At 47.1% G+C, this 65069-nt stretch overlaps 2 protein-coding genes and 1 long non-coding RNA gene across 5 annotated transcripts in view; all 3 read left to right on the top strand.

The window, feature by feature from the left end:
* The window catches only part of LOC102087116 (hypothetical protein), an 11822-nt gene extending 3112 nt beyond the window's left edge, over positions 1-8710 (top strand). Inside the window, exons 3-6 of one of the 2 annotated variants that reach the window (XM_005511415.3) lie at positions 158-406; positions 3750-3887; positions 4471-4590; positions 5954-8710. In XM_005511415.3, the coding sequence (XP_005511472.1) occupies positions 158-406; positions 3750-3887; positions 4471-4590; positions 5954-6114 (668 nt within the window). In that variant the 3' untranslated portion in view covers positions 6115-8710. The remainder of the gene's footprint in view (positions 1-157; positions 407-3749; positions 3888-4470; positions 4591-5953) is intronic. The other variant, XM_065065370.1, reaches the window with a different exon arrangement.
* A 12169-nt stretch (positions 8711-20879) lies between these two features.
* CD2 (CD2 molecule) lies at positions 20880-34778 on the top strand. Of its 2 annotated transcripts, none has more exons than XM_065065352.1 (5): positions 20880-21042; positions 23895-24194; positions 26805-26952; positions 30590-30621; positions 33100-34778. In XM_065065352.1, the coding sequence occupies exons 1-5, from the start codon at positions 20982-20984 to the stop codon at positions 33306-33308; spliced, it is 750 nt and encodes a 249-aa protein (XP_064921424.1). In that variant the 5' UTR covers positions 20880-20981; the 3' UTR covers positions 33309-34778. The 2 variants fall into 2 exon arrangements, with proteins under 2 accessions (XP_064921424.1, XP_005511473.1); XM_005511416.3 differs by having other exon boundaries at positions 20883-21042; positions 26805-27047; positions 30502-30621.
* Positions 34779-45779: 11001 nt separating this feature from the next.
* LOC135579614 (uncharacterized) lies at positions 45780-47827 on the top strand. Its single transcript, XR_010473115.1, has 2 exons — positions 45780-45973; positions 47095-47827. It is a non-coding gene; the product is annotated as an uncharacterized LOC135579614 (long non-coding RNA).
* The last annotated feature ends 17242 nt before the right edge of the window (positions 47828-65069 follow it).

Here is a 65069-nt window from a genome sequence, read left to right as displayed (position 1 = left end):
GGTTACTTATTTCTGTGCCCCCTGGCTAGAAGTAGATGCAATGGTAGTAAGACTCTTGATAAGGGAAGCTCCTCTCCAGGTCATGTTCACTGCTGAGACTGCTCCTCACCTCTCTCTTTCCCCCTTTTACCCTTCGTCCTGTGCTGTGTGTGACCAGAGCCGGCCATTGGCATCCAGTGCTTCCCTAACGGGACTGGAGAGCTGTTCTGTGATGTGACCAGCAACGAGAGCACCAGCTTTCGGTGGCTGCTGAATGGCACTGCGCTGAGCGCCCCTGAGGCTTGCGTTAAGGATGGTGGCAAGAAGGTTCTCCTGGACAAAACCGTGCCTGGGGAATTTGTGTGTGAGGTGTACCATGGGAACAGCGTCACGAGGACCAGGCCTGTTGTGCTGTCCTGCAGCTATGGTGAGTAACAGTGTCTGCAGAATACCTCCCTCTTGGTCTCTTACAGGGGAAAACTAAGGAGTTGTTGCTGTGCTCTGACAGCTGCTTTCCAGACTTACCACATCCTCAGTTTAGAAAGTGTCCCCTTGACTTTCTTCTCCCTCCGGTGTCTTGAACTGACACAGCCTACAGCCTCAGAAGGGATGAAAGTTTGGTCAGAAGGTCCTTTTACCCAACTCTGCAGAAAGGATGGATCTCTGTCTGTCTGTGCTTCCCAGTGATGGAGACCTTGCACCCTCCTGTGCACAGATCCTCTATGCTGGTTTAGAAACATGAGCTGCTTCCTACTCTGACATTCATCCATTACTCAGATGGCCTTCTTATTTCTGCAACATCCCTATAAAAACTCCCCCGTTAGTTCAGCCCTGTTGCAGCTGGACCTAGCTGAAGTGTTTTGCCTTGTCTCTCTTCTCCCTGTCTAGGCCAACTGCACAAAGATTTAGCAGCCTATACAAATGTCTCCCCATCAGCCCCATGTAATCAGAGGTGGGGTAAAGACACAACCTGCTCGGATTTGTAGTTCTGTGAGAAGGCTGTGACTTTATCCAATGGCAAACTATCCATAACTGCTGAGTACTCTCCTTGGATGAGGCCATAGTTTAATGAGACAGAAAATCCAGATCCTACAACTGATGAAAACTGCCAGAACCTCACGATACAAAGCTCTCATCTGTGTTGTGAGCTCACATTCATTAAACAACAACAAATTTTTGGATAACCTTGAGTGTGATTTCACTTGCATCTCCAGTAGCGAAGGCTTTTTTCTTCTCTGGCAGTGAATATGGTCATCAAAACTACATCAGGATGGCATAATTTAACTATAAGGTTTTTGATTAATTTAGCTGTAATTAATTTAATCACCTTTGCTACTAGAGAAATTGTGCTGTGCAATAGCACCTAGCATTTTAGAAATTGTATCTGAGATGCTCCAGCTCTACAGCAGATATTGCCTTTTCTTCTATGGTTGGCATACAGTTGGTGTGAAAGCAAAATTACTGACATAAACCCTGTATCATGTGCTGGCATTCAACGGAAATGCTGTAGGCTGTTCACGCCTGATCGCGTTGGTGGCACTGGCCAATCTGTACGAGTTTGGCACTTATGATTGTAGAGCAGTGATTTTAATTTTTGTCCAGTTAAATCGGTCAGAGGTTGTTCAGCGTAGTCAGACCCAGGTTGGATGAGGCACTGGGGAGTGAGGATGCAAACATCCATGAGTTGTTCAGTCAAGCCTTGTGATAAATCACACAAGTGCTGACAGTTACCATTGTTTATTCTGGGTGGCTGCCCAGTCCCCTGGGTGTGATATCGGTTCCCCATTTCCTCCTGAAAAGCCCACAGGGGAATTTAGTGATAGCTGTGTTGGGATGGACACGTGCATGACCACATATTTGGAAGGGTCTGAGAGCAAGAAAGCAGCAGCGATTCTGCTTTTTAGTCACCAAATGTAACCACAATTGTAAAAAGTGAACTGAAGCAGTTCTGAATACTAGTAAAATGAGTTGAAGAGAGAAATGAGTTCAGTTAAATTAAAGATGAGTTCACTACTTTTGTGGGTTTTTATTTGCTCCAGGCAAAGGGGTGAATATATTTTTTTCTGCTGTAGGTATAAGGTCTATATAAAAGGTCTATATAAAACCACGTCTTTAGGCAACCTCTTACACTGTTGTAATTAATCTTGAATAATTGTTAGAGTAAAACAATTTAGCAGAAATACTAGGCACCAAAGGGCTCTGATTGTCTAAAGCAGAGGATTCAGAAATCAACAAATCAATATATACAGAACATTTATATTGATTCATTACTTGTTTTATTACTTGTTTATTACTGATTTTTAGTGCACTATTTTATCTCAGAAGAGAGCTTTTTAATAAATGGCAGTTTTTTTTTTTTTTACTAAAAAAATATTCAGAAAAAATAATTCCAACATGTATTTATGCCTTTGACAGTATTTCCTAAGCTTTCATCAAAAAGGAAATAAAATAATTACGGAAGTTATTTCTCAGTTGCCAAAAGTTTGATTTTGAGTATAGATCTTTTTGGACTTGGTAACTGTTCCTAAGGAGACTGGACTGGAACAAGCACTCTGAAAATACTTTTGAGTGTGATTTCACGCACAGGATCACCTGTCTACAGTTGTTTTTACTGTTCTGGCAAGTATGTGAACTATGACAGCGTGTAGTACGTCCTGGAACATGTGAAAAACTTCCTAGCCTCAGGATATGCAGCAGTTTGTGTGTTCGGGCTCTTGAAAAGAAGCTGCAAATGAGCCTGTTGGTTTCTGCAGTGCGATGCTCTGCAGGCGTGTGTGCAGCCAAAAAAGAAGCCAAATGATTCAAAAAGGGATGGTATAGTCTTATCCTAAGGAGTTTTAAGGAATTTGTATTATCGTGATAGTTGAGCTGTGTGGGTTTTTTTTCATATGGGACGAAGAGTTTTCCTACTGGCTGCCCCAGGTTGGAGCAAATTGTCTTGGTGGAGGAGCGACTGGATGGGTCTCTCTTTTTCTGCAAGTCTGTGACGGCCTCTACCAGCTCCCCTGCTCTGCAGCGACATCGGTGCAAGTCTGACCTGTCAAAATAACCCTGAGCAAGGGACTCTGATCCGGGTAGTCATTACCACTGACTTGTGTGTGGCCTTCTGCTCAGCCATCTGCAGCCTCTGCCCCCTGCCAGGCGTTTCGCATGGTCTCGGTTGGGAAGGGCAATAAAGAGAAATCATTCCCCCAGCAGCAGCGAAGCTTCTTTTCCACAGCTCTGACTCGGGTGGCTGGAGTCGCTGGTGCCTGAGGAAGTAGAGGCTCTGATCAGGCTTGCTTTGAGATTGGTGTAGTTGTTACATCGCTGCCCTAAGTGGATTCTCTGGGGCCTAATGCAAGCTCGGAGGGTAGACTTGGCAGCTTTTCTTTCAGCAGGAGATGCTAGCTTAAGTCTCCTTCCTCTTCTCAGCTGTTTGTTTTCATAAAACTTGTTGAAATGTTGTATCTTTTAAATCACCACCTTCCCTGTTAAATTTGATTAAAACTCACAAATTATCTTAGCTATTACTGGTCAGAGTAGGCAGAAACAAACACACACAGCTTAGTCACACAAGCCTCTTCTCTTAACAAAAAATTCCATACCATAATTAAACGATGTGACATAAATCATGATGTGCCACAGCTTACAGTATCATCTCCCCTGGTCCAAACCAAAACAGCAGTAACACCCACATGCTCTGATCTGTCTGCAGGGTTTCTCCTGTTTGCAGAAAGAAGCTTGTCCACCCTGGTATTATAATTAACAACGCCACATCCTTCTTGCAGGAGACCTGCTGCAGTACCCGTGGTTCATTTACATCCTGGCAGGGTGTGCAGGGGGTGTGGTTATCCTGGTGGTGTTTGTGTCCTCAGTCACATGTTGCTGCCTGAAGAGGAAACACAAGTTCATCCCAGTGCCTTCAGGTGAGTGGAGCAATCTGTTGCCCCCTGGGGTGAGGCTCATGGAGGACTGTTTCTGGAGGCTGGGGTTGAAATAACTGTAGCATCAACTGGCCTCAGCTGGGTGGCTACTTGTCTTCCAGCCAGCCCTCCCTTGACCTGGTGGAGCAGAAAGTTGCTTGCTCATAGGCAACTGTTCAACCTGTGGGGTCTTGAATTAAACCTTGCTTTTCACATTTTTACCTCATGCCTTGCCACCATGTGCTCCTGGCCACAAAAAAACCCACAGCAAAATATTTCCTATGGGCAAGAAAATTAAGCCTCATTCAGGTCTGATCCTGGAACGACCTCAAGGCTTCCGATGGGAGTCCTTTGTCAGTGACGCCACTTCAAGCTGTGACCCTGCCAGCACGGCCAAGATGGTCTGACAGGTTGGCAATGGCCCTCTGTACTCGGTGTCTGTCTGCTCGAGGAATGGAGCCAGTGCCACATGAGGAGGTGCAGGCATGTGGTGGTGGTCTGGTCAATGAACACGCCAATGAATGTGCCAAGGCTGCTGGGATGTGGGGGACGCCTTTCCTTCAAGTCTCTGGTTTTGGTTTTACAGAGGAGGAGAAGGATGATGGACTAACAATGTCCGTGGTCTCCAGCGAAGGCGCGAAGAGCCCCCCCAATGGAGACCATGTCGAGGCTCAAGCTGCCCAAACTGCCTGGCCTCCTAAGCCTGGTGGGTCCAGTGAGTTGCTCTAAGTTGGACAGGTAGCATGTTTAAGAGGGTGAAGGACAAAATGGAGGTGTGTGGCTGAGGGGGGAGAAGCTGACTGTAGAGGGCAGCCTGGGACTCATTAGTGCAAGGAAGCTGCTGCAGCTTGTCCAGAGGACAGAAGTTGCAGCAGGTCTTTCATCAGTACCTTACTTATGCTTGTATCCCAGCAGGCTGTTCCAGTATCTCCTGTGCTAATTACTATATACATTTCAAAAACAGCAACCTCTCCCAAACCTAGCAGTCTTCCTGCAGTTTTATGACACACACCTTTCTCATCAGTAACGTTTTATGAGAATAGGCATTGTTTCTGTAAGCAGTCATCTTCAGGACAGCGTCCACAAATATGCTGAGCCATAAACACAGCTAAATCCCATCAAAGTCAGATGCATGTGTATTTCCTCAAATTTGGGCTAAAGTGAAAATACAGTCACATTTTAAATCCTTCGAAGAAATGGAGGAGGACACCCCACAGCTTTAGCACAATATGGTCAAGAGGCTGCAGCGATAAAAACCTTTCAGAATTCTCCCATTCTGTGAGTGCTTGATACTAATACTCCTCTTTTTTATTATGTTTCCCTCAATTTCTTTTCACAAGCATGAACGCTGGCAACACCTTCCCTAGTAACTCACCATCATCAACTGAAGTAGATCCAGCAGAGATATTGTGAACTGGAGCAACATTACATATGTCATAGCCTGGTCACAGCACTGCTGTCTTCACTTCTGGTGTCCTTCACTGTACATGGTCTCTCAGCAGCTCAGCTATGCTTTATGTCTAACTTTAGATGCTGCTTTTCTCTGCTTTCAAAACATTAAATGCTAGTCATGAACATAGTGGAAGAAAGAAAAAAAAAAAGATATGTCATTCAAGTAATTGTTTAATATTGATAAAGTGTAGAACCTTTTTTTAAGTAAAAAATGTCTACATTGTCAGTTTGGCTAACAAAATATCCCATATTTAAATTTTCTAAAAATAAGTAAAAAGCAGAGGTGTGTGTCGAAAATATTGAGGTGAAAACATATTAAATGTGTGCGGTTAGCCAGCTTTAATTACTCAGACGTAACTGAATAGATTTGGCTTTGATATTTTGGTATATTTTGGGCAGCTGAGCCCAGAGAGCTTCGACACCAATGTGTCTAAAGCCACGATGAACAGCTCAATAATGGAGTAGTTACGAAGAAAACTGAAGTTTGGCCTGCAGAGGCCTGGAGAGAGGGGACTGAGTGGCTTAGGCAGCCTGCAGCATCAGGGAATAGGGGGAGGATTTCCGTGAGGGTGGGCATAGCGTGAGCACTTATAAACAATTTCTCCCTTCTTTTCCAGATGCTGCCCAGACTGGTCAAGGCATTGAGCCCCAGCCACTGGTGGAAGAAAATTTACCAGTGGAGATAGAGCCTGAGGAAATGCCAGACCCAGAGGTCATAGTTGAAGTGGAAAGTCAGGAAAATGCCTCGGACTGTTTCCTGGATCCAACTGATGACTGATCTGGCGTGCTTGCTGTTCCACCCTGTCTTGAAGCCTATGACACCCATCCTTTGCATCCCATAGTCTCACTGTGTGTAAGAATTGGTCCAGAAAATTTTAGCAGATTAAAGATGTGAGGTGTCAGGCCTGCTAACTTCATTAAAAAAAAAAAAAAAAGAAGAAAAAGAATAAATAAGGAAAAGCACATGCATGGCTTCAAGGCCACACTGCCGTGGGCTGACAGGTTCACTAACAAACAAACTGGGCAGCTCTTTGATGCTTTAATAGACCTGTGGTTAAACTGTGGAGCCCTAGAGGACAGCCTGAAATGAGACAGGCTTCTCCTCCTGCTCCCTGCCTACCCCACGTCCTCACCAGCCAGCAGTTCCTGCAAGGGGCAGGCTTGACAAGGTGGCCAGTCAGTCCCAGACAGGAACAAGGACCTGCCAGAAATTTCCTGAGAAAGCCTCTTCTAAGGAGATTTCAAGGCATTTTTCACAGCCCCTGCAAAAACAACAAAAAAATCCTCAGTGGAGGTTTCAGCTGGGTATCTGCTGGGCTGGGTGTTTATCTGAATTGCTCCTCGGAGCTCCAGACCCTTTGTGATTTGTGCCTCATCTCTCACTGCGTGGGGTCAGGGGTGGTGTTAGGGGCTGCTGTGTGCACACCCCAGGAGGTGACACTGGCTTGTTCGCCTTGCGTTGCCCTGTAATGGCAGAGGGCTGCCAGTTATCTTTCACCAGAATTTTAACTGCTCGGGTTGCCAGTGAGTTAAAAAACCTCTGTCGCTTGCTTGCTTGCTTGCAGCAGAAGGGTGTCTGGGGCTTGGGTGTGTAATTTTGGCAGAAACGTTGATTATAATGTTGAGATAATTCATCAGTGTAACTATTGGTGCCTTTAGTTTAATGATTTAGTTACTGCAAGCTGATTAAGCTGGCCATCTGCCTGTGCTTGTAGACTTTTTTTGGTGCTGTGTTATTTGCACAGACAGCAGCAATTTACAGAATCTCTTAGGCAAGTCTGGCTGCTAACGCATGTCCTGTTCTGCTCAGTGGAGGTTTGAGAGTGGAGCAGCTGGGGTAGACTTGCAGGCAAGTAGGATGAAGTGAAGAGGGGGCAAGGACTTGGTCCCAGGCAGAAGGTAGCTGAGTCCCTGGAAAAGCGGCCAAAGCTGCCAGGGGCTGCAGGGCTTTCTGTCCATGGGGAGTGCTGCAGGGTGCACTGCCAGAGCAAGATATATGCTGTACAAGTGCATTTTGGTAGTTGGAAGCGAGGCATGCTCATGTTAAGCTAGCCCAATGGGCTAGAAGGGCATGGTAAAGGAAAAGCAGAGATGGCCAAAAGGGTTGGGAGGGTGTGTATTGCATTCCTCTCTTCCCTTGTCATTTAGTCCCTGTTTTATTGTGCTAATATTGTGCCATGAACCCCTCAGAAATGGACTTAAGGTATGCCTTGTAAATGCCGCCCAACGAGGTCTGCAAGTACCCCAGCAAAATCAAAACTGAGCTGAACACCTCTTTCCCAGGCAAGGGGGGCTGGTGGGACGGCTGCATGCTTACCTGGAAGTCCTCCATGTTTGTGTCCACGGCAAAGCTCTGCATTGGTGACACCCAGCCATAGGTGGTTGTTCATGTTGTTTCCTTGTCCTGTGACTCTGCTTAGAAGATATTTTGGATCTTGTGTGCTGTGTTGGTGGTGATTCAGCCTGTCTCTGCTTTTTAAGGCTGCCATAGGAATCAGATTTTCCACGGTAAGAGGGAGATAGTAATTCTTTTCCTCACGGTGCTGTGCTATATCCTTTCAGTATAAACATTCCTCAAAGGCTGTGAATTGAGTGACAAAAATGTGATGCCGAGCACTTGGGGTGGCAGCTGCCCGTAGGCGGCACAGTGGCAGCGACGCTGGGTGAACAGGGGCCAGCGTCCCTGAAATAGGGGGCCGTAGTCAGCTTTGCTTCTCTTCTGCACTTTCTGGCAGCAACAGGCAGGGGTCAGTCGACTCCAGTACATGCCTCAAAGGTTGATGCGTGCTCTGGACGGCACTGGAATAGTTGCCAGCATTTTGGGTGCTGAGGGTGACAGAGCTGGGCCAGGTTTGTCCTGCTGGGCTGGGGCACCCCAACCCCAGCTCACCATAGTGCTGCCTGGCTGCTATTCAGCCCTGGGAGGGCTGGGGATGCCCCAGCATCTGTTAGCACCACCGCTGGTGTAACTCCACTCTGGGAAGGATTTTTGCTATTGAGATGGGAATCTGAGACTCGAGACATCTTTATGAGGTGGATTGGACACAGCTGTTTTTCTGCCCTTCCCTGCTGAAGACGTCGTTCAGCAACAGGGCAAAAGTTTCTGTTACTGTGAGGTCAGGAAAGAGGTCGTGCAGCCTGTGTTCTTCCTATAACTGTGTGTGTGCTCATGCTCAGCTATTGTTCTTTTGTGGTGTTTTTTTTTTCTTTTCTTTGCAAAGATTTTGTTCCTAATAAAGATCTGTTTTCTAATTTTTTGGGGAAATGTTTAAATTCTGCTATTTAATAACCGTTTCTTTACGATTTTCACTGAAAATGTAGAGTGGTTTCCAAATTTTTACCTGACCAAATAAAGGAAAGGTTATAACAAGTTACTGCTGACTAGAACTGACTTGAGTGGTCTAGGGAACAGAGACCACAAGGACTTTTGTTTATAAATATCTCAAGAGTGGGTGTCGAGAGGATGGGACCAGACTCCTTTCAGTGGTGCCCAATGACAGGATGAGGGGCAACAGGCACAGACTGAAGCACAGGAGGTTCCATCTGAATATGAGGAGAAACTTCTTTACCATGTGGTGCCAGAGCACTGGAACAGGCTGCCCAGAGAGGCTGTGGAGTCTCCTTCTCTGGAGACATTCAGGACCCACCTGGACACATTCCTGTGTGATCTGCTCTGGGTGAACCTGCTTTAGCAGGTGGGTTGGACTGGATGATCTCCAGAGGTTCCTTCCAACCTCAACCATTCTGTGATTCTGTAAGTCAGTCCAGGAGAGGCTGTAGGACAGTGGCATATAACCAGTCCCCATCGAATTGTGCGTGCTAATGTGCCTGTACATCCATGTGCACTAGCAGCTCACCAAACCCTGTTCTTGTGCCTTGCCTGAACTGTGAGGTGCAGGGAAGGGACATAGGGAGATGGTCTTGTTTTACCCATCTCTATCCATCTGTATTTTTTTGTGACACCTAGGTCTCCTTAGCTTTCAGAACATAGCTCCATTTGCAAGGAGGAACTGACTCTCTCTTAGAATCATATAAGAATTTGGGTTGGAAGGGACCTTCAAAGGTCATCTAGTCCAACCCCCTGCAATGAGCAAGGACATCTTCAACTAGATCAGGTTGCTCGGAGCCCCGTCCAGCCTGGCCTTGGATGTCTCCAGGGATGGGGCATCTATCACCTCTCTGGGCAACCTGGGCCAAAGTTTTACCACTTTCATTGTAAAAAAATTTCTTCCTCATGGTCACTCTTACACAAGTGGGCCCAGAGGGTGGGTTAGATCCAGTAGTGTGGGTATTGCTATCACCAGGTGAGGAAGAGTGAGATACCCCATGGACTTCCACAGATAAACACACAGAACTGGTAACAGAAGTGGACAAGAGCAGTAGCATCACCCATTTCTGTCTGAGATGGAAGCACAACTTGGTGGTGTGTCAGTGCAGAGGCTTGGATTAGCATTTGAGTATTGCTTTTGCCTTCGGCCAGGCTGCTCAGTGCCTGGGTGCAATCAAACCCTGCCTGCATGAGGCTACTGGTGGTGAAGTCCCTCCTGAGCACATGCAATGCTCCCTTCTTGTTCTCAGGCGTAAAACAGTCTGGTGAACAACATCATCACCCAGTGGGGACCCATGACTTTTGACAACCAGTAACTGCATCCTGTGTTGGTTTTGTTCACAATGAGCACTGCATTTCCTTTCTGCAAGATTGTGTGACTCATCTCTCAGGCAGGGGATGTGACTGGAGACAGCAGATGAGTCTTTACTGGGAACCTAGAAGGCCCTTAGATGAAGCCCTTCTAAATATTTGTACTCTTTCAGCAAGCAAATGGCAGCAGGTGTTGCATTAATTATATCCAGGTTACCTCAGTTAAGAGATGTCTCTGGGCTGTGCAGGAGCACTGGGAAGTGCAGCATCTTTCTGGCTGACCTCCCTCAAACACCCCTTGTGTGGCTCCAGGCTGCCTGGTGGGTTGATGTGGAGGCCTAGGACAGCTCTAGGACTGACAGACTTTTCCTCCAGCCCTCTTGATCACCAGCAAGCAACGTGGGTGAATCACACGGCCATCCACTGTTGATAAAGGCTAAAGAAACTGTTCCCTGTCTGTACCAAAGCACACGGCCTGGAGGGCAAAAAATATTTAATGATAAGGAAGATGAGGGGGAGAGAGGTAGCGACACTCCCCTAAACTCTTCAAATATGGCTCAGGAACTGGATAGCAATTACCTTCAAGTAGCATGTGAAGAGCCCAGAGCAGTTCTGCCTATGTGTGCTGACAGCATTACTGGCATTTTCATGGGAGTTTTTCTCAACTCAGCCAGGAGTTGAGATTTCAGCCCCAAACAGCACCTCATCCCTGGGGTTCCCCCATACTCCCATCAACCATGAAGGCATGAGGGGCCTGGCATCATCAAATCATTCATTATGCTTTGAAGTTTAGGTGCCTGACTATATCCTTCCCTTCTCAGCACACCTACAGATGTGTGCTTGTCAGCTTGGTTCCTGACCCAGGAGCTAGCATTGCCATCTTTGGTCCACACCTCCTATCACCTTACAGAATCATAGAATCATTTTGGTTGGAAGAGACCCTCAGGATCACTGAGTCCAACCATAACCTAACCTAACTCTGGCACTAAACCAAGTCTCTAAGAGCCTTGTCTAAACACCTTTTGAACACCTCCAGGGATGGTGACTCCACCACTTCCCTGGGCAGCCTGTTCCAATGCCTGACAACTCTTTTCGTGAAGAAATGTTTCCTAATATCCAATCTAAAACTCCCCTGACGCAACTTGAGGCTATTTCCTCTCATCACGTCACTTGCTACTTGGGAGAAGAGACCAACCCCCTCCATGCTACAGCCTCCTTTCAGGTAGTTGTAGACAGCGATAAGTTCTCCCCTCAGCCTCCTCTTCTCCAGGCTAAACAGCCCCTCTTCAAGCTTTGCTTAGAGAAGGGGCCCTCTGCCAGCACCATGTCTCCCCTTCTCTCAGAGAGCTTGGTTTGGACCTGCTGGCCTGTGACCAGGGATGCCCAATACTGCAGCCAGAGCTGGCTGTGGGTCTGCAGACAGTGAGTGGAGTGATTTTTGGGTTTTCCCTTCACTCTTCATGTGGTCTCTGGGGGTTGGAGGGGTGGGTGTTGTGAAGATGGGTTGAGTCTTTGCCTCCTGGCAGATGGGAATACTTGGCCTATACCCACTTGATATTTTGGGACAGAGGCTGGTCCTGGCACATGTGGAGACATCTGTAGTCTGCTCGTCATAGAATAGTTTGGGTTGGAAGGGACCTTCAAAGGTCATCTAATCCAACCTCCATGCCATGAGCAGTGACATCTTCAACTAGATCAGGTTGTTCAGAGCCCCGTCCAGCCTGGCCTTGAATATTTCCATGGATGGGGCATCTACCACCTTTCTGGGCAACCTGGGCCAGAGTTTTACCACACTCATTGTAAAAACATTTCTTTGTCATGTCTAGTCTGAATCTCCTCTCCTTTAGTTTAAAACCATTACCCCTTGCCCTGTCACAACAGGCCCTTCTAAAAAGTCTGTCCCTGTCCTTCTTATAGGCTCCTTTTTATTATGCTGTTGTACCAAACACTAAGAATGGTAAGGAATGGTTCCTGTCTATAGAGGTAGCAAATACAGGTGGCTAATGTCAGTTTATTTTTAATTGATTCATTTTTCTGGTTAGCATATTCTATATCACATTTAGCCAATGTCCATGATAAAATATTGGACAGGGCTATAGTATAGAGTGTGTATTTTATAGTTAATATTGGAAATGAGAGAAAAAGCAAAACTGGAAACCTGAATTCTATGCAGAGCTTTTAAAACTCACCTTAACTGATGATAGCTACTGATAATTTTAGTATTGTTTAACACTATAGAAACTAGATGTATTACAGACCAAGAATTACTTGGAGACAATTTTCAGTGCAACTTTTGGTATTGCAAATACAGTACATTAAAGAAAATTACTACCTGCTCCTGTATCATATGCAAATGGAATAAATAAATACAGTTTAGTGGCTATCCTCTTGCCAGCATTGCTGTCTCAGCTTTGGTTTATAGAAGTTCTTATTTGAGAGCAAAACATATTTCCTCAAAACTAAGGAATGAAGCAGTTTTAAAAGGGGTGGGTTTTTTTATAATAAAAGTTGTGTAACAAGATATCTCCAAACAAACAAAAAAGGAAAGAAAAAGATGATGTGATGGTGTTTTTGTCTATTGAAAGAATTGCAATAGTGACTTCAAACATGGCTTGAAGCAAAGAGCATTAGGAGTTTGTCGTACTTCTGTGAAAGCTTTCCATCACAGAGCAATAGGCCTCAGAGATTTCTCCTCTGATACAACAGATGAACCCATAGTTAGGGGATTTTGGACAGAAGGGATGGGATTCAGTGGGGTATGTGAATGGGTAGTCAACTGTCTGACAGTCAGTCCCAATTCACCTCCAGCTAACTGCAGCATCTCTGGAGGATGGAGGCTTTTCCAACACGGCACACGGGCCTTGGAGCAGGAGATACCTGCTGGGTGGGACAACCTCTGCTGCTAGCGTTTGTGTCCTCACAGGAACAAACCGTGGCAGGACTGAAAGAAGAGGAGGATGCTGCAGAGAGAGAGTGACTGCTGCAGATGATCTAAGAGGAAGAAAGGGCACGGACTTAATGGCTGAGGGTGCAGAAGTGATGGTGAGTAACAGCAGTTGTAGATGTTGTTTTTTCCCTCCAATGTGTGGGGAGGCTGCAGAGGTCTCCGGCAAGGTCTGTCCTCCATCATCCTGCAAACTCTTTGGGTAATATAGAGCATTCTCCAGAAAGGAGCAGTTGCTGCTGCTTCCTCCTCACACCTACTGTCCCTGACATTTGTTGTGAATTACGTTCCCCAGATGGATGCACTTGTGTCCTGATAGTAGATCACAGCTCCCCTGAGCCCCTCTGGCAATGCTTAGCCTGGGGCACCAGGGACTCCTTACTCTTCTCTGCCTTTCCCATCAACCAGTTTTAGGGAATGTGCTGTGCTAGTTTTGGTAAGCCCGGGAAGAGGAGTAAACACAAATCTTTCCGTGGCAGCAAATGGAAACAACTTTTTTTTTTTTCTTTCCACCCTCCCCCCACATTCTCTACTCAGGCCTTTCAGGATTTCTCTCCTGACCTCATTTTCTGGTATGAGTTTTGCCAAATGAGATGGGAGAGGGTGGTGGGAAGGCAGGACCCTGGCCAGCTTTTTAGGTATCCTGAATACAGGTAAGAGCTTGCCTATTCCCTTTTCTTCCTATGCACAAACTGGGCCTGAATTTCTGTTGCTGCCATAGAGGGCCATGGTGAAAGCTATGCAAATTAAGCTTCTATTTGTTCATATTCCTGCCCAGCTTTTGGGGGTTTGGAGCTCTTTTTCATCAGATAATGTAGTTTCTTTTAAGGAGTTTTGTTTCCTTACCTTTCATTGAGAGTTTAAAGCTTTGTTATTTGGAAAATGCAGATGACTGTTTGTAGCTTTCTCTGCAGAGTGAGCTATAGACAGAGAAGCTGGTTCTCCAGCAAAGGAAAAGATCAGTAGCAGTCAACACTGCCATAAATTCGATATAATCTATCTTAAAAAACCCAATGGTTAAACAGCCTCAGTGAGAGAGGAAAGTAGATCCCTGTTTTTATACTGAATGACTGATGCTGCAGAACTAAAAGGAACTTCCAAGATAACACAAGTAACGAGCGCAGCTGTAGTTCCAGCCCAGTGCATCTTACCTGTACAGGCACAGTAACTTTCCACTGAGGCTGAACTGTAAACTTGCAGCTCTGCAAATCGGCCACTAAGGTTCAGCAAATTTTTCCTAAGTTGCTGAAAACGGTGCATGTAGGGGACATGAGAGAAACGTAGTCAACAAAAAACTCACTCTTCTGTGAAGAAAAAAAAAGGGGTGGCTGAAAAGAGTGGTAACACCATCCTGAACCTGACCACTGAGACCTTGCTTGTGGCAGTAGATGTTCTGGATAGAAGGTGCTTTTAAATGGCACTGTGCAGACAGGTGGTTGGGAGCCAGGAGTTTGGGTCATGGGAGCATCTGGTTCAATTTGTTGTCCTTCTTTGACTGTCTGGCTGTCCTTAGAAAGTCCTTTCATCCTCCTCTGCCTCCTCTCCCCATCTGTGATACTGAGGTGATCACACAGGCCTCCTCTCTAATAGGGGTTTAAGCCTTGCTGATACACGGCAGCACCTCGCACCTACGTGTTCACGTGGTGGAGAGCTGGGAGACCGGGTGTGATGCTGCGTACGAGTGTCTGTAGGGGCTTCATCGAGCATTGTGGTCCAGGTGCCACAGGATGCCTGAGTGCGCAGGATGTGAGGAAAGAGGTTTACTAAAGCTGTTGTGGGGGACGGTGCCTCTCTCACTAAGCTTGCTAACTTGTGAGATGCTGGTTTCCTTCTGACTCTCAAAAGTGTGACAAAAGGAGCTGGGCCTCATTCATTGCCTTGGTAGAAATACTGTGAAAAGCCACAGCTTTCCTCTATTCCCCAGGTGCTCAAATGCATTGTGCAGAACATCCCCTCCTTGCCTTATTGAGCTGTTGAGGCACAGACATTCTCAGAAATGCAATGACACAGCACTTTAGCCATCACCCTTCCTGGCTGACAACATGAGCTGTGGGCTGTAAAGGTTTATAAACATGGGCAATTACATGCCTGTACTTTCTCCTGCTGTGGAAAAGGCCCACTCTTTGCCAACGTTTGTGTAGTTCCCTGTGGCAGCTGCCCAGCATGTTGGCAGCAAAGCTGAGCATGGTCAGGACAGGGGCAAGCCCACCCTGCTGCCCTGTGCCCCCCACCTGGGTCTGCTGCTGCTTCTCAGACCCTAAGTGGGGCTAAGTCACCCAGCTGAGAGGGAGGGCTCTGCCTGGTATGATCTGACTGGGCTTTGGTCCTGGTGTGCCTCCTGTGCTTGCTCAGGGCTGCCAGCAACAGCAGGGTGTCCTGCCACACCAACTAGCCAAAACCACGCTGTCTTGCCAAGGCAAGGGTCTCAGATCCTGCCTTCTGCCCCACTTTCTGTCCTCACATCTTGCTAGCTGGCAGAACTAGATGAGTTGTTGAGTTGAAATGGTTGTACCTCAGAATGGATGGACATCAGAGAGGCCAAAACCAGGTTCACAGGGCACACAAAACATATGGGACCAGAGAAGAAGTAGAGGAAACTGAGCTGTGAAGTTGTGGTCCACACTGAGCAGCAAAAGAGCCTTTGTATGCCTTTGTGTGTGGGACCTGTATAAAGGCCATTCAGGGCCCCTCCTAGGAATAAACGCCTTTAGTACTGAAATATATTACCCAGTTGTTTGTGCTCAGTCTCCTGGATCACTTCTCATCCTCCCACCCACTCGTTTTGGACTGTCCCTCACTCCTTTCTGGAATTAAATAGTATATAGAATAAAACATGGTACAAGATTTTTAAGTTTTTAATGCATTTGTTAAGGTGGTGATTTCTTGAGAGTGTCAAATCTTGATCGAGAGATTACTTAGATGCTAGTAGCAAGTCGTCTTTCCTGGATATATTTCTAAGAGCAGTTGTTCTTTTAATATCTTGCTTGGGTAGCTAGTCCCTCCCCTCTCTGGTGAAGGGGCATATTATACTTAATACAGGTCTTGTGTATTTATCACTTCTAAGACTGGAAGAGGCTATTCTGTCAGTCTGTCTAGCTTCCTGTGTAAGACAGATTGCATCATGCCAACAAACTTTTGGTTGGACTGCAACGTGTTTTGCAGTAGTAGTAACATCACTGAAATTAGTAGGATAAAACACTGAAGATCCTAAATCTAGAATTATTGTGGATGGTGGAAATCAGTGTCAGACAAGCAAGACTGAAATGCAAGAATAACTGCCAGGTGGGATGCTGACATCTGCTCTGGCCTCAGTTGCTGTTGTGAACCACAGGTTGTCAGACTGCTTTAAGGAGGTTGCATTCCTTCAGACCAGACTTAAACTCGGGTGTCTTTTGTGAGGTTTGGCTGTGGACACATGCTTACAGGTGGAAAAGAAGAAAATAAGTCTGAGAGATCAAACACTTGGGGCTAATGAGGTGGCATTATGGACATCACAAGGGAGCCATTTATCTTCAAATAATCAGCCAAGGACTGTTCTGCATGACTCTCAGTTTGAAAGCTTCCATCTACCTCTGTTTAAAGAAGGATGAAAAAAATTCTGCAGACAGCCATTTCAACATTGACAGAGCACGTCACTATCTTTGGAATATTTCTGCTGTGTACAGGCAAAGCAGTGCTCTCAGTTTGCATGTAGCAGGCTCCAAGGCGCTGAGTCAGCATCCACACCAAATGTTGGGCCAAAGCTTTATTTAGAGTTCATGAGCTTCTTATTTGCACCACTTCAGTCAAGCTGGACTTCTTCCTTTCTTGGCTCTGTGTAGGAACAGAAGTGGAGGGGATATGTTTGGCCTTCATCAGCCAAATGGCTGAAACTGTCTGTGAAAGCCAGCATTTCCTCGTCATTTCACAGTGCAGGGGCAACTCCAACTGCCAGGCCAAACTTTGCTTCTTCCCCACTCCACCCACTGCCCACAGTTCACCTCATCCTGCAAAGTTACGCTAAAGGAGAAGGGAATGTGCCATTCTGAAACCCTCAGCTACCACCCAGAGCAACCCAGATGGAGCCCAGCTGATAAGTCGAGCAGGGTGGGGTGCAAACCCAGGGGAACTCCCAAGAATAAGGTTAGCTGTATCCAAAGCTTCTGCTCCGTGTGATATCATCCATCTAGTGTTTCAGTCAAGATCATTCACTCTCCTCCTCACCAACTGTGCCTAACTAAAGGCCTGTCTTTGTCAGAAATTTAGAGGTGTGAATTTGCAATACTCTTGTCATCTCTCATGGTGAGGGTCTCAGGTAGTGGTGAGTGCAGGGTGTCTGGCACTTCTTTTAGAGAAGACTAGCCCATGCAAATTCCATTTAATATGACCTAAACTTCATCCCAGAGGAGATGGTGCAAATTAGCAAATAGGCTACAAATCCACACTGGCTTGTTTCACACTGACTTTCCTGAGAAGAACACACTAAGTGTATTTGTACTCTTCCTTTTCTAGTATATCTAATAGCGTTCTCTTTTTTTTTTTAAGTAAGCCCCAGGCATGAATGTTTATTGGCTAATCACTAAGTTGAGGACTTGAGCTGGGAACAGCTACATATTGTCTCTTGAGATGTTGCCTTTAGATGTGTGGGAGTCTGTCACCTTTACATGGAAATGAAAGTATGATACATTCTCTGTGAGGAAACTGCTTAGCGTATTACAAAGAAGAGAAGAGTAAAAGAGAAAGCAGCAAAAACAAGTGTATATGACTACAGCACTTTGTGGCTTTTGCAGTGGAAACAATACCACAGAGATAGCAGTGGCTGCAAACAAACACCCCATTGTCACAGCTGCTTTGTTCTGCTGTGTGTCAGAAGATGGAGGTGTCTGGCAATGCAGTTGGCTAACCAGAGGTCGAGCATCCCCAGCCATGGGCTGACAGGCCTGACTGAAGGCATGTCCAGGACCGCCATACCAGGAGACATGTTTTCTGTCTACGCCCTGGTTTTCTATATGGCTCGTTCAGCCCAGCAGTGTTATTTCCTGTGTGACGGGTAGGAGGGAGGGTGTCTGCAGCGAGCAGAAGAGCATGAGGCCATGGTCATCTGCAGGCCTGGCACACCTCACCTTGTCCCACCCAGCACAACCTGGGTTGGTGTTTGGGCTGTGGCAGCACACAGCTGCGAGCAGCAGCTCCCACCGTGCCTGCCCGGCTGCTTGGGGGACATCGCTGGTTGGTGCAGGGGTCGGTCTGCCAGTGCTCCCTGACATAGCTCTTTTCAGGACGTGCATCCCATGCTGCATCGCTGAAGGCACATGCTGCCCTCCAGGGCTCCTCTGTGGCAGTAGCCCAAAGCTGCTGTGCTTTCCAGAGATACCTTCAGACACCCCCTCCTTAATACCTTCCCTTAGGGCTTTCTATGACATGAACCAGAGACATCAATGAAGGGACTTCCAGTGCTTCCCTCCCAGTAACATCCAGAAGATCCCTTGCTTCTTCTAAAATAGGGATCAAAGCCCTCAGGGCTGCAGCACAGCATTGTCTTGTTCCTCAAAAGAGGGAGGATAAAGCCACAAGGATATTGCCATTTCCATACTTCTCATCTGGAAGGAAGGCTGAGGTTAGAGACATGGGCTGCTTTCTCCTTGTCTAGTTGGGTCTGATGGTGCCAGAGGTTTCCAACATTGGTTAGAAGAGGGGTTGCTTGGTGGGACAGAACATGCACATGCTAGGATCTCATGGGCAATCCTTGGTGCAGCTGCGTGGTGTGTCCCTTTGCTGGCTTGGCTGTGCTTTTGTTATACAAAATCTCTAAGCAAGTTGATTTTGTGTACATGCACCCAAGTACTCAGAAAAAGCAAGGCCTGGTGTCAGTTCTATGATGCACAGTGGACAGGAGACATATGCTATTGAGCCCTCAGCGCTCTTGAGTGCCTCTTCACTGGTCACAGCAAACTTATTTTTAAATAAACCTTTTATATCCTTTAGGAGTGGTTTCTTGCTCCTGTCTGCCTGTTGCTCTAACAGCGAAAAGGATGCCTCATTGGATGTACTATAACTGATCTGCTGGAGCATAGGGGCTGCCAGTCTGAGTCATGCCAGCTGTGATTTTGCAAGACTGCAGGCATCTAGGCATGACAAACTTGATTAACTGGAAGTGGTGGCCTTCATTATAAATACAGGACACCCTTTTAAGCCTTGTTCTGCTGCTGTGGAGCTTTACCTCTCTTCTCTCTCACCTTCACAGACATGTATCTTTCCATTCGCGTTTCGTTTGTACCAATCCCCATTACTGCCTGCAGTTCCACAGCGGGCGGTATCCACTGAGCAGGATGGCACCGAGCAAGCTCTGTGTCTGCAGAAGGACAGTCCCTGCCCCAGCACATTTGCAGTGAGTGTGCCAACAAACAGACAAAGCACAGCGGTATGCTGGAAGCAGGCGGTGGCTTTGAGGGATGTTATCTTGAGAAAGAAGCGTGACAAGGTTGAGCGGAGTGTGGGTAGTGGTTTCAGCATGGTGGGAGCCTCCTTCTGCTCTGCTTTCTGAACCTTGGGGGAAAAAACAAAAAAGAAGGTAGGAGATACTGGGGTCACTGCCTTTGTCCAAAACCCTGTAGGTGCTCAGGCTGGAAGCAGATGTGTCCAAGCATGCAGAAATTGCATGACCCTGCCATTGTGCCCAGGGAGAGAGGTCCCCACAGCTCCCCAGAGCCGGTGCTGCTGGCAGAGTCTGCTTGGCTGGGGAAATGCCTGGGCACAGCAGACTCTCTCTCGCATTGTTTTTCTCCGCAGAGGGTAGAGGTCGGGCACGGAAATGTCATCTTGCTGCTGTTGCTTCCTCTCTCCTTTTGCATGTGCTTCCCTTGTGCATTCTTTTTAAGGAAACAATAATAAAAAAGAAGAATGAAAAGTGAGGTTTCCCCACGATGTACAGAGGCAGCGATACTGTGACCTCAGTGTGTTTTAGCTCAGGTAACTTTTTCTCCTTCTGTGCAAAAAGGAGTAGTTTTTACCAGTGTTAGTACCAGTTAAAGATGACAAAGCTGGAGAAGGGAAGGTGTCTTACAAGACCTTCCTATAATTGCAAGGAAGAAGAATGACATGAATGAGTGACAAAGATTTATCTAATATTGTATATCTCCTGTGCCACAGCTTTTCCTCTGTCTTCTTTCTTGGTTTCCATCTGCGACGAAAAGCTGAAAGATTTTAGCAGCTGCTATAGCAGAGGGATTGTGCCGGGGATGATGTGATTCAAAATCCTCACCACCCCATCTGTTTCATGTTGGAATGAGGAATAAAGATTTTATTAGCTGCTTATGTGTTTTTGGACCTACCTCCCATGCCTCCTCCTAGCTTTCTTCCTCGCCATCTTTCTCAGACTAGCCAGCTTCAGCGCTGGTTTCTAGCTAGACCAAGGCAATGTTTTCAACCCTTTCATGTTCATTCCTCTTTCAAAGCTTGCTCAAGTGGCTTCCATGCCTGCAGGACACCTATGCGTGGCACTAGCCAGCCCCTCACAGATCAGACGTTGATGCAAAGTTGATCCTGATGGTTTGCAAGGGAAGCGTGTCTCCTTTCTACATGTTGCCCAACAGCCATCAGCTACCTGCTCCCTTCTGGGGATCCTGGGCTTGCTGTCCCATTGATGCTGATGAGACTCTGGGGGAGCAGAAGGATTTCCATCACAGCCCCCACCTCAAAAACAACATTTGTCCTATTAAGATAGTGGCACGTGGATGCTGGATTTGAACTCCTTGTGCGAACATTAAAGAGGACAAGGGGCACTGGCTGGCTCATCAGCTTGATAAACAGACCTTGGGGACATTCCTGCATTTTACTGTGCCTTTTCCTTGTCACTGCATCTTGTCCCCATCCTGACAAAACAACCCGTTGAGAGGTACATCTTGGCCATATTTTTTGTGACTGTGCTAGAAACGAGAAGTGCTGGGCTGAGAGCTGGAAGAGGGGAGGAGGGCACGAGGGTTGTACTGACACGTCCCACAACTGCCTGCTCACAGCAGAAAATCCTTTCACCTCTCAGGAGCTATCATTAGACAAGGCGACACTGGATTTTTTCTCTCTGAAAATGAACTTTAGGAGGATTTTCCTAATCAAGTGCATGCTGCTTTTATTTCCCAGTGTAAAATGTGAGTTTTTCTTACTTTTTGGGGGACTAATGTTGTTAAAATTGTATTTTAAACCATTTACAAGTTGGTGGGATGTTACTGATAAGAAACTAGTTCCACTTACCCAATAAGTGAAGACCTTTGGGTTATTGCTGTTTTTATTTGATTTAATTTTCAGCCAAAGGGGAGGGCAGGATCTAAGTTTCCTATTGCAGTTATAATAATAAGCTGTAAACAGTTTTGGTTTTAAATTAATGAGCCTTAATTTGACACATGTATAATGAGAAATGTCAGCATGCAGTTTTCTTTCTGCCCTCGAGGTAGCTTGTACTACATAAGAGATCAAGTTCATGGTGCATTATTGCATGTAATTTCCTTTTCTTATCAAAGATGAGCAAATCTTTTGAAAGTGCAAATTATATTCTTCCATAAATATTAACAGAAAGAGTGATATATTTCAGTGTCTTTGGTGCAGCTGAAGAAGTCTAGGGTGTGAAAACAGCAAGCAAATACAGGCATCTTTTATATTTTGTGTATTATTGCTCTCATTATTTTTTAAAATATTAATCTAAAAACTTAATCAAGGTGTTAACTCATAGATTAGAGAAGGTTGTAAAAGATAGAGACAATACAATTGTGCATAGATTTTTTCATCCCCCCTGTTCATTCCACTATACATTGTTTGTATGGCTGTTTAATGCTTTTCTTTTCCTCCAGAACAAAATTGATAGATAAATAAGGAGGTGGTGTTGTTTTGTTTTGTTTTGTTTTGTTTTGTTTTTTCTGTACATGATATATAAAACATCTTCCCTGGCAGAAATGAAGATTATTCCCTTGAATGGAAAACTTATGTCAAAGACTTCCTTCTCTAAATGTATTATTGAAGCTTTTCCTTTTAACTCTTTCCTGTGACTGTGAGTTCTATGCTGCCAGATCAGATCTTTCTGCCCCTTGGGCAGCATTTCAGTTGGCACTACCAGAAACGTCATTGCATTAGCTAAACAGATTTTTAGCATCACATGCATGGAATCCTGAGCTTTCCATTAGAAAGACTATGGAAATGGGATAAACATTCAGAAATATGTCTAAGTGGTCTGTCCATAGAGTTGCTGTTGAATTAGCCCTGAAAATGTAGATTTGGGGTTTTTTTGCTTCCAGAGGGAAAAGAAATCCTATTACTGGCTCTAAATATCTGTGCATGACTAAGCAGAAACAAGTATCAGAATTCAAATGTTTTACTATAATCTGTAGTGTCATCTGTGTGGAGGATAGTTACTTCCAAGGCTGTTTGACAGCTTGTTTTCTGAATATTTCAATAGATTCATCAAATACATTGTAAAAAATGCAATAGAGATATAATAGCCTCTCCCTAGACTGGGGGTGAATTGCCAAAAGCACTTCACTATTAATTTTCTTGTTGCAGAGGCACACTATTTTAATTCTTTGATTATCTCTAGTATTGTTAGTTTAATGAAATAGCAACTGGATTTCAGTTCCCCCTCTGTGATGTACTTGTCATCGTCGTAGATACCAGGAATGAAGGACTGTAATAAAAAGACACGTCAACATTTCTCTCTGTGGGGAAAAAGTGCCTAAAATATACAAAATTAGAGCAGAATCAGCTCTATCTGGTAATGTGAAGAAAAATTCTCTCCTGCCGATCAGCTTTATCTGGTAAATTGAAGAGGAATGAAATAAGAAAATGACAAATGAAATAAGCCGTGGCTCTGAGCGCACATCCAGTTATCAGTGACAGCGTCCCACCTGGCACTTGTGAGCACTTTTCTACCTCCTTGTGCACATTTTCTACCTGTCACTATCGAGTGGATATAGAATCTTACTTGAAGTGTCCTCCTGGCAAACTTTGGGCCCAGAAGTCCCTGTTCACCAGCGACGGGACTTGCAAAGGGTGTTGAAGCAGCCTGGAGGGGAGAGAGCATGCCCAAAGAGTACATCATCTCCACGGGTAGTAACGTGATTGATGCTTAGCAGCCTTGGCTTTCCTGAGTGTCACCTTCAGCAGCCACACACTAAGCACTGCCCAGTGCTGGCAGCACCTTTGGGAAGCACCTACTCTTACCTGTTCTGGAGAGGGGACCTGTCATCGAAGGAGACCTTCAAAGAGAAAAGTTTTTCTTTGGCCTTTGTTTATCTCCTGATGTCTCCAGTGCCTGATCAGTTGACAGGATGTGGTTAGCTGTTTGTTTCTCCCAGCCTTACTTGCCCCCCTGTGATCCTGAGCTAGAAAAATCAAGTGGATATATCCCAGAAGGGCAGGGTGCCCGGGATGGGTGAGGAGGGGGCACTGCAAACTGGCAGCACCGGGTCTGCCTCCAGTTCAGTGCCTTACACTCACTGCTTAACATGAGCTACTATTATTGATATTGTTATTGCCATCTCTGTTATTGCTGCGCTGATCCTTCTGTCCAGGGCCACTACTTGTTTGTGTACTTGCTGTCCATAGTAATGTTTGCAGTGATGGGTGCTCTGGGTACCAGACTGTGCCATGTACAAAAGACACCAAAGTGACCTTATTTTTAGGAAGGGTTAAGTCCACAGGCAGCCATGAATCTTGGCATCCAATATCACTCCAAATGAGTCATGCAGAGTATAAATTCAGCTTTTGAAAGCTGGACTCTTAGCTTCCTTGCCTCTCAGAATTAAACTGGGGGCTAACATTTATCTAATGAATGATCAAGTGATGCTTTGGAGCAGGGGAAGAAAACAGCATCAGTAACGCAAAAAGGTTTGGGCAGCTCAGAGTGGGTAGCAAGTGGCAACCTTTGGGTCACTGCTGTGGCTTCCAAGTATGGCAGTGGGGACATGAGACACATAGAGACATGCTGACAGGCTGGTTGACCTTCCCTTTACAGGCTCCGTCAGCAACTTGATTTACACAGCCGTGAATGAGTCAGTTTTTCTCCACATCGCTGTTGCTGCTGAGAACATCTATGATGCAACGTGGCTGAGAGACAGAAAAAAGTTGCTTCAGTTAAAAGATAACAAAGTTAAGTACTACGTAAACAAAGACCAGTGCAGGTGTAAGGTATTCCTCAATGGGACTCTGCGAATAGAGCGTGTGGTGAAAGAGGACAGTGGAAAGTACACGGTGACTGTTTATCAGAAGGATGGAAAATTGTCAGCAGAAGAAGATAAAACGTTCATCGTTCAGGGTGAGTATTTGCACTGCCCATACCATTTCCAGCACAGCTGAATAAGACTTGGTATTCCTGCTCTCTTCTACAGCCCCCCTTTCTGTTCTGGGGGTACTTCTGTGAGATGCACCTCTTTCCTCCCACCGCTGACAGCAGTCTGCCATTCTTCTCCCTTCTCTTGCTCCAGCTGATGCCCTCTGGTCCCCTGCTTCTCTCTGGTTCCCCTCTTTGTCAGCCACCAGGTTTCTACGTGGGCCCAAGCAAGCAGCCATGAGCATGATCATGCTGAAGCAGGGTGGGTGTGGATGGCCCCACTGCAGCACTGCAGGCTATGCTGGGACCCCTGGAGCCCTGAGCTGGAGCAGCACCATGGGAGTGGGGCTGTGCCTCCAGGAGCATCCTGCTGCCAGAAATCTCTTGTGGGAGTGCAGCAACCTACATGAGGTACGCCTGTGGCTGATGCACCGTGCACTTCTGGCACTTCTGTTGCTATTTTGTGGGCACTGAGTCATGACTTTTGGACTCTAGCGACTGTTCAAGAAAGGTGAGCACTTTGTGTAGCATCTGCCCACCTCTTGAGGAGTGCTCAGGAGCCCAGGTGGCAGTAAATGTTTGTATTTCAAAAAATCATAGAATCATTTTGGTTGGAAGAGACCCTCAAGATCATTGAGTCCAACCATAACCAAACTCAGGCACTAAACCATCTCCCTAAGAACCTCATCTACGCATCTTTTAAACCCTTCCAGGGATGGTGACTCCACCACTTCCCTGGGCAGCCTGTTCCAATGCCTGGCATCTCTTTCAGTGAGAAATTTTTCTTGATATCCAATGTAAACCTCCTCTGGGGCAACTTGAGGCCATTTCCTCTTATCCTATTGTTTGTTACTTGGGAGAAGAGACCAACACCCTTCATGCTACAGCAAGGCAATCTTCTGGGCAATGTGGTCCCACTTGATTTTTGCTCTAACATAAAAAATAGCCAGTAGTCACCTCCCCTTAGATACATCACAATAGGGGAAGAAGACTCCTGCACCCTATCCTTTCATACCGTAACACATAATGTTACAGCTGCTGCTTCCTCTCCAGACCTCTAAGCTGCAGGGCAGCATGGGTTTTTTTTCCCCAGAAAGAGGATGATTTTGTTCTGTCCTTCTTCAGCCACCATTCCCACCTCTGCCAGCCTCTTTGAGTTTGTGGGCACCATCAAGCACTACAGAAATGATGTACTGATGATGTAGCAATGACAGCTGAAGTGGTTTTAGCAGGGTTTCCGCACAGTGGGAGGCCCCATGGCTAACAAACTGCTGAGCAGTGAGGGTGTGTCACTACTTTGGGAATTATTGTTGCAATCTGCCTACAGATTAAGGAAGTCATCAGGGCCTGACACTGCTTACTCATGCCTTAAGCCACTGAACTGTCATTAGCATGTCCTGGGTTCAATCGCAGGTTAGGGGTCCAACCTAGCAATGTGCTACATCATTTTATCTACTGTTCAGCAGAGAGATTGCCTTACGTCTGAAAGCAGTTTTGGAAGTAAAGTCCCTTAGTAACTGCTGGGTGTTAGAGTAATTTGTCAGCCAGATTATATTTTGTCCCTAGGTTTGAACAAACTGTTGTTCCAAAAAAACAAATAGTTTATCATCACACAACTCCATCACCAGGACCTGGACTCCAGTGTTTCACACTGGGATGTTCCCCTGAACTATATGTTACATCTTGTGGAAGAGCAGTGGGCTTAACAAAGAAAGGATGGCTACAGATGTCACATTATGAACCTATACTGCATTTGATACAAGTGACCCTTCTTGGCTTTAAAATTTATGCTCTCTATAACTTACACTGCCTACAACTAGAGGTGGCCCTGCCATGTTTTTGTTTACCTGGTCTAAAAGGCGGAAATTTATTTTTTTTCCATCTGACGTCCCTGCCAGCTGCCCCTAGTTGAGGAAAGTCCTGCGGGCTTTTCTGGCTCTTTCAAGGCCACCAGTGATAAGAGAATCTGGCAATGAACTGTAGCTAGGTGATGGTGGAACATAAAAATAGACAGAAATCAGTTCTCTCTGTCTTAACCCCACTGAGAGCTAAGAGGTTGTCCGTTTTATGTTTTTCACTCTGTTTTGCTGGGTGTTCATGCTGTGGCTGTTGTGCTAGCTGAGTGTCTTTGGCCACAGATAAAGCACCGTAAATAACTGTTTGCCCTGTCTTAGAGGAAATATCTCCTGGCGGGCATGGCTCTGATCACAGCTGACTTCATTTGCACCAAAACTTTGGGGCTGGAGTTGGAGGGGGCTGTGGCTCTAAGTTCCTCCCATCTGTTGCCTCCTTGAAAACACAGTTTCCTCTCCTCACCTGCCTGCCTGCCTGCCTGGCTGTGAACCAGGCTCAGCTTGTTGGTGCAGCTCTGCTTTGCTAGGCTGAATATGTAGGCTAATATACTGCATTTCTTTATTATTGCCGCACTACTTCTCTACTAGAAGGCTAATTTGCTCTTAATTCTTCTCCAGTCTCATTAGGTGGTGTTTTTCCCTTACTGCTTATTGGGAGCTAATTCTCTGTTCTGCTTAATAATGGAGGTTTTCAAAAAGAGAAACCATCTCACATGTGTCTGTCTCTTCTCTTCTTTTTCAGAGCCTGTCCCTCAGCCAATCCTCAGTTCCGAATGCATAAATAAAAGTGCATCTGTCAAGTGCGAAGTAAAGCAGAAGAATAAAGACGAAACATTTATAATAGAACTGACTCAAGATAAAAGCAAAAAAATCCAAAAGAATGCAACAAGGTTGGAATTGCACACACGGTATTCTGGGATGTTCAGATGTGTTGTTAAGAATGAAGTCAGTGAAAAAGTGACTGAAAAAGTAATTAAATGCTCAGGTAAAAACATCTATTTTTGCCAGAATCTGCTAGGGCAGACCCATAACGCCTTATGTAGTTGTATGTATCTGTAGGACTGATCCAGGTGTCAGGAGCCTCAATTGTTTCTGATACCCGGTATCACAAGTCTACCACTGCCATGGTTATTGGGAGCTGATGCTATTGTGGTAGCCAGGATACGAGTTGTACTTTCTGCCTGGCATTCCCCAGCCTTGTGGCATCTCCATCCAGCCCACCCTGCTGCTGCCTGCCCCACTGCTGCCCTTGTGGCATCCCTGCTCTAAAAGCAGGGTGACCAAGCCAGAGACAGTGAGATGTGAGGTGGGTCATGCTCCTCCTCTTTTTCTGCAGCCGAAGATGTTTAGCCCCATGCTCAGTGGGCCCTAGGGGTTTGCTGGAAGAGGGAGAGAGGTTTTTCTGGCATCAAAAACCTTGTGGGTAGCAGACAGGTGCCCAGGGTGCTATGAGATGCTGCTTCCACCAGGGATAAAGTCTCCTGGGGGAAACTGCAGGTTGCCTGCAAGGTCAGGCTGGGTGAGGGATTAATGAACAAGACAGATAGTCTTGCTCATTTTCCCCCTCCCATCCGTCACTGCTTAGTCTTCTTCCAAAAGTTGCCAGGGGTATCCTAACAGTCTTTCTGGTATGAGCATCCTGACAGACTCTAGTAGTGTCAGTCATCACTAGTGGTAGACCAATGAAGTAAAGGAGAAAGTGGGGAGGTGGGTCTGAAAGATTTTTAAAGACACACAGTAGTCTGTAAAAGGCAGAATGTATTTTACGCTTCATTTTGTATTGTCCTTTATTCCTTTAAAACTAATGGTACTTCACAAAGGTTAACTTCAGTCAAAGAGTCCAAAGCCAAAGGGTTGACTTTAGTAAGATAATATAAAACTATACAAGCTATCATGACATAAATTAATGGCTTATTTTTGGAAAATATGGCTTGGGGTCTTCCCTACATATATGAAGCCATGGCATTGATTTCAAGGGATTTACATCCTCATGGCTGGGAAAATAGTTGCACATTATTTTTCTCCTCTTCATGTTAATACCTATCAAAGTGATTGTTGCCCACTACATATGGATGTGGATGGATGCTCTGACAAGTGGAAGAATAAACTGAACTCTCCCACTCGGCCTAGAAATAAGGAGGAAGTTTCTGATGAATTTAGCTGAGCTTTGGGGCTGCATGGCTCAGATGAGCATAGCTCAAATGTACCATGGATTTTCTTACTCACTTGAAGTGTCATTGTTCTAAGCCATAAAGCCAGCAAAAGAACTGAAGGGACTACATTTAAATGAGCAGAGTCAGATGGAAAATGATTAGATAGGCAAAAATGCCATCACTGTTCCCTCTAAAAGTTTGAACATTAAGGCAAAAACAAGGGACAGACCATCATGGTGTGACACCGGATGTGGTGTTCAGTTCAAAGTTCAGATTCCCAGTGCAATACTAGGGAAAAGTTCTTGAATTTGCTGGGCTTGGATTCATCCTACCTAACTGTGAGCACTTTGCTCAAAGCACTCTCATTCTCTAGATTCCCTGTAGAGCCAGTGGAGAGTGTGGGGCTCATGAGAGCTGGCTCAGTATTTCCAGTTTCCAGCTATTCCTGACATAGTGAATTTAGAGAAAGTCCATGGCGTGAGAAGGGAGGGAGCAAGCTTTAAGGTATAAAGGCCTTACTGAAGTGACCCAAGATCTGCTGAAGCTGATGGAAGGGCAAAGAACTGAGGGACAGGGTGGTCTTTGCTCTCCTGTGCAGCCCTTGCTTCCTGAAGGATCTTCCTGATGCTTAAAAGAGCCATAGTAGGGTTATTTTCTGCTACATGAGTGCCTGACCTGGTGGGCTGCACAGTCCTGTTGGTGCTAGCATTGGGAAAGGTCTGAGGTGTGGGGGACTGGAATGTGGCGTGGACTTTGGAGCCAGGCATGAAAACATGCTGCTGGATTAGGTCCATTTAAGGTAGGGCAAACTAGTCCAAACACTTTGTCTTAATGAGGAAACACTGGCTGAAGCTGGGCATCCCAGGGCACAGGCCAGGCACACATGGGCCTGCCTGCATTGCTGGTGTAGGCAGCCATTAGCCATCAGCCAGTTACTCTGAGTTCACTTCTTGTCACCCTTGAGAAATGGTCTTCTTTCACAGGGTGAGTTGGATGGGAGAGTTTGTTTTTTCTCAAATCATTAACAAAGAAAAAAAAAAAGGTTTGCCACACTGATCTTTAAGGTACAAATATATCATATCTCAGACATCAAAAGCCACTAAACCCACATAGCACTACCCTTCCTACTCAAATAAAACCCCTCAAGTATTTCTGTGTGGTGGCAGGAATCTGTCAGCTCCATAGCTGATTAAAAATCTCTCAGCTTGCAGTCAAACCTCCTTCCAGTCCTGCTGCCTTCCATGAATGTCTGGTCTTGCTTTTTGCATCTGGTCTTGAATTTTGACCTTTAGCAGACAAGGCATGCTTCAGATGGGCTTCAGCTCAGCTAACTTTTCATATAAGCATAAATATTTGTAAGTCTGCCTGGGCTCATCTTATAGTCAGCTGGGAGAAACAGGCACGGAAAGGGCAAAATACACCTCGATGTAACACTGGCAGCTAAAACAGTTGAGAAGAACCATATCAGTGAGGATGCCAGTCTTTTTTTTGGTGGCCTTTATACTGTAGACATCTTGACTTTGGTATCATCACTCTTTGCCCTCCGTGTGCATGCCCACAAAATGTTAAGGGCGGTACCAGTGGTATTACCTCCTTTGGAGCTCTGTCTCCCAAGAAGGAAGGTGCACTTCTCCTGGGTTCAACTCCACAGTGCCTGTGCTGGAGCGTGAACACCAAATGTCAGGAGGACAGCCCAAGCAGGAGGTGGCAAAGGAAGGCCAGTGTCCAGCAAGCCATATCTGGCCAAAATAAGGAACATTCGTACAAACTGTTCTTCACCAGGCAAATCAAACTAATTTTGAAGCTGTGGGGTATTTGGTTATGTTTTTATCCTTTTCATTTTTTTTTTTTTTCCCGTACAGCCAAAAATTGAAGAGGAAGTACCAAAATACTATGAAGCAAGTTAGTCTCAGTGTTTCCAGCTTAGTATGAAGTACTTCAAAACTTTATTTTTGTGAGATGCAGAGCACTGCCTGGATGCTCATTGTCCTTAAAAGGGTCCGTTGCGAGCAGGAAGGGAGCATTTGTGGTAATTTAAATAAGATGAGCTGGCACACACGAATGCTCTGCTTTCAATTTTCTGCAGAACTTGAATCCATCAGGGAGCAATCAAAATTCTCCACAATGAGGACCAGCTACTTTCTGCTGTGTACAGAGAAAAGGCAAATGATAGGGTCTCTCGCTGGGGCTGCCTTTACAGTCAATGGAAGAAAATATGGAATTTTAGGTAGACAGTGTGAAAGTTATATCTTTGCGTCTAACATCCTCTTTCATTCCCTTAACTAGGCCAGTTGGACCTTTATCTCATCTTAAGCATAGCAGGAGGTGCAACGTTCTTTGTCATCTTTGTGATTTTGCTTATTTGTTGTATCAGGAAGAAGAAAGCAGAAAGGCTTGGAGATTATGGTAAGTATTTAAGGGGCGTTATGTTACTATCCAGCTACCTAAAATCTTTGAGCTCCCTGCTGACCGCACCCTGGTGAGCAGGAACACTCTTTCTGCCTTGGCATGAGAAAAAAACCCAACATTTTTGGCATATGGTGACTCTTGGCAGATTAGCTGGCATTGCCAGTCTCAGTTTCTGCTACATGCTTTGAACAAAAGAATTCTTGTTCTCAAGCCATTTTGTTTATTTGTGGGGGAAGAATTGCTCCTCTAAAGCTCGGCCAAGGCCACCAGTCATGAGCATACATGGGGCCTAAAATATACAATTAGATATCCTGTCAGTAGATTTTTTAAAATTAAATTTATATGGTGTAAAATTAGGATCCTTGGAATCATTAGTCACATTTGGAAACATTGTAGACAGTGAGAAGGGGCAAGAAGGGCTCAACTTTTCTGTGAGTTTCCTCAGGCATCTCATAGAACTTGTTCTCTTTACAAAACAATGTCCTTGGAGGCCTGTGAACACTGGAGATCCAACTTGGGGCGATTTAAAGAGCTGAGGTTTTCAGACTGGGCAGAGATTTCATCTATTGTCCAAAACTCATGATTCTCTCAGACCATAAGAAGTACTCTGCCAGAGTCTTCTCTGAGTGTGGTCTTGATGGAGAAGTTACCTTGAATTACAACCCAGGCATTGCTGTTAGTTTGGGTGGACCGAGGACACTGAGCTGCCACTCAAGAAGAGATGTCTGGCCACCTGGAAGGGGAGGCTAAAGCAGGAGAGAGGTGGCTCTGGCAAGGAGATCGCCTCGCAGCCATGGGAACACCTTGGTGTTAAAGGCTTGTTTCCAAGTTCTGCCCCCACACATTGTGTCAGGCTTACTGTGTGGTCACTAATACAGCTAGTTGTGTGAGTTACAAAATGGGAGTAAAAGCTCCTTCGCACACTACAACAGTCTTTGTCAAGATAAAGAGGGCAATGCCTGAAGGAAACCTCAGCTGATATCTCAAAGGTGCCAAGGGTCAGGCTGAAAAGGGTGAGCATGACAGGTCCTGTGACCAAGGGGAGTGCAACCTCCTGGAACCTGAGCATGGGTAACTCACCATGGCCCTCTCACTGCTCCAGAAGTTACAACCATGAACAACAGGAAGGTGCTTTCCCTGTTCTCTGAGAGAGCTCACCAGAGTGGCACCGTGGGATGCCATCTCAGAAGGCTTGCCACAGCTTGTGAGCACAGTGCTGGCATGAGCATAGCCATCGAGTGTTAAAAATTTTACATTATGGCTGTTCTTGTTTGAACGGGATATGTTATTTCCTCAACTGTGAAGTGATAGCATACCCTTAATTCTTGGGTCTGAATTCAGCAAAAATTGAGAAAAAGGGATGTCTGGTAAAATAAGAACTAATATTAGAGGGTGATTAGCCTCTTTGAAACAACATGTGCTTAAGGCCATTTCAGTGTCCCAAGAGGTAAATCCCTCAATCCCTAAACTAAGCTGACCGACATTTCAGAAATGAGGAGTCAGTGATTAAAAGTTAGCTGGCATGAATTTACTTCTATGTGTGTGGAAATTAATGCTGGCAGAATGGACTTCTTGCTTCCAGGTACCTGGAAATCTCAGCAGGGATAGTGGTGGGGCAGAGTGCTTTCATCACAGAATCACAGAATCATTTTGCTTGGAAAAGACCTTCAGGATCATTAAGTCCAACCATAACCTAACTATAGCACTAAACCATGTCCCTAAGGACCTCATCTAAATGTCTTTTAAACATCTCCAGGGATGGTGACTCCACCATTTCCCTGGGCAGCCTGTTCCAATGCCTGACAACCCTTTCTATGAATAATTTTTTCATAAACCTCCCCTGGCACATCTTGAGGCCATTTCCTCTCATCCTATCACTTGCTGCCTGGGAGAAGAGACCAGCTCCCTCCATGCTACAACCTCCTTTCAGGTAGTAGTAGACAGTGATAAGGTCTCCCCTCAGCCTCCTTTTCTCCAGCTGAACAGCCCCAGTTCCCTCAGCTGCTCCTCATCAGGCTTGTGCTCCAGGCCCCTCACCAGCTTCATTGCTCTCCTCTGCACTCTCTCTAGTATTGATGTTGCTTCCTGGGCTTACATCCCACGTTCCCTTTGGTGCCCCATTTTGAAAATAAGACAGAGCAGCTCAGGCTGGGAGCGTCCATTAGTGACTGCTGGGGCCTCCCCAGCAAAGTCAATTCCCCCAACATAGATAGGGCAGAGCTGTCCCAAATGCCCCCAGGTACGTTGACCTCAGCCAGGCAACCAAAAGGCTTTTGGGTTTGCCTGGGGTGCACAGGCAGAGGTGATTTTGCTTGTTTCATTGGAGTAGCAGGAACACCTCAGAGTGATAGTAGCCTTCCAGGTAAGAACAACATTTGGCTTTTTCTTCCTTGGGCCAGGCACTTTTCCCTGGCTGTTCAACCTCTGCTTAGACTTAACTGCGTGCCTAACTGCTGGGTCCTTCTGTCATTTCAGAAGACGAGCAAGTGATGCAGGCTCGCCAGGCGGACAGTGAGATGGTGGTGCGGGAGCTCCCTCAGCCGCCATCCAACCCGACCCCGAAGCAGCTGCGTATCCAGCAGCGGCCACTGCCGCAGCCCCAGGGGCAGCAGCAAGCAGTGCCCCCACGGCCCCGGCCCCGCACTCAACAGCGTACTCCAAACCATCCAAGAGAAAGACCTTGAATGTCTGTCCTGGGAGGGAAGGTGGTCTCTCGACTCTGCCATTCACTGAGAAAATAAAGTTTCCAGTTGTCAGGAACCCCTCCTGCCCAGCCTTGCATAATGCTCAGCTACAAAATGACAGCTTTTGTTGCAGAAAATTAGAGCATCAAATGGAGATGAAAAGACCCAGTGGAGGAGATTCAAGGTGATGGGCATTCATCCCTGTCATTATTTTTCTTCAAGTGTCTTCATGTTAGGGTATGGAACACCGAGCCTTGAAACCTGTGTCTTTCTGTGGTTCATTTGTTTTTAGTGCACCTTGTTGTTTTCATGCTTTTGGATGGATTATATCAAGAAGAAGCTAAAGTTCTGGTAAGAAAGCATGGGCCTGAGAATCTTTCCTTTCTCCTGCCACACATTAGGACAGCCCTCTGACTTCAGCATCAAATGCATGACCTTCTGGATCAAAGCATAGTTGTGTGTAATTTTCTGGGAGAGGACCTCCAGCACTGGGGATTTCAAAAGGCAGATGAGATAACCATCTGTGAGGCATCTTCGTCCTGCTGAGGGCTAGGGCAACATGCTACACAGCCTCTCCAAGGACTATTTCAGCTCAGTTTTCTGTGACTCCTTTTTGGCAAATAAAATGAAATTTTATTCTCAGCATAGGTCTTTTTGGCTATCCAGACAATCTTTTTTGTCACAGAAGAGGTCTGGTATCCGTTAACTCATGAAACAAGTGTTATGAGTTGCCAGGCAGTCTGATTACTAGTGGCATTGTCTGAATTGTCATGGTTTTTCACTGTAGGGCTGCCTGCTGATGTTGAGGGACCGTAACCCTTGATTCTGCTGGTAAGCACCTCATGTATAACCAGGTGATGACAGAGAACTTTTGAGAGATCTCTCTCCCAAGGGGAGAGGATGGACTGCAATAACTGCACCTGCATTGCCCTCCATGTGCTGGAAAATACTGCTCGCTCTTTTGGTCCTTGGAGATGTTTGTAACTGCCTCTATGGGACAGCTGAGAAGCTGCAACGTCTGAATGGGTACATTGGCCCACCTGGTGCAAGAGGCACCAGAGAGCATGAGGCATCCAGCTAGCAGGTTCTGCATTAGGCAGAAGAATGTGTAGAGTCTCTTTCAGGCTTGACTATCCTATATATGCCAGTGGAGTTAAAATAGCCATCCTTGTTTCTCCTCAGAAATGTGACTATTTTTATCTTCTGGTACAAGGGCAGGGAAGTAACTTGTCAGGGAGAAAGAGGTCTCTGCCTCCCCCAGAGCTCAGTCACTTTTCCTTGAACTTCAATGGTGGACACAACCCTGGGAGTGTCACTTGCTCTTGGCTTAGCTTGCTGCATCTTGTTTTAGGGCCTTCACTATTTAAAGTTGCATTTGGTAAACATTTCGTGGTTTATTTTGTAACATGTGCTATTATGCCTGTAGTGAATGAATAAAGATGAGAGTGGGTGGAGAGGATCTTAGTTCCTGCCTGTGCTTGTACTTGAGTATCTGTATCTCACTTTGGTACAAAGGAGACAAGAAAAACATTTTAGTCCCTGAGCCATGGAATCATGGATGCAGGAGGTTTCACACCACCCCTGGGAGGTACCGGATACCACCTGAGTGCTGGCAGCTGGTGGGTTTGGGTGAGCACAATGTCCACCTGCCTGCTGTGGAGCATGCTCTGCCTGTGGGGCCAGAGCTTTGCTGGTGCCCTCTGCAGAGCAAGCAGCTGAGCTGGGACTCCTCTGTGTTTATGGGAACACTGGCCCTTCCTGGGACAGAGGGAGGGTTACTGGGACCTGAGGAGGAGGGCAGGCTCCTGCTGGGACTCCCTGCCACTGAATACTGCTCTCTGTGCCCTGAGCTTAATAGAGCTGCAGGAATGCTTTGGAGATGCTCCTTCCCCACTGCAGAGGTTTGGTGAGTTTCTGTCATAAATCTGAGAAGCCCTCCTGGGCTTCCCACCGGCTGCTGTCCTGGTCCCTCCTCTACATGGGGCTGGTGCTGGTGGGGTGACATTTGCCTTGCAGGGGTGCACTAGTGCAGGCATGAGGTGGTGCCAGGGTGACTCTGGTCCAGCACAGAGCTGTGCTCACTCTCCTGGCAAGGAGCTGCAGCATGGTGCTGTCACAGAATCGCAGAATCATAGAACAGTTTGAGTTGGAGGGGACCTTCAAAGCTCATCTAGTCCAACCCCCCTACAATGAGCAGGGACATCTTCAACTAGATCAGGTTGCTCAGAGCCTTGTCCAACCTGGCCTGGAATGTCTCCAGGGATGGGGCATCTACCACCTCTCTGGGCAACCCAGGCCAGTGTTTCACCACCCTTATGCCCAGTGTAAGAACAGAAGGCAGGAAGCTTTTCTACTGTTAGTCACAAACTGTATCCAAATCCACCCTCAAGACCAGGCTTGAGACCATCCTGTGAACTGTGGAAACCTCTGTTGTCTCAGCTTAAGGCATGTGAGGGCTGAGCACACCCAAAAGCTGCCCTTGGTTCCCTTTCCTGGGGAGCAGGGCTGCCAGCAGGGTCCCTGAGCACAGGTCAGGCCAGAGGCCACCACAATCCGCATTAGTGAAGTGTGGAGGTGCATATTTGAATACTGCCCTCCACCTGGTTGCCGTAACCACAGGCTGAGAGAAGCACTCTCAGACTCTGTACAACTCCCTAAGGTCTCCTCTGGGTTACTAGAATCTTGCCCTGTTTCTTTCCAGATAGATGTTTCTTTCTTAGGTGGTAAGAGGCTCAAAGCTAAGTAAAAAGAGCTGAACTTAGCCCTGTTGGGTGGATTTGCACTAAAACACAGTCCTCTTTCAGGCAGAGAAAAAAATACTACAAGCACAGTGTCTCAACAGGGCAAAACTTATTTTTGATTGACGCCTTTTTTTTCATAGTCACCATTGTTTTTGTGATGTCCCATGTTTGTTCTGATGTGATACAAAGGATGATACTTGTATGGTCCTGAGTTCTACCCAGTGCTCACTTGAAAAGTCAGCATTTTTTCTGAATGTATGTCATGGAGCATTAAAATCTCGGGGTTTTATGCTGTAGCGGATCTTTCACTTCTGGAAAATGATCTGACAGCAAGATCTAAGAAATAACAGGAAGTGCTTGGCTCTGGTGATACTTGCTGCAACCTTTCTTTGTTCTTCTTTCATAGACAAATCTACCAGTGAGTCACACAGATGAAGTGTTTTTCCCCCATTCTTCCTAAGGGGGATGAGACGAGACGGCTGACGTGCTGAGCCATACTCTGTAAGGGTGCTGGCTTGTCCTCCCCGGACTGGGAGACACAGCTGATGCTGCCCGGGTGTTAGCAGGGATCAGTGTTGCGTGGTGAAGTGCTGCAGGGCCAGCGCTGAAGGAATGGGACGAACGCGCTGCCTTTTGATCCAAGCAGGTCTGTTGTTGTGCTGTGCTCCTGCAGCAGTCATTGGTTGTGCAGTCTGGGTAGGCACGAAAAAACACAATGGTTGGTTGTATACAAGATACAAATCTCCTATCTCAGTCTTAATCTGCTTGACTTCAAACCCAAATACCCAAACTTAGCATTTCTAGTAAAGAATACAAGACCTGCTTGTATCTTAGCTGGCCATTAGCCAGTCCACAGGGATGCTCTCTTTCTTCTGGTACAGGCAGTTCTGGAGCCAGTTAGATAGTTTCATTTCTAACCCAAAACTTTCAGTCTGTAAAAGGTCAAGGAGGAGATCATGGCTGTTCAAATATCTTTCTTGGCATGCTTGCCAAAATGATGCCATGGGTGAAAAGACAGTGATTTCGTCCTTCTTCTGCAACAGATCTTCAGACTGTGACGCAGAGTCAAACCCCAGCTTGGGCTGTGTTGCCCATCAGCTCCATTCTCCATTCTGAGAGACAGGGCATCACCTCCTCAGCCATGCTGAAACCTTGCAAAATGCTTAAGAAATGCTGGTTTGCCTTTCAAACTGTAGTCCTCTGTGGGCTGTGCTATGGGTGATATGCAGGAACAGAGCTCAGCTGAGTGGGTGAGGTGCTCCTTGCAGATGCCAGCCATGCAATGAGCAGGCTGACATGGCTGTCACCTTCTGATCCCCAAACTGGCTGATGGTCACCCTGGGCCCAGAGGGACCAAGGGGCTTGTTCATGTGCTGCAAGTGATAATGTAAGGGGTCTGGCCTCAGACTTTCAGATAAAATCAGTTTCCAGTAGCTATCAAGCTTGTGAAATAACCCGGTCTGATGCTGTGAATAGAAAGTTAAGAGTTAGTTCAAGGTGAGCACAGTAAGAGACTCTGACAGCGAAGTGGCCTCCTCTTTCACCCTCATCTCAGAGGAGGGAGGCCAAATCCAGCCCTCTCCTCACCCTCTCCCCCAACAAAGTGCTTCTTCCCTCCCTGCAGGTGGAAGTTTCCAGAATTGCCTTTTCCCATCCTTGCAGCCCAGCTACTGCCCTAAGCCATGGACCAGCAGAGGCCATGGGAACACTTCCCTCCTTCAGGGGTGCAGCTTTAGCTTTTATGCTTGCTAAGAGCTGCCAGAGCAGCTGCTTGGAGTGCCTCTGATGACCACCCTAAACTGAAATTCCCCTCTGTCCTGCTGCTGGAGAGGGGGAGAGCTGCAGCTCTGTGGGCAGAAGTGAAGTGAAGTCACTGTGCCAGAACAGCTGGGGCTGATTTGCTTTAGCTGGGCTCCAAGCAGTATCTGCCAAGGAGGAAGCCACCCCTGGCATGTCTGTCCTGAAAGTCCAGGAAGGAGTCAGCACTTTCAATGCCTCCCAGCTCTGCTTTGGAGGGGAAGATGGCAGTGAAAGTAAGAAACTAAGAAAAATTTCTTGCCCTTTGTGGGTTCTCCGGGCAGGGCAAAGGCAAACAAAGGGAATAAGGCAGGCTCTGTGCATGTAGCACACTGGACAACAGGTCAGGTGGAGAGGGATGGGCGAGCACAGAAATGGTTACTTGAGAAAATGAACTGGATGACCAGGAAACAGGATTTGAGTCATGTAACTGAATCATGCTTGCAGTCCTGGGATGGGGCTTCTCTTTCCATGCAGAGCTCTCATCTTTGGGCAGGACGCAATCATAGGATGCCTTGCTGGGCCTCCTACGTCCCCCTCCTTTTTAATTCCAGGACCAACTGCCTTGTGCTCACCTCCTGTGACATATCCCCAGGCAGCACTACTGCACTACTGCACTTACTTTCTACTCTAGTTTTCCTTTCCTACAAAACACCCACTCTGGGCGGTTTATTTTTCCGCTTTGAATGATACCTTAGCACTCCACCAATGCACACATCAGACTAAGGACACTGTGCCCACAGAGAGGGAGGAGAGGGAACTTCCAAAGCACCCTCGTGGTTTCAGAGCATGGTTCCTCTTCATAGTACCTGCCCCAGGAAGCCCCGCTCCAGGTTGCTTTGCTGTTGTCAGCCATTGCTGTCAGGAATGATTTGAAAGGATGGAAGAGGGGTGCACCTCTTTGCAGAGGAGGCAGGTGTTGCTGTTGCCTGCCATACGGGGTGCACAGCTGATGCTGACTCTCCCTTTCTCTCTCCTTCTCCCACTCTTGCTGGGCACACAGTGAGCACTGTCTGCCCAGAGCCCGTGGTGCTGGCAGGCCCTGCTCTCCCTCTTTCAGCAAGTGCATCACCAGTGTAAGCTTGGGATTCAATTGAAGCACCTGCAGAGGGAAGGAGAGGGCAAAAGCTAAGGCAGACAAATGACTAACGCGATGTTTGATTCTGCCCACCTGGCTGTCAGCAGCATCAACCTCAATACAGTGCCGGTGCCTTGTGTGCCTTTGTTTTGGGTGGTATTGTTAGACAGTTTCTGCCTTCGGTGCCTCTGAAATGTAGCTTTTGAGATAACAGGAAGAGATAACCCCACAACAGAGACGTTATCCGCATAGTAGGGCTCACTGGTTGCATTTCCCACGTGCTTTCTCTGCCTACATAACAACAGCAGGCAAGACTTTCAGGTTGCTGCCTGCCCTCCCACACAAATACCCGCTTTCATTTCCAGCCTTTTTGAGTGGCATGGGGCAAGGGGGCCCGTGTGGCGCAAAGGCAGGGGGTGTGAGTAGAGACTGGAGTAGCACTGCTGACAACTGGAGGGGAAGAGCTCTGAGACAAAACTATCTGCAGGCATCCCAAAACTGCATTTCTGTGCTTACCTCTTCCTGAACACCAGTGAAATGGGGATAGGCAGTAAGGCTGGTGCGTTAGGACAACTAGCTCTTGAAAAGCCTCATGCTGAAATGTAATGCCTGCTGGGACAGTCTGGAACCACTGCTGTTAGCAGCCAGAGTCAGACAAACCCCTTTTCCTCTGTGAAAGGCAGGGTGAGGTTTCCCATGAACAGGAATGAAATAAAGGGGTGCTTCCTTGCCAATGACGATTCTTCCATAAAACATGCATGCACCTTGCCTGCTTCCATGATGGGCTCTTCCCAAAGCCTGCTTCAGTCCCTTTCCCATTTGGCTGGGTGTCCCAGAGCCCCCTTTGTTGGCTGGTGGGTTCACTGGAGGGTGCAGAATGTCCTGCTAGGCAGAAGCTACTAATCTCCCTGTGCTGCAAAACAGCTCTGTGCTAGAGGCTGGGGGCTTACCTTGCTCTGTTCTTACTCCTGACCTCTCATCTCACACTGATGGTGCGTCCCATCCCCTGGTGGCTCTCCTTGCCCTGAGCACTATGCAGAGGGCAAACCTAGGAGATCAAGGGTGGTCTGCAGGCTTGGGATGTTGCTGTGATGCCCCTGCTCATAGTCCTGCTGGAGATGGGGTCCTGATTTCTCCTCTTGTCTAAGAAGGGAGTACTCATGAGGTATCAATTTACCTCAGCATCACTGTTTTATTCCATTTCTATTTTTCTGGAGGTTTTACAGCTGTTAAGTGCACCACCTGAGGGAGCTGTGTCTCCAAGAATGGCTGTGCAGTGCTGGTCTTTATGAATGGCTGTACTGCCAACAGGCTCTACAACACAAAGGCGATTGCAAGGCCCATGTGCTGCAGGCATGCTAGTCACTAGCAGCCAAAACTTCAATATTAGTTGGCATCAGTGTGATTTCAGTAGCCAGAGCCAGGGAGAGTGAATGCAGAATGAGGATGTGGTCCCTACTGCAGGGAAGAGCCAGTATCTCAAACCTCAAATTCAACCAACAAAACCTCCAACACCCTTTTGCTGAGCTTTCAACTTCTGTAGACTCTATTTTCTTTTTAGTCATTTAAAAAAGACAAGTTTAGCCAAAAGCTAGCCATTGCAAAAGAGGAATTGAGCACCAGGAATTTTTTTAAAAAGCCCTGACAGGAAGGAAACATGTCTGCACAGCAAGTGACTTGTAGAAGCCTTTAGTCTCTGTAGTTGAAATTAAATACTGAGTTTTGGAGGAGGTGCCAGGAATCCAAGGTCTTCCAAAGGAAGGTCTGTTTAATAAGGAAAAAGGGATGGAAATAAATGGTTTCCCCACCCTCTTTCTTTATCAGACATATCACCTTGCCTAGAAATTCAGGCAATTCACTCATGGGCTGCCTAGTCTCACACTGCTGAGAACAACAAATATGTCCCTGGCTATTGCTGCCAAAGTACACTCTCTTATCAGGCTGATTCTTGTCCATCCCACCCCTCTTCCTTGGCATCCCTGTACCACAGGAACAGCTTGCCTGAGTATGTTCTAGGGAAAAAAAGGCTTGAAATGTGTGTCTCTGGATATCAAATGTTACCTCCAGTAGACCTCTCTGTTGTTCTTGGGGATATCACATCAGGAAAATTGTGTCAGCTTTAGGAAAATCATCAAATTGCAGCTCTGAAGAGCCACAAATGGTGCCAGGGTTAGAGGGCATGTTGACAAGTGAGGAGAGGCATTTCAAGATGGCAACTGTAGAAGAAATAGCTGTGAATCTCCTTTCTTTCAAAGCATCTGTGCTAGAGAAGAACATCTGCGACCAAGCACCTGGGGCAAATACAGGCATGATGTCTTATCTAGAGATGAAAAACTGCACCACTACTGATAGGCACCAAAGCAGCTGTCTCAACTGACTCGACATACATACTCATATGTTAAGTAGTGAGAACTCTTAGTCCTCCCCGTCTCTTAAAGTTCTGAAGGACACGTGCTTCTGAAGCCCTAATAAGAAATAGTACAGAAGAATGGTTTACAGGCCTAGACTGATCAGAAGGGAAGCAAAAGCTCTGCTTCTCTAAGGTATAAAATGATGCTGTGTCCTTTTGAAAAAAAAAAAAAAAACAAAACCAAAAAAACTTCTGTAAGAAGGTGGGATGAAAGAAATGATACGGATGATACTTCTCTGTGGGAAAGGTGAGGCTGTGCCCAGCACTGCGGAGTACACTGTGGGCACTGGCCCTCTGTGGGCTGACCCTGGGGCCAGGCACAGCCGCCTGGGCCTGACACACTTGGGACCTGGCTACTTTGCACCTTCTCCCAGCAAAAAGTGTCATGAAGGTAGCAGAAATTTGTGTGCAAATGATGCGGCTCCCAGCCAGGACCTCAGTCCATGGATCTCTGCCACGCATTTCTTGGCAGCTTTGGCAAGCTGAACATCAAGGTCAGCCTTTAGCCAGGTACAACCCAGAGCGGGCCAGGATGGATGCCCTACCTGAAACATGCCACTGAAGACATTCCCTGGGGGAACTTGTGTGCATGGAGCATGGGAATTTTGTGCTATGCCTGTTTTACACCCAGAACTGGCCCTTTCCAGTGGTTCTGGGCTCAAGTCTCTACCTTGGGTGGTGAACAGCATGGCTGGAGGAGCGGACACAGAGCCAGACCCATGCTTAAGGGGCAGCTAGCCCATTGCTGATCAGGGAACTGATGGTCTCACTGGAGGAGAAGGGGAATTTGTGGGCTGGCCATACAGTGATGACAACAGATAAGGGGTGCTTTATTCAAGCACAGCATCTATTAGCCAGCTTCTGGCACACACCTCTAGGCCTGGAAGGCAGTTTACAGCACAGAACTACTTAGAAGCTCCTGTATGAAGCCTTGTACTGAAGAATTTGGCCCAAGTGTTTGTCCAGCTGTGCTATCAGCTGTCTCCAGGGACAAGAAATGGAAGCAGCAGGTGCACTGCCCACATCAGCCTGCTTGGTACTGGTGTGAGTGCAGGGTGCAGAAGAACATGTTGGTGCTGTCATCTAGTGGGACAACATGAGCATGGTCTGGCCATGGCTCTGCCCGTCCTCCTGTGCCTTTTACTCTTCCCTCGAGCTAATCTACATCCCGACTAATAGGCTCGGGGGTATTTTAGGGCCATAAGTCTTTTCCCTAGAATGGAAAAAATGGAAAAGTTCTCATTGTTACAGGCTTCATACACAGTTTTTATCAGGCTTGCATATCACAGGTTAGGTTTAAAGGGAGTTCATCCAAACTCATGAACTCAGCTGGCCTTCACATACCTCCTCCCACTACAGTGTATTTTGTGCCTGTGAAAGAGGTCAGTCCAATGCACAAATAGAATAATAGTTAACTGCCTATCTAATTTAGATTCTGTTTTGCACTCAAGGAAATCTGACTGATCAAGGCCAGAGACATCTCTTAAACAGCGATTTCTGTGATTTCTATTCAAAACACAACCTCAGTCACTACTTTCTGGTTTTGTTCTCCACTACAATTAGGCTCAAGTTTTGGTTCCTCTTGCAGCTGCTCAGACATGTTCTGCCACTTACACAACACGTGGTGAACCTCCCTGTCGGCTGCCCCAAATTTTCCCTGAGGGTACGTTGAGATGACTTGTCTTCCGGAAGATGAAAAACAATGTCAGAGACACAGCATTTGGGATATGTTCAAGGCTGAGTGGCAACGGAAGGGCAGAGGTGGGAGTGGGGCCTTGCAGCTCATTTTACATCTTTCCCAGCCTCTAATGGCTTAATCCTGTAAGTTCCTCCTTGCTCCTCTCACAGAAGAGGGACTGCTGGAAAATCTGATGCTGCTAATTCTGATGGAGGAACTGGAACACAAACCACAGCCTGGGCAGGGGGCAACAGGGAAATGAAAGCAGCCTCTCATCTGAGAAGCATTGGCATGTTTCTGTTTTTAAAGACGCAGGAATTTCTTAACCATACTTTAAATAGAACTGTAGAACAGCCCAGGTTGGAAGGGACCTCAGAGATCATCTGGTCCCACCTTTTGTGGGAAAGGGAGTCTAGATTAGATCATGTGGCACCCTGTCCAGTTGTGTCTTGAAAACCTCCAGTGATGGGGACTCCATCACTACCCTGGGGAGGCTGTGCCTGTGATTGATTGTTCTCACGGTAAAGTTTTTTTCTCATATATAGACAAAACCTCTCCCAGTACAATTTGTATCCATTGCCACTTGTCCTTTTAGTGTGGCTCTTTGTGGTTTAGGTTGAAATCCTTCATCTTTCTGTCTCTAAAACACTTCTGTCCGCGTGTGATGGAGGGTGACCTTGGCTGGTATCCCAAAGGAAATACATTTATGAAGGTATGTGTCTTTGTTGGTCCCCTTTCATGCTGTCCTCCTCTACCCTTGCTTCCTACCCTTTTCCTAGTCTTTTTCAGGAAGCACATTAACCTGCAGGTTACATCTGCTGAAGCGCAGTAAGTGTTTGGTTTTCTAAGGACTCCTAGCTTAGTATCTCTTATATTCTTCTGCTGTTCAAGGCACTCGTTGTCCCCTGCTTAACTATTCCAGTTCATCTTGTCAGCTACAGCAGCTGCAGATGCTGAGCGGTACAAGCTGATGGTGTGCAGACAAAGGTCCTGGTGGGATTCCCTTTCCACACACGGGAATGATGTGGGGTCAGGAAAAAAAAGCCGGGCGGAGCAATTCCCCGGGTCTGGCCTGATCCGAGGGAAACCCCAGCAAGGCCAGAAGAGGGCACTTGCAAACAACTCTTTCGTGCACGGCTCTCTCTGCTCTTGGGCTGTTCCCTCTCCTTTTTTTTTTCCTGCTTCCTCCCCCCCTGCCCCCTCTCCTTTGCACAAGCCCTGAGAGCCTTTTTCATCTTCCTAGGAATTTTCTGCTTTGTGGCATGAAAGTCGAACACAGAGCCCTGCTTGGTGTGCGGGCAGCAGCGGGCTGCGCCTCTCCTGCCTGCATCCAGACACCACAACCCTCCCCCGTTGCCCCAAATTCTCTACCTCTCTCCACACATGCCCATGCCTGCACCCAGCAATGTACTCATCTACAAAACCACACAGCAATTCTGGGATCAAAACCAGATTTTTTTTTTTTTTAATCTTTTTTTTTTTTTTCCCCAAAATCTCCCTGAAACACACAGGTTTCAGTAAAACAGTACCTGTGTTCAAACCACAGTCAGGCTTGGAGGAAGGGAAAAAACACCCCACCTCAGCATGCAAGAATGTCAAGCTGAAATCAGTGCCAGACTCGGCTGTCATTTTGAGACACTACTACACTACACGCTGGCCCTCTTTGTGCTAATACTGGTTGAATGTTGCTCTTTGAAAAGCCTGTTTTTCCGAAGGCTGAAAACATTGAGCCAGAGATCTTGCACATCGGACTTCAAATCAAAGGTGTCAGGACTGAGAAATGTACAGAGATCAGCTTCACTGAGGGATGGCCAGATGCAACACCAGTATCAGCCAGATTATAAAGCTCTTGGCATTTGTTCGGAGTGAGTTTTGACTGCAGCATCCCTACCACACTTCCCTTCTGAGAGTGTGAGCATCCCACGGTCTTTCCCTCTCTCACGTGTGCAGAGATGCACTCTTTTCACCTCAAACATGCTCTGTTTCCTTCTCACTTCTCATGGGTGCTTGCAGATTCAAGCATGAAATCTCTACCAACAAATGCTTTTTACATGCTCTGCTGTGTGGCTTTGCTGTATAAACTTATGCCCTAATTGCATTACTTGCCTGCAACTCCCTTCCTCAGGTGAGCACACCACTCTCTTAGTCAAGGAATGCACGCAATAAACATTTCATGCTCTATAGCTGTGGCCAGACAACCCACATGTAACTCACACTTATGTGTACATCACCACTTTTTAAGCACAGAGACATCAACTGCTCTACAAGAAATTAATATAACAGACTGTGTATATACAGGCACTTTTTCCACATAGTCCATACAACATGAAGTATAAATATACTCATTTACTTGGCACATACATACATGCACACACTAACTTTCCTTTCTCCAGAACAGACAAGCCTTTGTTGTTAGGCTGTCTCTGCTTCTCTGGTCTTCCTTTCCCCCCTTGTTTCTGACTCTGTTTTCCCTAATGACCTGACTCTCCTGCTTGTTGAGGCTGTCAACTAAGCTGCAAGGTGCTGCAGATGAGACACTTGAAATCATGTTTGTCCAAGGCCTTTTCCTGGGATGGCATATGGCTTGTTAAAACGGGCTCCACGTGTGCTAAGTGGATCTGCCCCTACCCTGTTTTAAGCGTACAAACCACCACATTTTAATGAAACGCTTTCTCCTGGTGACATGTTTTGTGCTGCAGGGGCGAGAGACTGGGTTCCTCCTCAGGGAGGTGCAGTATCTATTCCATCGCTATTGCACCAGCAAAAACCCTGACAACCACTCTTGCAAACAGCTTGTTCTTGCCCAGGACAGGCCAAGCAGCCATACCCAGCCTGCCTAGGCTTGCCCAAGCACCTTGGCCGGGGGTGATGTGCTGCCACCTCATTTGTTTGATGAGCTGGTTGCTCATACGCTGGAAGCTCAGGGAGCAGCAGAAAGCTGGGGTGCAACAAGTTGCAGCAGTGAGTGATGTGGGCACTTGGGTGGACATAAGGGGCTTTGGGGTGGCTTGTTGGCATCAGTAAAGGCTTTGCGGCTTTTGGGAGGGCACAGCTCACGCTGGGGGTCCTTGTTGCTGGAGTGGGAGCAGGCAGCCAGGCTATGCTGTGCTGTGATGGGTGGGGAACGGGAGGTGGTGAGGGTCTTTGCCACCCTTCCTGCCCCATGGTGAAGCCTTCCCTCACCCCCACACTGAGCACAAGGCACTGCTTTCCAGCCATTCCTGAGGAGGTTTCTTGCACCTCACTGCTGCCCAGTTTGTCTGGGGTTCTGAAGAAGGCTGCCTTGGTGGGGTTTTTGCAAGTGGTGGGCTGCCGCTGCCCCCAGCTGCCAGCCTCTGCAGAGGAGTAGGACCTACACCTTGCGGAATGGATTTTAGCCCCAAACAGATTTCAGGTGCTTTCTCAGCTGTGTTCTGCATTTAAGTAAGAGCTTCCTGGTGCTTAGGGTGAGTTCTCTCAAGCTGGGAGCTTGGAGCTGTGGGCATGATACTGAGAGGTATGTGTTGGCTTTGTGGGATTCACCTGGTGCAAAAACAGTGTTTGGGTTTGTGCACCTGAACACTAGTGGTGTCCTGTCCCAGTGCTAAGGTGGTATGCAGCAAAAGGAGCTGTGCCAAGTGTCTGTCCCTCTTCTCTGTTTGCACTGACCCCATGGATATGTGTTGTGGGAGGCCCTGCTGAAGCAGGGTGAATGGATGCCAGCTCAGCTCAAAGGGATGTGGTGTGGCACAATGTGGTGGGGGAGGGAGCCCTGCTTTTGATGATGACTCTTAGACTCTGGTGGGGAAGACATGGGCAGGCTCTGTGGTGCCTCTGAGGGTGGTAGCACTTTGCTCTAAACAGCCTTGAGGTCTTGTGAGTGACAGTGGTGGTAGATCCTTGAATGAAATACCTTCAAAGATGTCTCACTGACAAGCTGGCCTCCACTGGCTTGTCCTGGCAGTGCTGTGTCAGCAGGCCCCTTGATGCTGAACCTATTTTCCTCCCCTACCAGTCTGGGTCTGCTGGGTCCTTCACTGGGGTTAGAGTCCCATGCTCACATGCTCCTTTTTGTACTGTCTCATTCATTCTCTTCTGTTCAGAACAGACAAGAGGCAGGAAGCAACGTCCAGCAGATGTATTGCCTGCCCTGCATGGTCTTCTCAGGACAGGCTACCTTCTCAAAGCATTGACACTGGTGCTACTTCCATTTGCTTCCCTCTTTTCATCCCTTCATTGAAAGCCATGGCGAGTCACAACAGTTATATTTATGTTTAACAGAGACATGTTTTGTGTAAGATATTTTATTTTCCCACGAGCTCTCTCATCTGCTTAGTTGGGGATGGCAGCTGGTGCTGCCATGGTGGGGAGCAACTCCAGCTTGTTTTGCTCCACTGCTCCATTTGCCTCTTCCACAGGGTTCCCAGCCAAACCAAAGACAGGAGCCAAATGTATCTTGCGCAGAGCAATGGCTCCAGCTCCCCACCCCCAGCATCTTGCTGACCTGGAGACCTCCGGGCATAAACAAAGTGCAGTGTTAGTGGAAAATCGGTGCAGCCCCCACAAGGTCTTTAGGAAACATAAGAGCCTGGATGGAGCCAGCTGTTCTGCGTGGGAAGGCAAGCGGTTAGCCCAGATGATGCAGAGGAGAAAGGCGAGCCAGAACCAGAGCACATTATTTGTCTTGTGGCCGAGAAGATGAGTGGCTTGGGCTGGATGTGGGCAAACGGTGCTTGGCCACATTTTGAGGAGTGACCTCCAAGGCAAGCTGAAAGAGCTATAGATGTCAGCTTTTATGGAAAAGATGCTGGAAACTCCACAGCCCTAGCAGGCTTATGGTGCAGTGTATCCTGTTTGTAACAATTAGCTGGGTCTTTGCACAAGCTTACTGTCGCCTGCAGTCTTGTCCTCACAGTGAAAGGCACAAACCCAGTAAGCGGGCAGTCGCACGTGCTGTCTGATGCACAGCTCTTCCATTTGCTTCTGGACAGACTTTGTGAGATAGATAAGCATCCAGAGGATGAGAGGAAAATCCTCCTTGAATCCTGAGGAGGTGATTCATGTTCAAAACATTATTTCAACCATAACCTGTGTTCCAAGTTCTGGGATGCATGTGGTTATGGTCACTATAAAACACGTTTTTTAAGCAGGGTGATTTGTTGGTGTCAATGAGGAGGCCACTGCTTTTTAGCCTCCTTATGAAATCTAGCTAGGCTCTGCATGTGTGTGTTGGGGATAATCTGGATGCACACACTGAAGGCCCTTCCTCATGCCACTGCCATGGCTTTGAGACTCAAAGCAGAGGGTGAGGCAGCATCCTCTTTGTGAAGTGTGTCGAAATGGCCCAGTTTTCTTCCAGAAGTTTCTGGGTGACCAGCCATGTTAACAGAGCTGCAGCTGTGTCTCCACAGGGATGTTGTTTTTTCAAGCTGAAACAAAGAACAATTTCCTCAAAGATGCACTGAGGATAAAAGTGATTATGCTGGAAGAAGCAGTGTTGTTGCTTCAGTGATACTTTGGCTCAGACCTCTTCCCTCAAAATTGGAGAACTATAGGATCAAAGCTTAATTTCAGATGGAAGGGGTGCCCCTGGAGGCCATTTAGTCCAAGCCCCACTGAAAGCCTCAAATGAAGCCGGTAGACCGTGAGGCATTGTCATATTGATGAGTAGAGAAACTTTGGAAATAAATCTTGGCCTATTGGGATTCAGTATGACTTTTGCAGTAATGTAGGAAGGGTCAGAGGTTTGTCTTGGCTGTAGATTGCATCCAGGCTCCTGGATGTCCATATCACCCTCCAGAAGGGTGGTAGTGCTCGTCCAAGCACAATTCCTTACTTCACCATTGACAACACTGCTGTCTTCACCATTGCCTGCTGTATCTGGCTGGGACAGTGAGCTCTTTGCCCATCGTTGTGGTTGTGGTCTCCCTGCTTTGCCTGGGTAAATGGTTGCTTCTTTCCCTCTCTGCAGCAAGCATATGGCAGTGCAGTGAAGGAAGCACAAGGGCTGCATCACATGCTGCTTTGACCCCCCTGAATGAAAGGATGGCACAATGTGGTGTGTGGGGCAGGCACGCATGGTCCCAGAAGCAAAGCAGCTGGGACGAGGCTGCCTTTAATGTCTCACAGCTTCATGTGGGTGGTGGTTTTGCCTTGCTGCTGCTGCTTCCTTCTCCTGATGCATGTCCTACCCACTTCTTCCACCTTTTTGCATCCAGGGTAAGAAAGGAAGGTGCTTAGAAACTTGCCTTTTTAAAAAGCAAATGTTCCCGCTAGCTAGAAGCAGTTGTGCCCTGTCATACCCTTGGTAGGAGGTGTATCTTGTCACACAGAAGGTTAATGCGTCCAGTGTTTCTGCTTTCTGAGTCTCTGAGTACGTGTTCTTGGCGGCCCAAACCCTTCCCCAGACCTCCCAGGTTTGCATGAGTTTGCAGCAGTGCTTCCTGCTACTGGTTGGTCTGGACGTACAAAGGGAACAAATGTTGGATATTATTTAGCACTTCAAGTCGGGTCATGCTGCAGCCAGGAAGCGCAATGATTCGTAATGGAGAACATATGGGATCTCACACAAACACCCTCACATGGTCCATCCTCATTTCCCTGCCTGTAAAATGGAAATAATAATTCAGCACCTCAAAGAGGAGTTGCGGGGATTGCCTAACAGATTAAAATTTGCAAAATGCTCACAGACCTTAATCCCCAAGGGGTGGCGGGAGGGTATAGTGTTTTTAATTGCAGGAGCATTGCCAGTCTGCCTCCTTCCCTTGTACCCCATGGAAAGGAGATGCTGGGTGGCCTGTTTGAATGGAGGCCACAGTGCATGGGGTGCTTGGTCCCTGACCACATGGGGACCTCTGGGGCTCCTGCTGTACCAGAGGAGGTCCTTGCAGCAGAGTGACCCAGCTGTGTCTGTCTGTGTGATGGCCACCACATAGCCCTTGTGGCAACAGCACCTGAGCTGAATCAGTCCCACTTGGTGTGGGGTAAGGTGTTGGATGGCTTCTCTGGCCCTGTTGTCCCCATAGCTGTCTGGATCTGTTTCTCAGTGCCTGTGTGGAAAACTGGTACCCTCTCATGCAGCTGTCCTTCCACATGTGTGCTCTACATCAAATGCTGACTCCAAGAGCAGTAGCACTGAAAAGTCCCCACAGATAAGATTATTTCTACAGATAGTAACATAAAGTAAAAGTCAAGGGACTATTTATTTTTTCCTCCTCCATCTCCTCTTCTTTTTTTTTTTTTAAGCTAGGTTTTTTATTTTGCCTTCAAGGAAAGCAGTACTTACCTTTATCTTAGAGCTGGTTTTAAAAAACCATTTTGGTTTTCCATGCTGACCTTTCTGAGGCAGCTGAAAGGAACAGCCTTTAGAGAAGAGAGCTGGGTAAGCAGAAACCCCACCTCTTCATCCTCCTCAGCCAGGGCACTGTGTCCTCACTCCCTCCATTCCTCCCTCCCTCCATCCCTTGTTCTTGGTGTTGGTTTCTAAGGGAGGAGGACATTGTTCTATTTCCTGATTGACGGGCTCTGACACAGACACACACTCCCCCTTTCCTGCTGGGTTGGTTGATATTTCCTTGGCCTGTTTTCTTGTGCTGAGCCCAACACACTGATGTGACAGGCTTCAGGCTCAAGACCTTCTAAGACCAAAAGCCTGGGCTCCCGTAATACAGGAGGTACTCTCCAGTCTTCTGTGGCAGAAGTTGTAAGAAGGTGCACGAGGCCACTTGAGAAGCAAGGTGGCTGAGCTGCGCTGTGATCAGTGGTGTTGGCGTTTGGCCAGGGTGAGACCGAGTCTCCCATCATCTTGGTATGGCCTGAAAACCTGAAAGTGTGAGCATGCAGCACAAAGAAATTGTCCCCAAAACCCCAACTGCCACTACCTGGCCATGGACACCAAATGTCTGGGTGAGCTCCCAGGGCTGATAGTGTGAAAGAGGGTCCCTGGCAGCCCCCCTGAGAGGCTGGGATGGGGCTGGCACTGTTGCTGGGCCAGGGACTCATCCTGGAAATCCTTCATGGCAGCTGGTGAAAATCTGTCAAAGCTGAGATGCACTGAGCAAACCAACTCACTAGTAAATGAAGTGGCATTTTTCCAGAAAAATATTTGCTCAGCAGAAACTGTGTGGCTGCATCTGATATGGACTCTGTAAATGGCCATTATCCTGTTGCGGATGAAAGCAATATAATTGAATTTAAGGAAAAGGCCTAGGAGGGAATAAACTTTTCTTTTGCATAGTTTCCCAGAAGCTCTCTCTTTTTTGTCAATAGGTTACAGTTAAGACATGGAAACAAAAATAAGAATCAAGGGAGGGCAAATGAGGAGGAAAACTAGGGATGTCCATCTTCACTAGAGCTGGCCATATGTAGCAATAAATGTTCACAAAATGTGCTTGTGAATAAAACATGGAGCCTGTCTTCCTCAGCGATTGTGACCCATTTTATTCCCAAACACTCTGTTGGAAAAAAAAAAAAAAAAAACAAAAAAAAAAACAAAAAAAACCACCCAACTTTTCTACTCGCAAAGATGTTCACAAAAGCAGGCTATCTTTTAGAGTTATGTGAATAACTATAATTGAATGCTCAGGCTGGTGTTGTTCTGCAAGCTGTTTTGAAGAGCCCTATCAGTTGCATAATAGGCTCGTGGAACAATTCAGCATGATTGCAAATAACTTGCGATGAGGAGGAGATGTTTCTCTTGCCTATAAAGCATGGTGCCTAGCTAGAAGCAATACGGGATGACTTACGTGACCAATGGCGTAATGCAAACGGTGAATGAGGAGCAGGATATTTTCTGTGAAAGGGTCCCAGCTAAACCATATGTTAAAATGCATTAATGCAAACTGCTTGTTGCAGCCACCCAAACAGCAATCCCTTCTGTAAGTAGACTGGCTGCTGGTTCAGGGACAGATAACAGGGCTGAGTTTGTCGGAGGATTTATCTGCAGCGAGCAATTTGATCAACTTTAATCATATGTGACAGCAATGTGGAGTGTAAAGTTGTGGTCAATCAGTTTGAATTAATCCCTCCATCAATGTCACTGAACTGAAGATCAGGGTGAGTTGGTGTTGTTTTCTCACTTAGCCCCTTGCCAAGAGCAGCGTCTCTCCCTTCCTGCAGGTATCCCCACCTGTCCTGCGCTGGCCTACGTGCCTCTTCATGAGCCTTCCCTGTCCACAGCATCAAAGGCAGCAATGGAAATGAGATATCAGTTCACACAGAGTCCATTCACCTCTGGCAAAGTCCCCTCCAGTGGATTTTTCTTCTTTTTTCTTTCCGTGAGGAGCAGCAAGTTGTATTTCATATGCCCAGAACGCCTGGGCTTTGCTGGTGTCTCCCGGATGGTTCTTACACATTAAACTATAATTGCACCATCAGGGAGTTTTCCTTTCTGATGGTCTGCCAACATGTTCCCTTTAAAAAAATGATATCTATCGAGGTTAGCAGCTTGGGCAGGAAAGAATCCAGACAAATGCAGGCTGCCCCATCTTTGGGCCAATTAATCTGAAACAGATATCCAGTGAGAGGGTGATAGAGGAAATGCTGAATGAGATCTGTGGGGAGTGGATGGCAATTTAGCCAGGCTGTAAACTTGCAATTCAGATGCTGGCAGCAGCGCTCAGTGATTATCGGCTATGGAGAGGGCAGAGGAGGACTCTGCCGCAGTGGGCAAGGGATGATGCATCCCCAGACAGCACCTACAAGGCTGTGCATTTCAGGCATCCCAGGACCAGCTCCATCTTGATGAACTGCTAGTCATTTCTAGAGGAAAAGGCCAGCAAAGCTACCAGGTTAGCTTAGTGTCCTGGTGGAAATAACCTGTTGGAAAGTGCGGGAGAGGAGTCTGCGCTGCTCAGACCCTTGCCCATGGAACAGTTTTTCATGCAGTACAAGCTTCCCCGTGCAGGGGCCAGATCTTGGTAATGCAGAGAGCATCAATGGAAAATTAAGAAAGGTGCTTTTTGGGCAGAAACACTTGGAGAAAGCTGGGTGGCTGCTGGGATGGGGCAGTGTGGACTGCAGCAGAGCCCATGGGTAGGGAAGTTGCGAGCACCTCGTTCCTCTGCTTGGGAAGTTGGCAGAGTCTGCTGCCACCAGCAATTCCTGGCAACCCCCTGGCAGGACGATAAATTAAGAAAACATGAACTGACTTAAAACATGGCAAAGTGAAGAGGAAAAGCTGTGTATTTTGTTTCCTTTATTCCATCTATGAGGATTTGAGACTTGTTGGCTTAGAAAGGAATGAAAAATTGTTCCAAATGCTTCATTTTGACAATAGCGAAATGAAACCCTTTGACTGCCTGAAGAGCTGCTTGGTCACTATTTTTTGGTGAACAGCTATTTTGGTGAAACACTATTTTATATGAACAGCTATGCAAGCTGTGATGAGGCCATGATGGTTTTGTTGCCATCAGATCTGAATCTGTTGGAAAAAGCAAAAATCAGTTGCATTCAGGTGCAGCATCAGCCTGTCACCAGTAGAAAGGGGGGTTGTCACGAGATGGAGGCATGACTTCTCCAAGGAATGCCATGAAGTCTGTGATAAGATTAGTAGTAATCTGATGAACATTATCCAATGGGGGAGGAATGTGTCTAGGAAAAGTTTGATAGTGAGGTCTAATAGCAAGAAGGAGATTACCCTGAAATAATGAATGCCTTTGCACTACAAATTGCTTTGGGAAAAAAAAGTTTTCAGTCATTCTCTCTCTCTTTCTCTCTTTCTTCCCCTCTCCCCCTCCCTCTCCCTTTACTCTGTTTGAATTGTAGTTATAATGCAAATAACCTAACATCTATAAACCCTCTCTCAGAAGCTTTTCTTCCATTCCTGACCCTGCCTTAGAAAAAAACCTCAAAGCAACAGAGAACCTTAGACAAAAACGTTCAGGAATGGGTAGCATGCAATATTTTTATAAAGACTTTAGTCCTGCTAGTTGTGCTATTTAAGGATGAATTGGATGCAGCAGGGAGGTCAGCAGGAGCTGCTGTTAATAGCCAATCTTTTTCAAGATACATATATTAAAAAAAAAACAACCCAAACCAAAGCAAACAAAAAACCCCAAACCCAAATACGCTCCCTTTTATGAAATATATAGCTGCTGCCCATATTGCAAGTGGTACCAAAGGTGGGTCAGATATTTGAGCTATGGGAGGAGAGATGTGGTCAGAGAAGAGAATAATTGAGAGTGAGCACAGGAGGCAGGTGTGGAGCAAGGGAGGGAGCTGTATAATTTTGTGCAGAAAAGCCACAAAAATATCATGGAAGCAGATAAAGGAGGATGTAAACAAACATCAAAGAAGGGCTTGTAGCTCCACTTTAGAGAGTTTTAGGGGAAACGAGCCTGAAATAGTGAATGGGAAATCTCTCCTTTGTTTCCCTCTGTGTTTAGGAAAACAGGCTTTACCAGTGCTTGCATCCTCAATCCTTCTTCCAAGGAGAGAGATGTCCCCTGCAAGTGGCTGGCTGTGTGCCCTGCTGCAGGGGGGTGCCAAGGGGCAGCCGGGGCCCTCCTTTTATCCATAGCACTCTGCTGCCCAGTTGCTCAAACTGTTCAGCTTTCAGGCAATGGTCACTATTCCAGCCTGCGTCTGTCCAGAAAGGTTGTGTTCTCTGGAAAATGTGAAGATGTGGTTCAACCAATTGTTAGGAAGAAACTAGGGATGTTCTCAGCAGCCTTTTGGCCAAAACCCGGGAGAATGAAAGGCTGAAATTAGGCAGGGAAATAACCTCTGCTAGGAAGAGCTCTCTCACTTTATGCCTGCAAAGTTTGCTTTCTTTTGAGTACATTTTGATTGCTTTGAAGTCGTGTACTGTGTGTGGATGGTACTTTTTTCTGTGGCTAAGCTCTCAAAGTGAGCAGCTGAACAAGGCTTTGCAGTCTGCATGAGTGGCTGATTTCCCTGCACAGCGACAAGTCTGGTTAAATGCATTTTGGGCTGTGCAAAGTGCACGCAGAGCCCCAGTCTGACCCCTGGAAAGCTTGGATAGGGGCAGAAGACCCTGTACTGCAGCTCCTTCATGCCTATTAGAAGCAAAGAGCATGCTGCTGAAATGCCTGGCAGGACAGCCAGGGAAGATGATCTCCCCTATGGCTTTAGGAGCCCTGCAGCTGCTAGTGGTCCTGAAGGACTTCTCCTAGACCTTTCAAGGAAAATTGTGTGGACAACAGATATAAAAGCCAAGCACTGGAAGACTGTAAAGCACGTGGGATATTCTGCTCTTTGGGCAAACAGATGTGATGTCCACAGCTACTTCAGTGCCTGGGTCAGGGCAAACCCCAGTATTGATACAGGCGGGGGGATGAAGGGACTGAGCGCAGCCCTGCGGAGAAGGACTGGGGACTACTGGTGAATGGGAGATTGGACTTGAGCTGGCAATGTGTGCTTGAAGCCCAGAAGGCCAATTGTATCCTGGGCTGCATCAAAAAGAGCGTGGCCAGTGGGTCGAGGGAGGTGATTCTGCCCCTCTGCTCTGGTGAGACCCCACCTGGAGTCCTGCATCCACCTCTGGAGCCCTCAGTACAGGAAAGGCATGGACCTGTTGGAGAGTGTCCAGAAGAGGGACAAAAACTGATCAGAGGGCTGGAACACCTCTGCTATTAGGACAAGCTGAGAGATTTGTGGTTGTTCAGCCTGGAGAAGAGAGAGCTCTAGGGACACCTTATTGTGGCCTTTCAGTACTTAAAAGCGGCCTACAAGAAGGATGGGGACAGACTTCCTGGAAGGCTATGTTACAAGAGGACAAGGGGTAACGGTTTTAAACTAAAGGAGGGGAGATTCAGGATAGACATGAGGAAGAAATTTTTACAATGAGGGTGGCAAAAACATTTTGCCCAGAGAGGTGGTAGATGCCCCATCCCTGGAGACACTGAAGGCCAGGCTAGACGAGGCTCTGAGCAACCTGATGTAGTTGAAGATGTCCCTGCTCATTGCAGGGGGGTTGGACTAGATGAGTCTTCCCTTCCAATCCAAACTATTATCTTATTCTCTGATTCCAGTAGGCAGCAGTACTTCAGAGACTTGCAGAACTAAATTCCTATTTTCCTTCTGTTTTTCTTTGAAGACAAAAATAAAAGAAGCCTTTCCTTCCTCATGAGCTAGGGAAAACTGTAGAAGTGGACACTGAGGTTGATGGCTGCCTTCTCTGGGATGGGAGGCAGGATTTCTATCTGGGGTGGGTGGAGATGCAGCTGTAGGGTAGAAGCGACTGACCTGAGTCATGCTGGATCCTCTCACCCCATGGGAGCACAGTGCCTGAGCTGTCCCCATCCCTCCCTGTGCCAGCGCTGGTGCATCAGCATCTGCCACAGGCGCTAAATCCATTAGCACCTGGGCACCCCACAGGTATGCCCGGCCCAATAGACAGCAGCTTCCTGCATGTGGCCACTGCCAGCCCCCCAAGTTGGGGGGAGAAGGGGCTCAAGCCCAACATGGGGGTTTCTGGGTGTGGCAATTGCAGGCAGGTTGAAATGGGGATAGGCCTGAGGAGAGCCGTGAGGCTAAGAAACAAGCCTGTCCTGCTCTTGGGCTGTGTGCACAGGTGTGTGGGAGACAGAAAGTATATGCCTTCCCCTCTTCCCCCAAGAGCCAGGGTGGGCTGCTTCACATTTGTCCTGCCCAACAAGTTAGCACAGAAGTCTCTACCAGAGACAGTCCCTTTGGACCACTTGAACACTGCTCCCCTCCATAGCCCACTGCTTCCTCTCTCCCCACCATGGGAAGGGGAGCAGCATCCTCAGAGGGCTTGGTAGCTTCTCAAGACCTTTGGGAGCTCATTCTGGAGGCCCCTGTCCCGTACTGCGATTCTTATCTGGCTGGAGGACAGGATGGGTAACCGGAGCTGCCAGCACTGTATCTGGCATCCCGTGGGATGGAAAGCTCGGTCTGAACCAAAGGGGCCATTTAGCATTGTGAATTATTGAGTGCATTGCAATGTGGAGGAGCTGGAGGAGCCGACTCAGCCAGCTGAGGTCAGCCAGCCTGCACTTCACTTTTAGAAATGCTGGCTGACCGGGAGCCAAAATGCCCCTCCAGCCCAGCAAAGCTGTGGTGCACAGGCTGGAGCCCCCCACAGCGAGGTGGGGACATGGGAGCCACAGGGAGGTGATGCCAAGGGTCTCACTGGCAGTGGGAGTGAGGGATGTGGGGATGTGCTCTCCCTCTGGGGCTGGGGAAAGCAGGCTGGGCGGTGAGCTGTGAGCCCGCTCCCGGTGCTTAATATTTATTAATGACTTGGAAAAGTGGTGGAAGCAGCGAAGCAGCAAGTTTTGCAGATGGCATGAAATTATTTAGGTTAGAGTAGACCGTGCAGGCGCCTGGTGGGACCTACCAAAGGTAGGCGAAGGGCCAGGAGAACCTTGCTGTTGACAAACACGTTGGAGAAGGCTGCCTCCCTGCTGCTGCCGCCTCGCTGGGTTCTCAATTGACTGCAGCCGTCTGGGTGATGGCGGGGGGAGGCTGGGTGTCACTGCACACAGTTCAGTGGGAACATCTGCTCAGTCTGCAGCAGCCGTCTCAAAAGAGAACAAAATGGCTGGCTATATAAAGAACAGGATAAAAAAAGCCCATGATGAAAATACCACCTTTCTGCTGTCTAAGCAGAGCAGGTGAATTACAGGCTGGAGCCATCCTCTTGTTGCACAAGTAACATAGGTGAAGAATGGGGAGCAAAAATGGGGAAGGAAAATGATGGATGCAGAGAAACTGAAAATAGCGACTGTCTTGTTCCCCCTTGTATGAGGAGGATTGTGGTGAGGTGTTTGAAAAATAAAGACAAATCAGTTTATCCTCCTAAATAAGCCATAATCAAAGAGACATGCATTGATACTGATGGACAAATGGCTAATGTGGGCAAAGGAATGGACACCTTCAAGCAGTGCATCACCAGCCCAGGGCATGAGATGGCACAGGATGCATTGTGCACACCAAGAGACCAGTGTGATCCAGGGCAGGACTGGACGTGCTGCTGAATCACAAAGACATTCAGGTATAGAATCGTAGAATCGTTTTGGTTGGAAGAGACCCTCAGGATCATCAAGTCCAACCATAACCTAACCGAACTCCAGCGGTAAACCATGTCCCTAAGAACCTTGTCTAAATGCCTTTTAAACACCTCTAGGGATGGTGACTCTACCGCTTCCCTGGGCAGCCTGTTCCAATGCCTGACGACCCTTTCCATGAAGACTTTTTCCTAATATCCAATCTAAAACTCCCCTGGCACAACTTGAGGCCATTTCCTTTTGTCCTATCACTTGCTACTTGGGAGAAGAGACCAACACCCTCCATGCTACAACCTTCTTTCAGGTAGTAGTAGACAGTGATAAGGTCTCCCATCAGCCTCCTTTTCTCCAGGCAGAACAGCCCCAGTTCCCTCAACTGCTTCTAATAGCACTTGTGCTCCAGGCCCCTCACCAGCTGGGTACTGGGGTGCAGCTCCTACGAGCTGCCCTCAAGGCTCCCTGCAGCTTTTCCCTAAGGTACACTAATGGCCACAGCATGAAGGTGATGCTGAGCTGGGAAGGTGGGTGAGTTGTCCCCACAGCAGCACAAAGCCACCAGCTAGCACATGGGAGCCATCACCACCTCTGACTTCTTCACAGAAGAGGACTGAGGTGGTGGGCTGTGCCAACAGCATAGCCGGGGAAAGGAGGCTGAGAAGACAGGGGTTTAAATCCTCCTAATCCTTGCCTCACCACCTACCTGTTGGCACCCAGGACTGAGGTTCAGCCTTCTCCCTGAAGTGGGAGGGAACAGCACCTGTTTGCATGGGCCTTTTCGCTGCCTGGTGCAGATAGGATAAAAGCAGTGTGCAAAGGTTGGGCCTTGGCAGCTAATGGAGAAAAACGTGAGTTTGAAATAGCTCATTTTGGAGATAAATATATTCATAACACTGAAAAGGAGCTGTTTATCACCCAGGATTTTAGAACAGTGGGGCTGTAAACAGCATTTGGTCTCTTGCACAGGTCTTTTTCACTCCTCCAGAGCAAGGCAAGGGGAGACATCGCTCATCACAGGCGCTCACTACACCGCTGCGTAAAATTCTTCTGGAGTGGTTAAATCACTCATGCAAGACAAGCCTTCGCCTCTGATACAGTTAGGAAGTGTGACCTAGTTAAGCCCAGCCCGTTTTCTGAGTGCGATGAAATGGAAGCGACTTGTGCTTGCTGAAATTTGACACCAGAAATAGGGCATTTGCTGCTCTCCCAGCCAGCGGAGCCACCAAGCCCACACAGTGAATGTGTGCGGGTGGGTTTTGGGGTGCATGAGGCAGCCCCCTGCCACAGCAACCCCGTCCCAAACCTCTGCATCTGCAGCTGCCTGGATGGACGCCAGCAACCCCCACAGCCCCAGACATCCCCTCCCTGTGCTTCACTCTCCTCCGTGAAATCCAATTAAAAGGTGAAATGAATTTCAGAATCACTGCTAGGGTCCAGGAAATGTCCATGCACAGTGGGGGGAAAAAGGTCTGTCTGCTGGTGCCGGAGCAGCAGAGGACTGGCTCTGGTCTCGTTTTAAGCCCAGCCCCACTGAAAAGCTGCTGCTGCAGCTGCAAGTGAGCTATAAACGTACCATGCAATAACGTTATCGCTTTGATGGATGCTGTAAAGGCTTTGAATGCCTTTTTTTTTTTTTTTGTCTTTTATGCTGTGGCCTTGTACCTTGCAGCCTCCCTTGCTATAATGTGCTGGTTTCTTTTGTAACACAAATCCTGCCCCCTCCTCTCTCCCTATCTCTTTTTAATGGGCATAATACCTTCCTTCATTGCCCCTTTCCTGGAAGAAAAAATAAATGATCTACCATTTGAGGAAAAAAAGCCTTTCTCCTCTGCTTTTCCTTCTCCCAGGGCAGGTTTATGTCTCTACAACATTGATTAGCATGGAGGTGACCAGAAAGGAGCTCCAGTGGAGGCTGCTCAAGTGCCTGGAGCAACTATCTTGGAGAGAGACTGGCCTTGTGGAGACTGCAGGCTCCTTGGTCCTCTGGAGGAGAAGGAAACTTCGTCATGCTGAAAATCATTGGCTTGGGCATTTTCTTCCTCAGAAATAGTTTCCCTTTTGACAGTGTTATGCTTTGGGCAGTCCACTTGAATGCACTGCTCATGTCTTGGACCCTCCAAGGCGCTGGCATGAGAGCTTGGGAGTGCACCACAGTGATGTGATCTTGATTTGCCATTTTGGGAGCGCACTGCAAATGGTTGGACTGGCTGATGCAATGGATCCTTTCCCAGAAGGATCCCCCTCCGTCTTCTTTCCCTTCTCAGCAGCTTTCCTCCAGCCCTCCCTCCTCTGTGTGCCTGCAAACTGTGGAGCTTGCTGCTGCCAGCGAGGATGGAGGCCAAAAGCACAGAGCGGGGTGCGAAGCAATTAGGTTCACAGGAGAGAAGGTGCATGAAGGCTGTTAAAGTTGCAGGCACAGCCCCTGGCTGGGGGGGATTGCTATGCCATGGAGTGCCAGAGGCTGGGAGGTTCCTCTGGGGAAAGTCACACTCTACGCCTGTCCTGTCCTTTCTGTACCTTGTCCACAAATGTCTGCTCCTGTCCACTGCTACAGATAGTTGCCAAGCTGGATGCCCACCAGTCTGGTGATGCATGGTCCTTCTTATGTCCTGCTCTCCTGCAGCTTTCTAATTTTGTTCACCCTCCTTCTTCTGCCTCTCTGCTGTTTCCCTGCTGGGATGGCTGCTTCTCTTTCCCACTCTGGTCTGGCCCTATTCTCGCCTTATATGATTTGTTTCAACGTTCAGCCCTTGCTTGGCTTTGGCTCTGGGTGACTCATTCTCTGCGCCTTGCCTCAGTCTCAACTCTTGGCTGCCTCTTGGACATCTGCTCTGTGCTGCATCATTCGAATGTAGCCTGTCTGAAAAACGAAGCCCTGCTCTGTCCCCTGACACAACCCCGTTGCAGCAAAAACATGCCTTCCCTAGAGAGCTGAGGCTTCTCCAAGGGCACAGTGGGATCCCTGGTGGATAGCATCAACAGCAAGGCATTGGTACAGCCTGCTCCTCCTATCCCCAGCCTAAAGGTAAATTTGTCTCCCGGTCAGTCCCAACCATGTTTGTTTCATCAACCAGGTGCCCTGGAGATGTTCAATTCCTCAGGGGCACTGAGTGCAGGGAGCTCACTGCAGGAGGATGCACTTGTACCTGTAAGAATGGAGTAAGAGTGTAATTTCTTTTAGTCTTACTTCCAAGTTTGCTTCCACATAGGGCTTTGGAGTAAGATGTACCTGGTCAGTAAGGGTATAAAATCTAACAAAAGTAGAAGGTTGAGATTCATGCCAGTATCATTAGACAAGAAAAAACTTGGTTAATGTGTCCTCTTTCTTCCCTTCTCTCCTTAAATGAATTCAGACCAGGCCAATGTTTCCTTCTTGGTGAAGGATTTCTGAGGTTCTGACTCCATGGAAAGTTTGACTTGCGTGGGTACGCGGCCAATTTTTGAAAACAGCATTTGTTGAGGGTTTGCTCAGTGCTTGGAATATAAAACTGAACTAAACATATACATTCCATTGCTGTGCTAAGAGTAAGGGCTTTATGTGTGTACTGTCCAAACACACAGGAAGGACTCTGTTGGTCAAACCAACTGGCCAAATTAAATACAAAGACATGCACTTAAGAAACTCCTGTGCATATTTGCAGTTGAACAACATCTGTGCTGTGAAGAGACAAAACCCAGGTGCATTTCCGAGTGAAGACTTCCACAGCTTCTTAATGTCAACAATAATAAGTCATTTTATAGGTGCTTTTCACCTTGAAGCGCCTCCAGATATTTTGCAGATCTGTGTGTACATACCAACATTTGCCCAGCAATGAAGGGGAAGCTCTGGCATGGGATGCAGCAGCCGTTCTGTGTTTATCTATCTACAGTGCCCTTGGGCACCTTCTCCTCCTTTCCAAGCCCTGCGTTGCCACACAGTGCTGCTAGCTCTCTCACACTTCCCCCCCCAGCCTCCTTCCCCTACATTTCTGTAAGCTTTCACCATATCCCTCCTTGCATCCCTTGCTCCCAGTCTTGCCCTTCTGTGCTGTGTTTCTTGTGCCTGGGCAGCCCTCCCTGCTCTCTCCTGTGCATGCACTATTCCTCTTCCTTGGCAGTCCTCTGCAAAACTGTCCTCTTGACGCACTCCCCCCTTCCTTCCTTTCCTCCATACTCCTCCGCGCTTGAACTTTTTAACTTTTCAGTTGAATTTGCATGCCATGCCTGTTTCAGCTTGCATGCCGCCTGGGACAGCAAAGATGTTTTATCTGCAGTGACAAATTACTGCATAAAGTTACAGTGCTACATGAAAAGAACAGCCACCCTAATGGTATTGCAACCTGATGGCCGCGATATGCTAGGGAGAAGAAGGTTGAAGAAAACAAAGGTCGGTGCTGATATATTAAGGTCTGAAAGCAAAGACACACGCTTAAAAGGTTTTCTTATCAAATGCTTTGCCACTAGACACTTTCTGAGATCATCTCTTGATTCCCAGAGTCTCCTGTTACAGGCAGAGGAAGGACAAAATCCCTTGCACCTCAGAGGTGGCCAGAGCATACTGATCTTAAGAGCCATCTAGCAAATCTCCATGGGGCTGAGGTTCCCAGCTTTCAATTATACCAGTGGTACAATTTAAATTGTCTCCAGTGAGGACGCCAATGCCATGTGCCTAACCTCACCCAGTCCCTCTGTTCCTCTGCCATGCCTGTTCACTTTAATTTTTGCTTCTGGACTGGTCTTTGAGTTTTCAGATGATTTTGCAAGAGTGAGTGCTCCATGGAGTGCTGGGCAGCTGGCAAGCAACCTGCCCTGAGCTGCTGCTCATCATCTACTTCACACTTGCAAATCCCTGTTTTCCACCCTTCTCCATTGCCTTTGTCCCAAGCTTCATCTCTAGCTCTTCAATGCAGAGAGTCATTTATGATGAGCTCATGTAGCACCTCATACCTCCTTCCACCCTGGGCATGACCAGAGCTGATCTCAGTGTAACAGGCAGCTTAGAGCCTTTGGCCCATTGCCCCATAGATGTGGTGGATAGTCTGACACATGTGGCATGTGTACATTAGAAACAGGCTTGAGATTGTTGTCACCAATTTCCACAACAAAACAGGCTGGAAAGTAGCCAGGGGACAGTATCAGGCCTTGGCTGTGAGTACTTCTAGTCAGCAAAACAAGGAGAACCAGATAACTTTGACAGCTCGAAGGCGATTGAATACCATCAGTGTGAAACTTTAGGTTGCTGAATGAGGTAGACACATGAGGGTGGTGAAAAATAGGACTCAAAGGGACCTTCTGTATCATTTTGCCCAATTTCCTGCTGTTTGAGGTAGCTATTGTATCTGTAAAGAACTGCCTCACCTCTGCGTTAAAACAAGCTGGGATTTTTTTCATGATAAAACCTCCTGGAAGGCAATCCCAGAAATGCATTTCTTGGATAGTCAAGACCATCTTCTAATTTCCAGCTGAAATGTAGTCCTCACAAAATTATAGGCACTGGTTCTTGAGCCAGCACTGCCCTTTCACTCAAATGGCTCTTCTCTCTTCCTGGTACTTCCCTCTGGGGTATTTGTAAGCAACAAATATATATTTCCCAGCCTGCATTTTGCTAGACTCAAGAAACCAAGTTCATTTAGTCTCTTCTTGTATATGAAGGCTCTTCCCTCCCCTGGTCATCCGAGGAGAGAAAGGTGCAGAAAAGGCAATTTTAAATTAATTCATCTTTTATATGGACATACAATATTCTATACTTCTACGATGGCATTAAAATCTTGCAAGTTCTATTAGAAATCCCTCATCTGACGTGTCTTGGGTTCACATTTGTCTTTCTCACATCTGCATGCTATTGCCAGCTTACAGTCATTTGATCGGCTAGAGCGCTCAGGTCTTTCTCCTCCTCTGTCACTTCCAACTGATGAGCTCCCAGCTGGTAGCAGAAATTCTCGTTATTACTCCCTCAGGGCATGACCTTGCATTTTGTACTATTAAATTTGATTCCATCTCTATTGCTTCTGTCCCTTTTTCGTAGGAAAACTGCTCTGATTAGTCACTGCATAATGCCTTAGAGACCTAAAGACATATACACTATATTTTTATTTTTAGAAACCGTTTGCTGTTTCAGTATTTTCATTCAGTGAATGATGCTGATGTCTCTCTGTATTACCACATCTTTCTAACAGAAACTCCAGGCTGATGTGGAGAAGGGCAGGGGGAAATTGCCTCCCAGATGAAATATGTGGCAAGAACAGATATATTTCCAAACTGTTTCAAGGAAATAATTTTTTAAGTTACTTGTCACTTGGCTGCACGAAATGATCAGACACACTGTCCAATCAGCAGCAAACCAGAAATGTACAGGTATGAAAATGTCCTGTTTTACCTAACTATTTTTTCCAAAGTGATCCATCATTGCTGTGAGTGAATTTACTGCGTCTTGCTGCTGGGACGCAGCTCTTGTCTGCAGAGCTGTCACAGTGATGGCTCCCAGCACTTTGGTTTTTAACCATTACAACTATTTTTATGATGTTCTAAGTACTTCAGAAACAACTGTCTTTATTGCTTAGTTATTGCGCCCAATTACCGTGGCAGTGGGCAGCTTATGAAGATCTGCGATGGTGATGAGAATTCATTTATTCTAACCTCTCTTTCACAATTACAAATAATGCAATGGGGAGATCATTTTACCCAGAGAAGGTCTGATGTAATTCAAAACAACCCCCCCATCCTTAAGATGCTGTAGCAGTTCTGAAGAGCATCTGCTGCTGCTTTGTAAGGAGACACCTTTGCGTGCTGAGGAAAATTGCCACCGCAAGAGCTATTTTATGGAAAAACGTATTTCAGAAAACAGCTGGGGAGAGGTGCACACAACAGTACTGCAGAATTGTATTTCCCATGTCTAAATTGTCTGGTGTATGTTTGTGAGGTGTTTCACAGGGCTGTGGGCTCTTCACTGGCTTTGTAGGTGTTTGAGCAGCACCTAAAGCAATGGGACTTCCTGCCCTGAGGGGACCTCTCTCTGCAAATGAGTATTGAGGTTACTTTGGCTGATGGTAAACCAGAAAAGGCTGACGCATGTAGGGAGCTGTAGTACTGACATGGTACTAAAATCAAAG

Source organism: Columba livia, chromosome 1, assembly GCF_036013475.1.
Source record: "Columba livia isolate bColLiv1 breed racing homer chromosome 1, bColLiv1.pat.W.v2, whole genome shotgun sequence".
In the NCBI taxonomy this organism is placed as follows: Eukaryota; Metazoa; Chordata; class Aves; order Columbiformes; family Columbidae; genus Columba; species Columba livia.
Note: the sequence above shows the minus strand (reverse complement) of the source record. Positions and strands in the feature narration are given on the sequence as shown.

Excerpts from the sequence above, each read along its gene's own strand:
- CD2 (XM_005511416.3), top strand. The coding sequence starts at position 20,982 with ATGAACTTTAGGAGGATTTTCCTAATCAAGTGCATGCTGCTTTTATTT. Across the intron at positions 24,195-26,804 it reads TAAAACGTTCATCGTTCAGG|AGCCTGTCCCTCAGCCAATC; the intron begins GTGAGTATTTGC and ends CTTCTTTTTCAG. Across the intron at positions 27,048-30,501 it reads AAAAGTAATTAAATGCTCAG|GCCAGTTGGACCTTTATCTC; the intron begins GTAAAAACATCT and ends TCCCTTAACTAG.